The sequence below is a fragment of the Apium graveolens genome, chromosome 6 (assembly GCF_009905375.1).
Source record: "Apium graveolens cultivar Ventura chromosome 6, ASM990537v1, whole genome shotgun sequence".
Taxonomy (NCBI): Eukaryota; Viridiplantae; Streptophyta; class Magnoliopsida; order Apiales; family Apiaceae; genus Apium; species Apium graveolens.
In genome coordinates, this window is record NC_133652.1 from 66,509,447 (window position 1) to 66,581,535 (window position 72,089).

Consider the following 72,089-nt stretch of genomic DNA (forward strand, 5'->3'; position numbering starts at 1 on the left):
TACCAATTGTTCATGATCAAGAAGCCAACTCTAAATTTTCTTCATGTCTTTGGCTGCAAATGTTATATCTTGAGAAATCAAACTGATCAAAATGGAAAGTTTGATGCTAAAGCAGATGAAGGAATTTTTGTTGGATATGCTGTGGGAAAAGCATATAGAGTCTACAATCAAAGAACCAACATTGTTATGGAATCAATACATGTTGTGTTTGATGATAAAAAGATTGAAGGACTGCAAGATGAAGATTCTCATAAGAGCCTCAAATTTGATAATATGGAGATGATTAGTGATGAAAGTGATGATGAAAGTGATCAGAAAACAATGGCAAAGGATAATGCAGAAAAATCTACTACTAATGAAGCACAAAATTCAGCATCTGTCGAGTTGCAAAATGCTTCATCCGTCGGGAAAAAATCTGCTTTATCCGTCGGGAGACGATCAGCTTCATCCGTCAGAACTCAAAATGCACCATCCGTCGGGTCATCAAAAGAAGCTAAAAGTCTGAATAGATAACTTACAGAAAATTCGCCCTTCTCAAATCAAAGTTTCACAAACTCAGGGTGAGTTTCTTATAATTAAAACTCAGTTATACATCAAGACAACAATGAGGCCTCTTCATCTAGAGCTAATCTACCTCAACAAAGAAAATGGACAAAAGATCATCCCTTTGAGCTCATCATTGGTGATGTATCTTCTAGAGTTAAAACAAGGAGAGAAACTCAAGAAGAATGTCTATATAGCAGCTTCTTATCTAAGGAAGAACCAAAGAAGGTAGAATAAGCTTTGTTAGATCATGATTAGATTTTGGCTATACAGGAGGAGCTAAACCAATTTGAAAGGAATAAAGTATGGAAGCGGGTACCCAAGCCTAAAGGAAAGAATCCAATTGACACCAAATGGGTATTCAGAAACAAGATGGATGAAAATGGCATAGTGGTCAGGAACAAAGCTAGATTGGTTGCTAAGGGCTATTGTCAACAAGAAGGAATAGATTTTGATGAAACTTTTGCTCCTGTTGCAAGACTTGAAGCCATCAGAATTTTCTTAGCCTATGCAGCCCATGCCAATTTCAAGGTCTATCAAATAGATGTCAAGAGTGCTTTTCTAAATGGAGATTTGGAGGAGGAAGTCTATGTCAGTCAGCCTCCTGGTTTTGAAGATCCAAATTTCCCAAATCATGTCTACTATCTTTTGAAAGCACTTTATGGACTGAAGTAAGCACCTAGAGCCTGGTATGACACTTTATCAAAGTTCCTTTTGGAAAATCACTTCACAAGAGGTACTGTGGATAAAACTTTATTCTTTAGAAATGTTAATGGCTCTAGTATACTTGTTCAAATTTATGTAGATGATATTATATTTGGCTCTACAGACAAAAAACTTTGCAAAAAGTTTGCCAAATTGATGCAAAGTAAGTATGAAATGAGCATGATGGGAGAACTAACTTACTTTCTTGGTTTACAAGTTAAGCAAGTTAGTGATGGAATATTCATTAGTCAAACTAAATACATTCATGATCTTTTAAAGAAGTTTGAACTAATGGATTGCACATCTGCAAAAACTTCCATGGCCACTGCAACTAAGCTTGAATTAAACACTACTGAAAAGTTTGTGGATATTTCAAGTTTTAGGGGCATGGTTGGTTCACTTCTGTACTTAACAGCTAGTAGGCCAGATATAATGTTTGCTACTTATCTTTATGCTAGATTTCAGGGTGATCCTAGAGAATCTCACTTGGTAGCTATTAAGAGAATTTTCAGATATCTCAAGGGAACACCAAAACTTGGCATTTGGTACCCTAGAGATTCTGGTTTTGATCTAACTGGTTATTCAAATACAGACTATACAGGTTGTAAAATAGACAGAAAAAGTACAACAGGAACCTGTCAATTTCTAGGAAACAAGCTTGTGTCTTGGTTCAGTAAAAAGCAAAATTCAGTTTCTACTTCTACAGCTGAAGCTGAATATATTGCTGCTGGTAGTTGTTGTGCACATATTTTGTGGATGAAAAACCAATTGTTGGACTATGGTCTACAAGTGGATAGGATTCCTATTTTTTTGATAACACAAGTGCAATTGTCATCACTGAAAATCCAATACAGCATTCAAGAACAAAGCACATAGACATCAAGTACCACTTCATAAGGGAACATGTGATGAATGGTACTGTGGAACTGCATTTTGTTCCAAGTGAAAAATAGGTTGCAGATTTATTTACCAAGCCACTGGATGAATCCACCTTCTCAAGGTTGGTAAGTGAATTAGGTATGCTAAACTTTTCTTGAATCATTTCAGATATTTTGCAAGTTGTTAAATAGCCAGAAATTTAATTGATTTTTCTTTTTTGGATGAAATTTTGGCTAAGTCAAAATTTACATCCCGACGGATGATCATTATCCATCGAGTTTGATCATCCGTCAGAATATAATTTGTCAATAAAATTAATTATTTTTCTGGAATATTTTATAACTCGACGGATAACTGATTTATCAACATCCGTCGAATTATCTCAATCCTAGCCATTAATTCCCTGAACATTATCCATCGAGTATACTTACAGCTTGTAAGCATGACACGATGGATAAGTAACGGAATTTTTACAGTTTATTTATTTTTAAATGGCTATTTTGGGCAATTTTTATTGGTTACTTTATTTTACTTAATTATTTTTTACAGTTATTTTCTGAGATAGTATAAAAGTAAATTCACTTTTATTCATTTTTTTATCATTCTCAAGATTCAATTGCTCTAATTTCTTTATTCTCAAAAGCAAACTCTCTCTTTGCAAATTCCAAATCTCTAACAATGGCACCTGTAGTAAAAATCATGTCTCACACCGGATATCTATGAGAAAAATAACTTCTCAGCTTTGGTGAACAAGGAGATTCAACAGTCTGGTGACTATCATAAAATGATGGATTTTGTGAAGAACTGCAAACTCAACTATGCCATGCTGGAATCACCAACAATTTACTGTGAGGTTGTTGAAGAGATATGGACAACTGCAGTGTACAACTCGATAGAAAAGACCATCACATTCACTCTGAAAGGTAAGCAGTTTTGCATAAATAGTGATATTGTTAAAGCATGTTTCAAAATTCCTGATAATACTGTAAATGCTCCACACACAGACACTGACATTGTTTATATGCTTAATCCCATGGGTTGTGCACTCACTACTTCTAAATTAAGTGAAATTAGGAGGTTGGGTCTTAGGAAAGAATGGAGTTATCTGTGTGATGTAGTAACTAAGGTGTTTTTCTGGTAAAATTAGTAACTTTGACTCTATAAACATTTCTATACTTAACATGCTTTACATGCTAGTTCTTGATAAGTACTTTAATTTCAATGATTTAGTTTTGTTTGAGTTAGGCTTTAAGTTAGGAGAGATCAATAAGAGAGGCAAAAATGTCTATTATGCTAGATTCGTTATGATGCTTGCTAACCGTCTTATTGAAGATATTGTGATTGAGAACCCAACCAACAAGTTAAATTATTGGGTTCAAGAAAAAAGGATAATTGCAGATTTAAACAGAGCAAACCATCACAAGGAGGTTCCCTTATATTACTTTCCAGTAATGGAGGGACCTCAGGTAAGTGAGGTAATTTCTTCTGTATCCACTCTTCCAACCTCACAATTTTATTTGCTTTCTAGTGTAGCTATGGAAACTGTGTCAATGACCCAACAGTTGCCTACCCAAGCTACCAAACCAACCAAAGTTCCTAAATCTAAAGCTAAGAAAGCCCCCTCTAATTTCTTTCAAAAGAAATCAGTTGTAAAATCCACCAAACCTAAAGAGGGGTGTGTGAAGGTGGGCAAGAAAGGTGAGGGACAGGGTGAAAATCAAAGAATCCCTAAGGATAAGGTTGGAGAGGTGAGTGTTTCCCAGCCTAGCCACACTGCAGTTTCTTAACAAACTGCAATTTATGTTACCATTGAAATAAACTCCCAATCAGGAGCACATGCCAAGAGGGTAAGGGACACAAGCTCACCCCAAACTTATACCAGAAAGAGGAAACCAAAAACCCTTGGGGATGCACAGGGCTCACACAGTGTGCAAACTGGTGTAAAAGACCCAGTCACTGCACCTTCTCAAAGTCAGGTTGATGTGGCTCCAATAAATGATGGAGTCACAGCCAAAATGTCTAATAATTGAAGCACCTGATACACCAAAATCTCCCACACACTCATTGGATGTTGACATGATCAATACATCACTTTCAAATTCTCCATCTTTAACTCTCTCGGAGAAGCCAAAAATTGATGCAAGTGAGCATCATCTTCTAGATGATTTGTTGGCTCACTTGCCATTTCTTTCTGAGACTGTTGAGACATTTGTGCCAAAATTTTCATCAATCTGCACAGAGTCTACAATAGTCTCCACTCCAAACTCAATTATTTCTTCTATCCCGATGGATATTTATCATCCGTCGAGTAGTGATTGTATCCCGACGGATAAGCTTAACAGCAGTCATCCGTCGGATAGTCAAACTGCTAACTCGATGGATATTCCTCATCCGTCGGGTGTCTCTGCACAACTTTAAATTTTTTCAATTCTTACAAGTGCAGAAGACTTAGTAGTAGTGCAATCACTCTTAAAATTGAGGGAAGGGAGTGATTTGAGTGAGAGTCTGGGTTGCTCCCAGGAAAAAGGAGAGGAAAAGAGTGATCTAATGCAGTCCATTTCTTCAGGACTGACAAAAGTGAGTGAGAGGAGTTCCACCTTAGATGGTGAAGGTGAGGGTGTGAGGGTGGGAAGCCAAGGTGAGACCTTGATGCAAGAAAAGAGATATAATGAGAGAAATGCAGGTACAGGAGAAATAAGGGTGGATGTCTTTGCAAGTGAGTTAATGAATGTTCAGGATGCAAACATGGAGGGACTATCTCAGCAAAGTCAAGCTGTTATAGATTCACCCTCCTTGGATGCTGAGACATTTATTCACCTTGTTCCATCATATCAACTTCTAGCTGGACAGGGCAATGACAATGCAGAAAGAATGCTAAACTTGGTGCACACCACACAGTCTATGCAAAGAGCAAAGGATGCAATCACAGCTCTTCCCTCTACAACTGGTGACATTGACTATGAGACTGGTGGTTCAGAAGATTTCTTTGGTGAGGATAAAGAAAGTGAAGAAGAGCTATTGGACATAGGGGGAGAAGTAGGCCCTAGTTCCAGATCAGGCATGCCATCATGGGCCTTCTCCAAGAAATGTGATGAACATCATTTCAAGATCACACTCATTCAACTTATCAGTCAAACACAGTATGCCCTTCAATCATCCAAAAATGCTAGCACCAAGAAGCTTCTGCAAGCACATCTTGCTTCTCTCCAACTATAGCAAATCCAAGGCTTCCAACACAATCAGGATATCACTTTTATTCAAACAGAGATCACTCAAGTGAAGAAGGATATAGCTAATAGATTAGATGCAAAACTTCCAGAAGCTATAATGCTTGATATCAAAAGATAATTAAGGAAGAACACTGATCTTTCCACCAAGGTGGATTCCTTGGAGAAAAGAATGACAGCAATGGAAGCCTCTCTAACAGTTATACATCTACATCAGGCACAACAAATAGACTTGCTTCAAAGGCTAGTGGCAACATAAATCCCTTCTTCTACTCAACTTGCTGATAACAAAAAGGGGGAGGAAGAAACCTCTTCTAAGGGGGAGAAAGCAAGATCAATTATCTTATTCAGTCAAGGGGAATCAAGAAGTGAGGGGGAGCAAAAAGTGCTAAACATACAAGTCAGCAAAGTGATTGTGCCAACAGTTGCTTTCACAAAGCCACCAATGTTGGATAGCATTGATCTGATCCAAAGAGCAGCTGAAAAGCTTGAGTTGAAATCAAATCCCAAGATGCTAGATGTTACAGCTCTAGAGAAAGAAATAAAAGAAAAACGGAAAAAAATAGATGCAAATATTCAACAAAAGTTTGGGCCAATTCAGAAGCCAGACAAAGTCTTCAATCATCATTCTAAAGTCATAAAAATTTTCGTGAATGACATAAGTATGAACTATCTGGAAAGAGGTCAAACTTCCTGCATCAAATCTCCAAAGAAAGATCTCATCATGAAGGCCAAAAGGAACTACTCTAAGTTTTCGGACAAGAATCCTATGGATACAGTGTTTGAAACACCTAGGCCAGATGAAAAGAAGCTGCCGGCTAGGTCTATTGCATTCTACAAGGATCCAACTGATTCAACATTGAAAAGAAGAATTGCCAAAATTTACAGAAATGGTAAGGAGATTTGTGTGGTGGTTGGACACCCACTGTTTGTGGAAGCTAAGAAGGAAGAGAAAGAAAGAATCAGGCTAGAAAAGAAGCAAGCTGCTTTGGATGCTACTGCTATCTTGGCCAAGCTTCAAGCTGTAAAAACCATAACAGAACTTCCTGTACAACCAACTGTAATTACTGAACCTGAGGATCTGAAAATGCAAGAAGAATCACAGCAGAAAAGAAGATTTAGATACAAACTCCATTCTAAGAGGAAAGTGAACTTTTATGATGAGGAATTGGAAGACCAAATTCCCAAAAAGCCTACAACTACAACTCAGACATCAAAACCTTCAGTGGTATTTGAAGAATTCAAAGTGGTTGATCCAACAAGAAATATTCATGGAGAACCAATTATTCCTAAGGATGAGCGTGTAGACTGGGATAGTTTACCAATTCCTGAGCTAAATTTACCCATCTTCAAGACAAAGAAGACAAAGACTAGAGCTAACAAGAAAGTGAAGTCTGTATCTCTCAAATCCAAAGCTCTAACCAAATCCCAACCCATAGTCAACAAGAGAGTACTCATGTACATTTGTGATATCAAGGAATTTTCAAACTTGAATCTCTACTTGGATGAACTGGAAGAAGTAAGAGGAATTGATGCTTACAGACATCTTCCTGAAAGACTGGTATTTAGATAAAAGGGAGGGAAAGAGATGACATGGCCTCTTCACAGGATTCTCCAAGAAAGCCAATCTGTTCTGATTAAAGTCTACTCATCCTTCAAAAAGAACTTTGGATACAATGTGACTACAAGAAGAATAGTTCTAAAGAGGATTGAGGAACTAAGGAGTATTAGAGCCAAAAATGCACTTCCAAAGACTCTATCTATTCCTTTTATAGGAAAAAGAGTGCATCTAAGGCCCTATTAGCTGATGGAATTCATGGATGACAAAGGTGTTAGAAGATTCTTCAGATTGGAGGACCAATTGAGTATCTCTAGCAATGAGACTCTTTTGGAAATGCAGGAAATGCTAAATCTCTCAGAAGTTGATGAACTTGAATTCCACAGACAACTTCAGAATCAAATTGAAGAAAACAACAGAAGGCTTGGGAAGAAATCCAGACAATCAAGGAAATAGATCTATCTACTCAGACTAGAGGAGCATCTTGATAACAATTATGAGCAATTTCTTTGTGTACTTTGTATTGTTTAACTTTCAGCAATTTGTAGCACTTATCAGTTTTATCTACTATTTTTTTTAATCTGTATTTTTAGGATGTTTTGTTATCATCAAGTGTAATAACCCCAATTTTTGGAATTTTTGAAACTCTTATGAATAGTGATTTTGCTGATTATGCTGAATAAGAAAACTTTTCATGCCACACTTTGTAGGGGTTCTTTTATTGTTATTCTGAGATCTTATTAGTACTCTATATAGTATATAAGTGTATGTAAAGATTGTCAGAATCCAAATTCGAACACTTTGATTTTTCCCGAAAATCCACCAGATACCGAAAGAATTGAGTATAAGGTAAGAGGATAAAAAGGATTTAAATTCAAGGATTATAAGAGAGGATCATAAAAGGAATATAATGTATTGAGAAAGGTTAAGGGGACCCAAGTAATAAGATCCCGAGTATGATCCCTCAAATGATAAACGAAAACGAAAGTTAAGCGAACCGTATAACAGATCAGCGATCATTAGCCAAGTAATTAGGAGTTAATCAAAGAGATTAGTGGATGATGATGTCATCACACCAACAAGAGAAGGACAAGTGTAACAAGATGACATAGAAGGATGACATAAGCATGACCAAAAAGGGAAGGAATTGTTGGTTGATTTTAAGCCATTCATTTTTACCTTGGTTAAAAGGTAATTAATCAAAACAAAAGGAAACAACCAAGCAAAACAAATCAAAAACACAAAACACAAAGTTGACCTTCATTTCCAACAAGAAGCTCTCAGCCTTTGTCCATTTCAAAGGAAGAAAAAACTCAAATCCAAGTTCCAAGCTTTGTTAATTAGTGAGGTAATTATCTAAGGTTCCTTGTACATAGATATAGATATCCTATAAGTCTAAGCCTCAAATTCCTTCACAATCTCTTCCTAAAATTCATGGAAGAAGAGAGTGAATAGTGTTTTTCAAGAACTTGAACTTTTGATCTTGTGTTTTTGTTTAGATATAGCTTTGGTAAGGATTTTCAAGGGTTGTTCCAAGCTCCTTAGTTACTTCTACTCACCAAGGAAGGTATAATCTCATGCCCTAGACCTAATTTTGAATATTTAGAGTTTTTATGCTTGGTTTAGTTCTTGGGAAGTATGATTCATGTATATTTAGAGTCGGGTTGGATTTATAATGAGTTTGGAGTTGTAAATCTTGATTATTGGTTAATGAACTTAAGTATAGCTTTAGTTCATGTTTAGGGGTAGTATAAATTGGAAAATCTTGAGATGTTGGGACTGTTGTAATGAAGTATGGATGGAGTTTGGTTGTATTGGTGGTTATGGGTTGATTTGTGGTTTATTGTGGATTTATTTGGAGTTGTACAAATTTGGTAATCGCGTAAACATAGCCGTCGTAATGCCCAATTTACCTTAGACTGCTTTTGTTCTTAACATCAGGACCCGTGAACTCACTGTTAGGTTTTGACCATTGCCATGATTAGATAGTTCATGTTACGATCTTCGTTTTGATATGTGGTTCGCTTGAATCTGATGTACGGTTTAGGAGAAACGACCGTTTTAAGTAACGGCATTTCGCGACCGAACCATTACCCCTCGCCTTACTTTGAAACCTTGTTTAAAGCCCTTAAATGACTAATTGGAGTATAAAACAATTATGTAAATTGGATTAGGAAGTTGGTAGGGTACTCGCGAAAGAATCGCCTTAAAATTCTTACTGGTTAATTTATTAAAAATGGTGGAGCCGAGGGTACTCGAGCGACTTAAGTGAATCGTTAAGCGCAAAAGCGAACGTTAGGGTCTAATTGGTTAAAGTATAGATTCTTAAGCGACTTTGGTTTAATTCCAACTTATATGTTGTTTATAGGTTACTAGACTCGTCCCAAGCCTTTTATCACCCCCAGTCGCTCAGGCAAGTTTTCTACCCGTTATACTGTTGTTGTGATGTATATATGTATATGCATTATCTTATGATAAATGCATGATTGTTATTAGCAAATCTTGCGATATATTGGAGCATGTTGATATGGTATATATGCATGCTTGTTTCGTAATCTTGATATCTAATTTTTGATTCAAATGCTTATAAGTTGCATAATACCTATGCTAGAGATAAGCAGTAGTTGCGTATACCCTTAGTATAGGGGACCCAAAGGTGAACATTTTCTAAACCGGGAGTCGATGTTCCCGAGTATAATATATATATATATATATATATATATATATTAATATATATATATATATAAATATATATATATATATATATTAATATATATATATATATTGATATAGTTTTTCAAAACTATTAATCGAATAAGGTTTATTCGATAACTTTATTTTATTTAATGAATATTATTTTGAATATTAATTCGAGGACTTATGACTCCGCTTACTTTATTTAATGAATATTATTTTTGAATATTCATTCGAGGACTTATGACTCCGTTTATTTTATTTAATGAATATTATTTTGAATATTCATTTGAGGGCTTATGACTCTGCTTATTTTGTTAAATAATATTCTTTATTTTATTAAAGAATAATGTTTCGATAATCAAACTTATTTTCGATTATTCAAATAAAGATCGTACTTTCGTATAAGTATATCTTTGGTTATTTATTATTCATTTCAAGTATGAGTTTTAAAACTTCTACCTCAATTATTTTTATAAGGATTATCATTATGGGAATATTATTTAAATAATAATATTCAGATATTTTCTAACATATCGGTACTGATTTATTTTATTAAATCAGCATTACTCCAAACATTCTAAAAAATGTTTTCGAGTCTTCAAAATGATTTTAAAAGTTAGAGCGGATCCCAAAACTCATTTTTATATTTAAGATCTTCCTTTCAAAGGGGATTTAAATACTCGCTCAAAACCTGAGGGATCCGGCTCTGTGGTGTATTTTATATTCGCAACGAGGTTGTTGTTTTGATAAATGAATTGAATACTTACCCAACGTTCGGGAAGTAAGTCCATCTATTGAGTCGGCATAAGCAACATGGGCTCAGTGGCCGTCCATGAAAGTGTAAGTGGCTCAGTGGGAGTCCATCAAATGCGTAAGTGGCTGAGTGGCAGTCCAGCATAAGGTCCTATTGCGGCCAGGGTGATGACCAGTGGGGAATTCGTCCATCTACTAGTAGAAAAGGTTACTTATTGGTATCTTTGCCTGATCAACAAGATATCAAGTTTATGCCAAGATTTTCTCCTTTCCAAAATTCATTGGATATTGCAACTCTGTTTATAATTTTCATAACAGAGGTATTCAAGGAGTGTATGAAATGTATATATATATAGGTGTATATATATATATCGGGACTTAATGAAGTATCTCGTAACTTTATTATTTATAATGATATTTCAAGGATTGAATCTATTCAAATCTTATCTTGTAGTCTCATCTATGTGATGAACTTTTGGAAACGGATTATACCTTGAACGGTAGTAGTTCAAGTGGTATTCGGAAAAGATATAAGTATATTGGAGTATCTCGTAACTTCACCTTTTCAACTTATATCTTGTTAATGATTATCTTATACATGACAAAGATTTTCAGAAAAATGTTGAGACAAGGTTAGATATATGAGATCACCTTGCAACGATATTTTTATACAGTTATAAACTGGAGCTCTTTGTATATTATACATGTCAGAGGATTTCAAAGATTGTGAAAAGTATATATGTATGTATATACTGAATATTTTGCGACTTGGTCGCGTTAAGAGATCAAACTTGGTTCATTTCTTTTTGACCAAGACTTTCATGAGTACTATGAGAATGCTCATATATTGTTAATTATTATACATATTATTTCGGTGGGCTTGTTGCTCACCCTTGCTTTCTTCTCTCATCACACAATAACAGATAGACAAGATGAACATGATCAAGCTCCCAATTCGTGAGCGGTTAGGAAACATTCCGCAGTTTCCTGTAGGCGTTGATGCCGTTGTAGATGAGGTAGGAGCTACCAGTAGGCTTGGCTTTCAACTTTTGTTGTTCCAGACTTATGTATATTTATGAATTGTAATAATGGCAAAGAATATGTAAATTATACAGAAACCCTTTTTATGGTGAAATGGTTTATAATTGTGGAATAAAATGACTTGTGTTATTTTTGGTATTCATCTCTGAGACTATAACTTGTGGTGTGTGTGTGTGTATATTGTGGGGTCACAGTACACAGTAGTTGGTTGACTGTTAAGATTAAGTATTGATAAGGGAAATGGAACTCGTGACAACCCGAATCCCCGACCCCGGATTTGGGGGTGTTACATCAAGTTTCTCTTAATTTATGGCTACAATTCCAGTAGACATAAATTGGGGGAGATTGTTAGGAAAATGTTGTGTACTTGATGATAAGCTAAATAAAACACTTTAGTAGATTTAACTTAGTGAATTTTGTAGCACCCGACGGATAATCAATTATAGTCCCGACGGATGATTCAATATAGTCCTGACGGATGACTAATTGATATCAACCGGGTGAGTAGCTTATGTAACAATAAGTACTGTAGCACATTTCTGCAAACAACTTTATATAGATTCTGTAGTAGCTTATGAATCATGTAGACTTCTAGTAGATGTGCAGAATAGGTTGATTAAATATAAATATAAGATGTCTTGTAATTTTTCACTAATGAAATGGAGTCAAGTGATCAATGGCTACCCGACGGATGATCAACAAAGCTACCCGACGGATGATCAACAAGGCTACCCGACGGATAACAAGCATGTACCCGACGGATGATTAATTTAAATATCTGTTGACAGTGACAACACAGTCACATGCGTCGAGTGTTTGCAAAAGAAATGAGGCGGCCTGTTTAGCAGGAAAATGAGAACAAAGAAGCATTACCATTTCCATGCTATTATGAAGATATTCAAAGATGCTGGAATAGAATTGTGAAGCATCATGGGATTAGACTTGATAGGTTTTGTTTTATTATCTTGTCTTATTACCATGTAAACTTGGTAATATATAAACCAAGTGTATGTAACACCCCCAAATCCGGGGTCGGGGATCCGGGCTGTCACGAGTTCCATTTCCCTTAATAACACCCAATCTTATTAAACAATCAACTACTCTGTACTGTGACCCCACAATATACACACACACACCACAAGTTATAGTCTCAGAGATGAATTCCCAAAAATAATCACAAGTCACTTTATTCCACAATTATCTGTCAATACACCTTAAAAGGTTTTCTGAATAAATTTATATTTTCTTTGCCATTATTACAATTGATAAAGATACATAAGTCTGGTACATCAAAAGTTGAAAGCCTAGCCTATTGGTAGTTCCTACCTCAGCTACAGCGACATCAACGCCTATAGGAAACTGCGGAACGTTTCCTAATCGCTTGCGAATTGGAAGCTTTGTCCTGGTTATCTTGTCTATCTGATGTTGTGTGATGAAAGAAGAAAGCAAGGGTGAGCAGCAAGCCCACCAAAATAATATATATAATGATTAACAATATATGAGCCTTCTCATAGTACTCATGAAAGTCTTGGTCAAAAGAAATGAACCAAGTTGATATCTTAATGCGATGAAGTCGCAAAATATTCAGTATATATATACATATATACTTTTCAAAATATTGGAAGTCCTCTTCCATGCATAATACACACAGAGTTCCAGTGTATAACTGTATAAAAATACCGTTGCAAGGTGATCTCATATATCTAACCTTGTCTCAACGTTTTTCTGAAAATCTTTGTCATGCATAAGATAATCATTTACTAGATATAAGTTTAAAAGATGAAGTTACAAGATACTCCAATATACTTATATCTTTTCCAAATACTACTTGAACTACCACCGTTCAAGTTATAATTAGTTCAAAAGTTCATCACATAGATGAGACTACAAGATAATACTTGAATAGATTCAACCTTTAAAATATCATCAAAATAAAATGAAGTTATGAGATACTTCATTTGATGCAAACATCATTTTGAAAACTTGACCCTGCCAACACTCAACAATCGCCCAACCGTAGCCTTTCTATCGAAGTGCTCTGGGTAGTGTTGCAGAAATATCCAATTGGATGATGAACTCATTACGGGAGTTTGCCGCGCCAGGAAGACCACTTACGATGATCAGTCGTAGTAGTGCAACCCCACCATTTTCTACATGTAGAGGAGAACCTGTCGGATTTACTTGTCAACCGAACACTGAACTCCTAAGGAATGGACCGCCTTAGCGGAACTTCCAGGCCATTTGGGCCAATATAATAAGGCTGGGCCGGCGCCACTCGACCACTTACGCCACTCCTAGTTCAGATGAAATCCATGACTCTGAAACGTAAAGCTCGTTCCCCCTTTCCCCAAGTAGAAACTTGTTGATACGGCTCCACCAAGAAGTCGTATCTAGTTGGAAAGGAAAACTCACCGATATTGCCCAGGCGATGCCTGTTAATGGATTAACTTGTTCCAAGAATTTTACTTCCCGAGTGTTGGGTAAGTAATCAATTCATTTATCAAAACAGCAACCTTGTTGCGAATATAAAACACACCACAGAGCCGGATCCCTCAGGTTTTGAGCGAGTATTTAAATCCCCTTCGAAAGGAGGATCTTAAATATAAAATGAGTTTTGGGATCCGCTCTAACTTTTAAAAATCATTTTGAAGGCTCGCGAAACATTTTTAAGAATGTTCGGAGTGATGTTGATTTAGTAAAATAAATCAGTCCCAATATATTAGAAAATATCTGAATATTATTATTAAAATAATATTCCCATAAAGAATAATCTTTATAAAAATAATTGAAGTAGAAGTTTAAAACTCTTACTTGAATGAAAATTAAATAATCAAAGATATACTTATACAAAAGTACTATCTTTATTTGAATAATCGAAAATAAGTTTGATTATCGAAACATTATTCTTTAATAAAATAAAGAATATATCTCAGCAAATAATTGGAGTCATAGATCCTCAAATTAATATTCAAATAATATTCAATAAATAAATTAAGTTGAGTCATAAGCCCTCGAATGAATATTCGAAATAATATTCAATAATAAAATAAAGGAGTCATAAGTCCTCAGATGAATATTCGAAATAATATTCAATAATAAAATAAAGGAGTCATAAGTCCTCGGATGAATATTCGAAATAATATTCAATAATAAAATAAAGGAGTCATAAGTCCTCGGATGAATATTCGAAATAATATTCAATAATAAAATAAAGGAGTCATAAGTCCTCAGATGAATATTCGAAATAATATTCAATAATAAAATAAAGTTATCGAATAAACCTTATTCGATTAATAGTTTTGAAAACTATAACCATATATAAATATAAATATATATATATATATATAAAATCTACTCGGGATCATCGACTCCCGGTTTTAGAAAATGTTTTCACCTTTGGGTCCCTATACTAAGGGTATATGCAATTTACCGCTATTCTCTAGCATAGGTATTATCAACTGAACCAACAGATATAAATGGCAGGAATACGAAACAGGCATGCATATGTACCATATCATATGCTACAATATATCGCAAGAATTTGCTAATATAACCGTCATGCATCTATTACAAGATAATGCATATACAAGTGTATACATCACAACAACAGTATAACGGATAAAAAACTTGCCTGAGCGACTGGGGGTTACAAATGGCTCGGGACGAGTCTGGTAACCTATAAACAACAAGTAAGTTGGAATTAAACCAAAGTCACTTGTAAATCTATACTTTAACCAACTTAGACTCCAACGCTTGCTTTGCGCTTACTGATTCTCTTAAGTCACTCGAGTACCCTCGGCTCTACCATTTTTAATAATTTAACCATTACGAGTTTTAAGGTGATTCCTTCGCGAGTGTCTTACCAACTGCCTAATACACTTAACATAATTATTTCATACACTAATTAACCCTTTAAGGTCCTTAACCAAGGGTTCAAAGTAAGGCGAGGGGTAATGGTTCGGTCGCGAAACGCCGTTACTTTAAACGGTCGTTTCTCCTAAACCGTACATCGGAATCAAATGAACTACATATCAAAACGAAGCTCGTAACATGAGCTATCTAAACATGGCAATGGTCAACATCTAGCAGGGGGTTCTCAGGTCCTAATATTATGAACAAAAGCAGTGTAAAGTAAATCAGACATTACGACGGCTATGTTTACGCGATTTCCCAATTTTGTACCCTTCCAATTCACCCATAATCAAGCCACAATCACATCCCAATCCAAACTCCATCCATACCACATCCTAACAGCCCCAATCAATTCAATATTAACATTTATACTTATGCTTAAGCTTGAATTTAACTATACTTAAGTTCTTTTAACCAAAACAACAAGATTCACCATCCATTTCACTACCACTCCAACCCAAATTCTAAACCAACAAGCATTAAGCTACTATATCACCATAACAACTAGAATCATCCTATTTAACAAAGTAAAGCTAGGGTTTGGAGATGATATACCTTCCTTGAAGTGGTGGGAGTAGCTAGGAGGCCTTAGGAAGCCTTGAGAAGTCTTAGGGATGCTTGGATCTTAAAGGAAAAACAAGAAAATCAAGTTAAAATCTTTGAAATCACTATTCATTGTCTTCTTCATTGATTTATTGGAGAAGATAGAGAATGAATGGGATGCTTAAACTCATAATATAGCCATATCTATGCATAATGAACACTAGGGAATTATCTTACCAATTTAGGAAGCTTGGATCTTGGATTTTGAAAATTTTCCCTTTGAAATTGGCAAAAAGCCGAGAGCAAGCTCTTGTTGAATGAAAGAAATGATTTTGTGTTTTGCTTTGATTTGTTTTAGTTGGTTGTTTTTGTTTTGTTTTGGTTAATTACATTATTAACCTTGGACTTTGTGTGGTTCTACTTCAACCACATCTCCTTCCTTCCCATGTCATGCTTATGTCATGCTATGATGTCATCTTTCCCTCTTTGTCCTCTTCTCATTGGTTGGGTGACATCATCCTCTCTAATCCCTTTGATTAACTTCCTAATTGTTTGCCTAATGACCGCTGATCTGTTATACGGTTCGCTTAACTTTCGTTTTCGTTTATCATTTGAGGGATCATACCCGGGATCTTATTACTTAGGTTTCTTTAACCTTTCTCAATACATTATATTCCTTTCATGATCCTCTCTTATAATCCTTGAATTTAAATCCTTTTTATTCTGTTACCTTATACTCAATTCTTTATGTATCTGGTAGATTTTCGGGAAAAATCAAAGTGTTCGGAATTGGATTCTGACGATCTTTACATACACTTATATACCATATAGATTACTAATAAAATCTCAGAATATCCATAACAGAACCCCTACATAGTGTGGCATGAAAAGTTTTCTCATTCAGCAAAAACACTATTCATAAGGGTTTCAAAAATTTCCAAAAATTGGGGTTATTACAGTCTCCCCTCCTTAAAAGGATTCCGTCCCGGAATCAGATAGAAAATGAATAGGGATACTATCCTAGCATTGCACTTTCTAACTCTCGAGTAAATTTTCCCACATTGTGGTTCCACCATCAAACTCTGACTAGTTTGATAATTCTTTTCCTAAGCAATTGTTCCTTTTTTAATCTATAACCCTTCCTGGTTGCTCCATATAGGTTACGTCGGGTTGCATGTCTATGCGCTCATATGCCCTTATTTATCTGGCATCCGAATTACACTTTCTTAACATTGATACGTGGAACACGTTATGAACTTGCTACATGTTCGGGGGTAGGGCTAGCTCATATGCTAACTTCCCAAAATGTCTTAATATATCCAAGGGTCTAACAAATTGTAGACTTAGCTTTCCTTTCTTTCCGAACCTCATCAATCCTTTCCAAGGGATACCTATAACATTACTAGGTCCCCTATTTCATACTCTTTGTCCTTTTGAGTCAAATCAGCATACCTCTTATGTCCATCTTGGGTTACTACCAGCCGTCCTCTGATTAGATCTATTATATCCATGGTCCTTTGGACTACTGCGGGTCCGAGTATCTTGCGCTCTACAACTTCATCCTAACATAAGGGGGATCGACATTGTCTTCCCTCAAAAATCTCATAAGATGACATCTCGATACCTGACATGCGATCTATTGTCATAAGATAACTTAATCCGCGTTAAGTGATCATTCCAATTTCTTTCAAGTCTATTACACAGACTCTCATTATAGCTTCTAGCATTATAGCTTTTGCTTCTCACTACCCATCCTTTTCCAGTTCGTAGTCACTACTACCTTCCGTTCCTAATATTATACTGGTTATACTTTTGCTCGTTAGCACTCTATAACCTTTTAATAACCACGTCAACCTTAGTATCACGAATGTGTTTCCATTCCGAATACTACCACAACTTTATTACTCCTTTTTCAGCTGTTTCTATTTTCCAAAAATTGATCAATCATATAGAAGTAAAGGAATTTGTTGAGAGATCACTATGATCATGAACACTTGTTATATCGCATAGTTAGTACAGAAGGTGGCCAGCCTTTAGTACTTGACAAGCAATTAAACAACATGTGGTATCCTACTAGGCTTCTATCACAAAGATAGATAGTCATTCGGAAATACCTCCCCTTCTGGAAGGGTTGTTCTTCTCAGCTTACATGAAATGAAAAGAAGAGAAAAGAACGAACTGAAGAGAATTGTATATATGTAAAAAAATATTGCCATAAAATATCTGGCTTGGAATCTACCTCTGAACTATAGAGGTTTGTCATAGGAGAACAAAACATATATGTATTTATATCAACATCAAGTATTATAGCATTGTATTTCTCATGCCTAAATATTTTCGCTATTCCGTCCATCATTCTATGGACCCAGGCTCTTCCTCGAGCTTATACACAATCACCTTTGAAACTCCCTCGATATCGAAAATCGAATCTGGGATCTCATTCTAGATATCATCGTTACTAGAATTATATGCTTGCATCGCAACCTTCCTCGTATAATAATACGACTCTCTATTGATAAGAAAGAATAAATATTCAATAGGTAGATACTCTACTTAATTAGCCTATCAATGATAACTTACTCTACCACGACCCGATTAGTGGTACTCAATCTCAACATCCACTCCAATACAACTCTCACGGTTGTAATTAGCTCATTACTTGCAGAATCATTGCTGCATTACTATGGTCCACCACTGACCTACTGTCGTCATTCACTTTCCATGAAATCTTAATATCTAACCATACGGAGTCCATACATGTCGTATAGAATTCTTCTAAGGAGGTAACATAATCACCATTCCTGATTCATGAAGAATACTCCTGATCCTGACATACATACATGACATGAAGCAGATAAAATTGCAGAAGAGTTTCAATCAAAGCAACGATAGCAGGTTAATACCATTCTTAATCATATGCCTTAAATAGAAGACTTACTCAAAGGTTCGTCTAGTCCTTTTTGAAACATGGTCCTGGCTTATCTCAAGATAGGACCTTCTAAGATAGATAGCCCGTTCATGGCGATTACACGAATTAAACCTTTACCAACTACTATTACGGTTGGGTATTGCACAGTCATCAGAAGGAATGTCAATCTTCCAAACCATAATACAACCTTCACAGCTTTAACCATCATCACTGTATTCTTTTGGCACAAGCGCCTATAATTATCCTCTTACCTTTAAAGTGTCGGCCACCTCTTTGGCCTTTCCTGATAGTAAAATTTCCTTACAGTCAATGTCATTTTAACCACCTCCAAATAAATTTTCTACCTCATTTCAATCACAACTTATGTGAAGATGTTTTCCTTAAAATCAGATGAGTAAAAAAAATATATATACCATTTTTCCATAAGTTATTGCCTCAGTCTTTAGAGGTTAATCACTGTCACGACTGGCTCTCAATCATAATTAGAACATCTTTTTATCTTAAGTCCTTATTGCCCTGAACAACTTCGACCATTACTGGTTCGATCCATACCTTCTCGTGGTTTAACACGTGCCCTACTTGGCATTATTATACTTACGTCACATTTCCTTTATCAAAATTTCTATTCTGAGAACTTGGAATATTACCTTTCTTCTTGTAAAACCTCTAAGGTTATCCTTAAATCGTCCCTCCGGTATTCCCTAGATACAGGGCATATCAAAATACCATTTACTAATACTAGAACCATTGTCTATGCACTTCTGAAAAATTTCTTTACTGATCTTTAAAGGTTGTTGTTACCTTGATCCTTCCCAATTCATAGTGTCAAAACTCATGTTGTCCCTATTAAGGGTGAAATGCCAACCTTTATGCATTCCCCTAGGATTCATTTTAAGTTACCGATGTTCTATCCTTAATTCCTACCTTTAAAAAAAAGTACATGCATCCTTCCATGGATAGATCAAGTCATATATCCCTGATAAGGGTGTCTTATTCAATCATTTCCACCTCGATAGTATATGCCTAATTTCACAATAACATCTGTATTCAAAGTGAGGTCAATCAATATGGCCTCCAAAAGATAACAATGGTTATCCGCTTTTCTTTCCTGATTTGGTAATGATCACATGGATGTTCTGGAAGATATTGGTCGTGTTCAACGTGAACTTCTTCTTAATAAATCCTTATTTACTTTTGTTGTTTATCTCAACAGTCATCTCAATGTTGGGATATCTTTCATACCTGGCGTCTCCCTTTCTGGGTATCATGCCCCTGGTATTACACTTCACATTCTTGAAGGTCACTTCCTTCATCCAATTTTCCTAATTTCTTACTTCCTTGTCTCCTCAGTCTATCTGCGTCTCATTATTTATCCTTCGAACTATCTCACGGTTTCCTCGAATCCTCCCAACTTACAGGGGATAAAATATATGTATCTCTTATACCTTCAACCATCAATTTAACTCATGGTGAATCACCCTCATCCTGACGATTACATACTTTTCTATTTCTATTACTACGAGTCTTTAGGGTTTCCTCATACCCAACTCCCTTATCATTCCTCAAACTCTATTGCCTTTATATTCCTTTCCACTTCAGTTTCTTTTTATTTTCCTTTCTCTTATCATTATTTCATGAACCAACATAACATAAGCATTGATTTCATACATCCCGTCATTCTGGATTCGTGTCCTCAGAACGAATCTTGATAACTTTTACAACTTAGGTTCATAATTCATCATACTCGTCTGCCTTTGTTCTGTCTCTAAAGCTTTTACACTATCTCCATAACCTTGGGTAGTACTTTCCTAAAAACAATTGACTGAACTTAAATCAGTTTATTATAATCTCTTGCTCCGTGCCTTCCTTGGCCTTTCACCAGTGGGTGGTCTCTCTATTAGGAGGGTAAGTGACAAAAACAGTCTTTTGTGGTTCATCAATCATTTAAAATCTCCAATGATTCCTATATTTCCTTTAGCCAGGCTCTTGCCTCGACTGGGTCAGCTTGTTCCTTGGAACTCTGAGAGCTTAGCAACTTAAAGGTCTTGAAAGAATTTCTCACCGCATTGTTTCCTCAGGGTGGTGGTTGGGGATAATAGTCTAAGTTCTGTCTAGAAAGGTCCATAAATTATCATATAGGAGTACCGTCTCGGTTCTCCTTTCCTTACTCGACTTCTATTTCCTTAGTCTGAACGTTTCCTCCTCCTCCCCGTAATCGGGGTCATCCTTCATATTTTAAATCCTCATTTTCCACTTCATTATGTTATGGGTTCTTTCTATCTTGATGGCGACCTCCCTGACTATCACGTTCAGGGTTTGCTCTAAATCTTATTCCTCAAACTAGCTTTCATCTAAGATCTCATCTTTAAGCTCTTGAACATTTGGAACCCAAATTCTGTAGGAATACCTCATTATTCCCTTATCATCTTTCTCGATATTAATCTTTTATCTAATTGTTGGCTCTCTGCCTTCGTTCATCACTTTTTCTGGCACAATCTGTTCTTTTCCAATAATTTGAACTGTATTGCAATCTCAAACAGCTTTTCGGTACCGGCTCCGGTTACCTTCACTTCTATTTCCATTTTCTCAAAATCTCTTATAAACTCTCCAAAAGACATTATCATCTTGAGTCTCTCCTTTTTACTAAGGGCATCAGCCACCATATTGGCTTTCCCCGAATGATAAAGAATCTCCCAATCATAATTCTTGATTAGCTCTAACCGCCTCCTCTGGCGTATGTTGAGCTCTTTCTACGTAAAAATGTACTAGAGCTCCTATGGTTTGTGTAAATCCCGGACTTCTCTCCATACAAGTAGTGCCTCCAATCTTTAGGGTAAAACTATTGCCACGAGCCTAAGCTCATGGGCGGGGATATCGAATTTTATATTCCCTTAATTGTCTTGACAAAGACGCGATTATCTTGCTGTGCTGTATAAGAAGCACCCAAATTCCTTATGCGAAGCGTCACTACAAATCACAAAATCTCCTTTTTCCATCCGGCAACGCCAACATAGGGGCCATCACCAATCTTTGCTTCAGTTCTTGAAAGCTGTTCTCGCATTTCTCTATCCATTCAAACTTCTTAGTCTTACGAGTAAGCCGCATTAAAGGGGCTACTATCTTTACAAACTTGAACGAATCTCCGGTAGTGACCAGCCAATCCTACCTCTGGTAATTCCCCGAACCATGGTCATCAATTCCTCAGTGGTCCTTTATTCATTCTTGTCAGGACCCTCCACGGGATTCTTCTCAGCAACAATCCCTTCTAGGACAACATCCTCAACCGCTACATCCTCAATATAAACATCATCCGGTCCCTTATTAGGGTGTTCCATTGGATCCACAATCTGATCTCCAATAACTAATAAAACATCATTGCGTTGTTGCTCCTCAACCTCAGGGTTCGGAGTCCCGCTACCATATACGATAACGAACTACGCTTATATCACGATATTTATAAGGGTTCCCCTAAGGGTTTTAACTGTCAGTACTACATTAGGTAGTCCGACTATGAACTTGGAAAGAGTTCTTATTATCTTAGTGAACTTATTATCTTAACGTCACATCATCTCTGAGGTTTATAACGCTTAGCTCTGATACCATTTCTGTAACACCCCCAAATCCGGGGTCGGGGATCCGGGTTGTCACGAGTTCCATTTCCCTTAATAACACCCAATCTTACTAAACAATCAACTACTCTGTACTGTGACCCACAATATACACACACACACACCACAAGTTATAGTCTCAGAGATGAATTCCCAAAAATAATCACAAGTCACTTTATTCCACAATTATCTGTCAATACACCTTAAAAGGTTTTCTGAATAAATTTACATTTTATTTTCCATTATTATAATTGATAAAGATACATAAGTCTGGTACATTAAAAGTTGAAAGCCTAGCCTATTGGTAGTTCCTACCTCAGCTACAGCGACATCAACGCCTATAGGAAACTGCGGAACGTTTCCTAATCGCTTGCGAATTGGAAGCTTTGTCCTGGTTATCTTGTCTATCTGATGTTGTGTGATAAAAGAAGAAAGCAAGGGTGAGCAGCAAGCCCACCAAAATAATATGTATAATGATTAACAATATATGAGCCTTCTCATAGTACTCATGAAAGTCTTGGTCAAAAGAAATGAACCAAGTTGATATCTTAATGCGATGAAGTCGCAAAATATTCAGTATATATATATACATATATACTTTTCAAAATATTGGAAGTCCTCTTCCATGCATAATACACACAGAGTTCCAGTGTATAACTGTATAAAAATACCGTTGCAAGGTGATCTCATATATCTAACCTTGTCTCAACGTTTTTCTGAAAATCTTTGTCATGCATAAGATAATCATTTACTCGATATAAGTTTAAAAGATGAAGTTACAAGATACTCCAATATACTTATATCTTTTCCAAATACTACTTGAACTACCACCGTTCAAGTTATAATTAGTTCAAAAGTTCATCACATAGATGAGACTACAAGATAATACTTGAATAGATTCAACCTTTAAAATATCATCAAAATAAAATGAAGTTATGAGATACTTCATTTGATGCAAACATCATTTTGAAAACTTGACCCTGCCAACACTCAACAATCGCCCAACCGTAGCCTTTCTATCGAAGTGCTCTGGGTAGTGTTGCAGAAATATCCAATTGGATGATGAACTCATTACGGGAGTTTGCCGCGCCAGGAAGACCACTTACGATGATCAGTCATAGTAGTGCAACCCCACCATTTTCTACATGTAGAGGAGAACCTGTCGGATTTACTTGTCAACCGAACACTGAACTCCTAAGGAATGGACCGCCTTAGCGGAACTTCCAGGCCATTTGGGCCAATATAATAAGGCTGGGCCGGCGCCACTCGACCACTTACGCCACTCCTAGTTCAGATGAAATCCATGACTCTGAAACGTAAAGCTCGTTCCCCCTTTCCCCAAGTAGAAACTTGTTGATACGGCTCCACCAAGAAGTCGTATCTAGTTGGAAAGGAAAACTCACCGATATTTCCCAGGCGATGCCTATTAATGGATTAACTTGTTCCAAGAATTTTACTTCCCAAGTGTTGGGTAAGTAATCAATTCATTTATCAAAACAGCAACCTTGTTGCGAATATAAAACACACCACAGAGCCGGATCCCTCAGGTTTTGAGCGAGTATTTAAATCCCCTTCGAAAGGAGGATCTTAAATATAAAATGAGTTTTGGGATCTGCTCTAACTTTTAAAAATCATTTTGAAGGCTCGCGAAACATTTTTAAGAATGTTCGGAGTGATGTTGATTTAGTAAAATAAATCAGTCCCGATATATTAGAAAATATCTGAATATTATTATTTAAATAATATTCCCATAAAGAATAATCTTTATAAAAATAATTGAAGTAGAAGTTTAAAACTCTTACTTGAATGAAAATTAAATAATCAAAGATATACTTATACAAAAGTACTATCTTTATTTGAATAATCGAAAATAAGTTTGATTATCGAAACATTATTCTTTAATAAAATAAAGAATATATCTCAGCAAATAATCGGAGTCATAGATCCTCAAATGAATATTCAAATAATATTCAATAAATAAATTAAGGTGAGTCATAAGCCCTCGAATGAATATTCGAAATAATATTCAATAATAAAATAAAGGAGTCATAAGTCCTCAGATGAATATTCGAAATAATATTCAATAATAAAATAAAGGAGTCATAAGTCCTCGGATGAATATTCGAAATAATATTCAATAATAAAATAAAGGAGTCATAAGTCCTCGGATGAATATTCGAAATAATATTCAATAATAAAATAAAGGAGTCATAAGTCCTCAGATGAATATTCGAAATAATATTCAATGATATAATAAAATTATCGAATAAACCTTATTCGATTAATAGTTTTGAAAACTATAACCATATATATATATATAAATATATATATATATATAAAATCTACTCGGGATCCTCGACTCCCGGTTTTAGAAAATGTTTTCACCTTTGGGTCCCTATACTAAGGGTATATGCAATTTACCGCTATTCTCTAGCATAGGTATTATCAACTGAACCAACAGATATATATGGCAAGAATATGAAACAGGCATGCATATGTACCATATCACATGCTACAATATATCACAAGAATTTGCTAATATAACCGTCATGCATCTATTACAAGATAATGCATATACAAGTGTATATATCACAACAACAGTATAACGGATAGAAAACTTGCATGAGCGACTGGGGGTTACAAATGGCTCGGGACGAGTCTGGTAACCTATAAACAACAAGTAAGTTGGAATTAAACCAAAGTCACTTGTAAATCTATACTTTAACCAACTTAGACTCCAACGCTTGCTTTGCGCTTACTGATTCTCTTAAGTCACTCGAGTACCCTCGGCTCCACCATTTTTAATAATTTAACCATTACGAGTTTTAAGGCAATTCCTTCGCGAGTGTCTTACCAACTGCCTAACACACTTAAAATAATTGTTTCATACACTAATTAACCCTTTAAGGTCCTTAACCAAGGTTTCAAAGTAAGGCGAGGGGTAATGGTTCAGTCGCGAAATGCCGTTACTTAAAATGGTCGTTTCTCCTAAACCGTACATCGGAATCAAACGAACTACATATCAAAATGAAGCTCGTAACATGAGCTATCTAAACATGGAAATGGTCAACATCTAGCAGGGGGTTCTCGGGTCCTAATGTTATGAACAAAAGCAGTCTAAAGTAAATCGGACATTACGACGGCTATGTTTATGCGATTTCCCAATTTTGTACCCTTCCAATTCACCCATAATCAAGCCACAATCACATCCCAATCCAAACTCCATCCATACCACATCCTAACAGCCCCAATCAATTCAATATTAACATTTATACTTATGCTTAAGCTTGAATTTAACTATACTTAAGTTCTTTTAACCAAAACAACAAGATTCACCATCCATTTCACTACCACTCCAACCCAAATTCTAAACCAACAAGCATTAAGCTACTATATCACCATAACAACTAGAATCATCCTATTTAACAAAGTAAAGCTAGGGTTTGGAGATGATATACCTTCCTTGAAGTGGTGGGAGTAGCTAGGAGGCCTTAGGAAGCCTTGAGAAGTCTTAGGGATGCTTGGATCTTAAAGGAAAAACAAGAAAATCAAGTTAAAATCTTTGAAATCACTATTCATTGTCTTCTTCATTGATTTATTGGAGAAGATAGAGAATTAATGGGATGATTAAACTCATAATATAGCAATATCTATGCATAAGGAACACTAGGGAATTATCTTACCAATTTAGGAAGCTTGGATCTTGGATTTTGAAAATTTTCCCTTTGAAATTGGCAAAAAGCCGAGAGCAAGCTCTTGTTGAATGAAAGAAATGATTTTGTGTTTTGCTTTGATTTGTTTTGGTTGGTTGTTTTTGTTTTGTTTTGGTTAATTACATTATTAACCTTGGACTTTGTGTGGTTCTACTTCAACCACATCTCCTTCATTCCCATGTCATGCTTATGTCATGCTATGATGTCATCTTTCCCTCTTTGTCCTCTTCTCATTGGTTGGGTGACATCATCCTCTCTAATCCCTTTGATTAACTTCCTAATTGTTTGCCTAATGACCGCTGATCTGTTATACGGTTCGCTTAACTTTCGTTTTCGTTTATCGTTTGAGGGATCATACCCGGGATCTTATTACTTAGGTTTCTTTAACCTTTCTCAATACATTATATTCCTTTCATGATCCTCTCTTATAATCCTTGAATTTAAATCCTTTTTATTCTGTTACCTTATACTCAATTCTTTATGTATCTGGTAGATTTTCGGGAAAAATCAAAGTGTTCGGAATTGGATTCTGACGATCTTTACATACACTTATATACCATATAGAGTACTAATAAAATCTCAGAATATCCATAACAGAACCCCTATATAGTGTGGCATGAAAAGTTTTCTCATTTAGCAAAAACACTATTCATAAGGGTTTCAAAAATTTCCAAAAATTGGGGTTATTACAGTGTAGCTAGTAGAACAAATTAACTAAGCAAAACACATTTTAGCAGAGAAACATTTGTAAGTTGTATTCTGTAGAATTTCTCTGTAGTTTTGTTTATTCACTAGTAAAGCAGCTGTGAGCTATTCAAGCCTCACATGGTTCTCTTGATATATATATATATATATATATATATATATATTTCTAGTGGATACATTCAAATCCACCAGAAAGTTTTAAAGACCTGAGCTTTTATTACTTTATGTTTGATTTACTTAACTCCGTATTCCGCACTTTACAAATCAAACAATTAGATATAAATTGAGTTAGAACCATTTTTCATAAATCTCAAAAAGTAACCAGAATTACATTCAACCCCCCCTTCTGTAATTCTTGTTGTATTGTTAGGTAATAACAGTTGTTGAGGTTATGAGGTGGATGGTTCATCAGAAACACCTGTGACTGGGGTCACAGTTGGACTCACAGATTGCTATGTGGTTTTGACAATATGTTGTTCTTCACTTGTAGTGGGAACCTCCAATTGAATTGGAGGGGATTTAATTGGGTTACTGTCATGTACACTAGCATCAAACCCTTGTGTGTCTTGCTACACACTGGCACTTGAATGTACTATACTTGCCTCCCCTAAGACAGGATCATGGACAATTGTACTCCTAGCTTCAACTGCGAAGGAAATATCTGCTAGGGCTGTGAGGGGAGTTGTCCCTACATGAGGAACCTCCAATTGAATTGGAGAGGATTTAGATAGCTCCCCCTCAGGAGTACTACCTTCAAACCTTTCAGTCTGTGAAGACTGTTTTACACATGAAGGTGCATTAGAAGTATCCATGGGGTCTTCAGTAGAAACTGATGAACCCCCCATATTTGTGATGGTGTCATCAACGTCTACCCCAATATGTAGCCTCTTATCATCTAAATGGAGTATCTTGGTGGTGAGCAAAGCTTCTTGAGCTAATTCACTTGATTTTTGTTGCAATTGAGAAGTGGATTCTAGTGGAACTGGAATAGAAGAAATTTGAGTCATAAGAATTTGGTGCTCAGTTGTGAGTGTTGGCAGCTCCCCCTGAATGAATGAGAGGGCTTCAAGAGATGTGTCCTCACAGTGTGTGCCTTCCTTGTTTCTCCTACCATACACTTGAATTACTTCTCGTGCTGGCTGTGCATGCTCACTACTGGTTGTTTTTACAACTGCATCATGTTGGGAGGATACAAAGGTGGCTAGAGTGGTCAGCTCAGGTTGTTTACTTCTTTTGGATCTTTTGACCAGAGGTGATTCTTTTTCAGCTATCTCCTCACCACTCTCAGTTATTGCAGTTAGGTTTATCCCCTTTATCTTCTTTTACTCACCTCATCCTTTTGAGAAGATGAGGTGGTTGGTTGCCTAGCTTTCAAAGGTTTTGAAGAAATGATTATAGTTTGGGAAGATCCCCGTGGGTGTTCCTGTGTTTGTACTTCCAGAGGTTCAGGGATCATAGCTGAGCTAGATTGATTACCAATACTTCTCATGTCTGGCATATAATAAGGATAAGCCTTAATTTTTTCAATCATGAAAGGTGTTAACTTAAGACTTACTGGAATCTTATTCTTAGTAAGAAGTGATCCAAATAGAATTTTGGATACTTGCTTACAATTGTCAATTAGTGTTCTATTCATACCTTCTAGCATGTGTATGGCATTCACCTTATAATTTAATGCTGACATAATAAATCTAGGCAGAAAGATCTCCTTACCTCTTGATTCCAATGGCATAGTCAACCTGGTGCTCAGCTCCTCCAATATGTAGTCTCCTACATTTATCTGTTTGTTGTGTGCCATCGAGTAGACCAGTTTCTGGACAACACTGGATATGTTGTCAAATTCTGACTTTCTACAAGTAAATGCCCTTATCACAGAGTCAAATAGGAATGACCATTCCCTTCTCAGATACTTCCTATTCATGCTGGCCAATTTAATCCTCTCAGAATAGTTTATGAAGTCCATGAACTCATGCAACTCATCCTGAGTTGGAGCCTCCACCAGATTTTCAGTGGGAATGCCCAAAGCCTTGTTGACATCATCCTCAAGAATCTCCACTCATTGCCCTTTAATTGTGCAGTTTATCACTATAGCTGCAGCTTGATTCTCATGCGCAACTGTCATGGTTGTTGCTGTGTTCCAGAAATCAGCTAGCACATCTAAATACAGCACAGGATAAGCAATTAGAGAACCTACAAAGTAGGTCTTGGAAAGGAACTTAACAAAGCACTGAAAAACTTAAGGTGCTTGATTTGCATCTAAAAATGCAAGAAAGTTGGTTTCCTTGGGGAGAAAGGGTACAAGATTGTTCACTGCCATTGATATGAGTATGAAGTTTAGTGGGTCAAAGAGATTTGTGAGAAAGAAGGAAAAATGAGAGAGAAATCAATTTTGGATTGAAAGCTAGGTCATTTTAGATCTCGAAAGTTGTAAGTAAGTGTATGTATCGAGAAGTCTGGGTATTTATAGTAAAAGTAAATGACTTGTCGAGAACTCAAAAAATAGACGTTTGGAGTTTGTCTATCGAGAAGTCATTTTAAGAAATGAAGTACATATCGAGAAGCCATTATAAATTACTCTTTTAAAGAACTCAAAATTGACTTATCGAGATGTCAAATAAATACCCAGTTTGTCCAAAAAGTGGATTGAATTAATTTCAACTTTTATTTGAATAAATTCAAAATAAAATTAGAATAAATTTTCCAAGAGTATTTTATCAAAATAATTTATTAATTTAAATTATCTCAGTTCTGAGTTATTGATAAGTCAAGAATTGTACTTGTAGAGAACTCTGTGAATAAACACTACTAGAGAACTCTACAAGGACTTATCGATAAGTCATGTTTAAGCCTATCGAGAAGTCACTCGAGAAGTCAGTAAGTTGGCCTATCGAGGAGTCACTCGAGAAGTCCTAAAATGACTTGTCGAGAAGTCAATTTTGACTTATCGAGAACTCAGTTTTCTGTATACTTTTGGTTTTTGTAACTCTGCCTTGTGTTAATTTTACATATTAAGAATGTAAATTAACAACTGAGCAGTTTACTTAAAATTTGAAAAATTCCAAGTTGAATTTTGAATTTTTGAAAAACAATAAATATGCAGAGATTCCTGAAATATTTATAGTTCATATTTCAGTTAATTTCCAATTAAATTAAATTAATTATGATTTACTGGAAATTAATTTACTGCAAAACATTAGCTGAGTTTTTGCCTTAGGATGAAGAATTAAGCAATCCAATTTCACTTACAAGTCTAGTAAAAGTTGCTTCATCCAAAGGTTTAGTAAAAATGTCAGCTATTTGTTTTTCTGTTGGAACAGAAGTGAGCTCAGTGGTACCATTTGTAACATGTTCTCTAATAAAATGGTACTTTACATCAATGTACTTTGTTCTAGAATGATTAACTGGATTAGCCACTATAGATATAGCACTAGTATTGTTACACATAATAGGAATTTTGTGTAACACTAGGCTATAGTTCATTAGCTGATTTCTAATCCAAAGCACTTGAGCACAACAACTTCCTGCAGCTATGTATTCACCCTCAGATGTAGAAGTTGATATAGACTATTATTTCTTGCTATACCAGGATACAAGTCTTTGTCCAAGAAATTGACAACTTTCACTAGTACTCTTCCTGTAAACCCTGCATCCAGCAAAATCTGCATCTGTGTAACCAACAGCTTCAAAATCAGTTCCTTTGGGATACCATAATCCCAAGTTTGGAGTTCCCTTCAAATATCTGAAAACCCTCTTTACAACCATCAAAGGTGATTTTTTTGGATTGGATTAAAACTTCCCCATCAGAATCACTATCAATGTTGAGGTTTACAAAAAAGGCTTCAGCTTTATTATCATCAAGGCATTCCAAGCCTGGATACTTGTCATCATCGAAAGTCACATCTGTGCTCTCCATAATCTTCTTTTTGATTAATAACATAAACTTTGTAAACTGTTCTTTCTAGTGAATATCCCAGATAAATTGCTTCAAAAACCTTTGAGTCAAATTTTCCCACATATTCAGAGTTGTCTTTCAAACGGTAATACTTGCTTCCAAACACATAAAGATGCTTTTCAGTAGGCTTTCTTTTAGACATGATTGAGGTGTTCTAGCAGCTAAGAATTCTTGAACAATGCCTTTGCCTTTGCAGAATTCACTCAATGTTACATTTCTGAATTATGTTCCACTGTCACTTCTCAATCTTTTTACACAATTGTAATCTTTAGCCTGTTTTTTTATCTTCTTGATGTGCTCAATTATGATATGTGGAGTTTCATCTTCAGAGTACATAAACTCTACCCAAGTGTATCTTGAGAAATCATCCACCATCACAAGTGCATATTTGTTCCTTGAAATTGATAAGACATTTACTGGCCCAAACAAGTCCATATGAATTAGTTCCAAAGGGGTACTTATAGAGTTCACATTTTTTGACTTGTGACTTGATCTTTTCATTTTTCCTCTCTGACAAGCTTCATAAACTTCAACTTGAGCAAACTCCAGTTTAGGCATGTCTCTTACCAACTCCTTTTAGACCAAGGTGTTAATTGCCTTGATATTTAAGTGAGACAACTTTTTATGCCAGAGCATGCTTTGTTCTTCTGATGCCTTGGTGTAGAAGCAACACTCACCATCCTTATTTGTTGAATCAAAATCTGCAACAAACAAGCTTCATTTCCTTGCTCCTTTCAAAGCAACTTCACCAGTTTTCTTGCTGATAAAAGTGCATTCTTCTTTATTAAATAAAACTTCAAATCCTTTGTGTGCAAATTGGCTAACACTAAGAAGATTCACTTCAAGACCATCTACCAATGCTACATCATTAATGACAACATTTTCAGAAACAATCTTACCATATCACATTGTGAATCCTTTGCTGTTGTCTTCAAAGGTCACCAATGGGGCAGCTTTCTTCTCAAACTGTGATAGCAGGGCCTTATCACCTGTCATATATCTGGAACATCCACTGTCAATAATCCATATGACTTTCTTCACTTTGCCCCGCACACAATGAGTTCTAAGTGTGTTTAGCAACCCAAGCAGTGTTGGGTAAATTCTTTTTGTTAACTGATTTAGCAGAAGTAGAATGAGTAGTTTCAGATAAAATAGAGTTCACTGACTGTTAAGCTTTTTCCCATTCTGTTGTAGATCCAATTCTTGTTTTTTTAAGGTCTGCCCTTAGTTTGTAGCAGCTCTTCATCACTTTCAAATTGCAAGGGATGCAGTCAAACTTCTCTCAGAATGAGTAAATATCATTTGCATTTGCTTCATTGTATTTGCAAGCTCCTTCAGTTGGCTTGCTATCTACCTTTTTACAAAGGTGAGTTAGGTGATTCACAGAGCCACATTTTTCACATTTCTTTCTTGGAGTATCTGCAACATAAGCAAAATTGTTGCTTTTGTTTATCCCTATTTTTCTATTTCTATTTTTCTTTTTCTTTCTTGCATCTCCAGTTTTAGTTTCTTTAACAGGAGTTTTTCTTTTTCTTTCTTGCACCTCCAGTTTTAGTTTCTTTAACAGGAGTCTTGGGACTTTGTTTGTTCATAAGCTTCTTTTTAGTATTGGAAGACTAAACTGATTCTTCAGTTTTCTTCTCTTTATCCTCATCAACAATTCTTGCTTGATAATCAATTCTTTTTCACTGAAGTTGACTTCACATGCTTTGAATATAGGTGCATTAACCTCTTTCAAAAAGGTTGGAGCATTCTCAGTTTTCTTTGATTTCCCTTTGTCACCTACAATCTTCTTTTTGTCATTCATGGAATCATAGTCAAGGCCTATAGCAATGTTTGTACACGGCTTATTCTTCTCATGGTACTGTCCGACCAGTTCAGATGCATTTCTGAAAGATTTCATCTTCACTTCATTCTTTTCCAGCTTATCCCTTAGCACTGCTTCAATTTCATTTGCACACTTGAGCTTGTTCTTTAGATATGCATTTTCTTGTTTTAAAGCTTCAAGCTCCACCAACAACAATTCAGTTTCTTGCTTCTCACTTTCAAGCTTCTCATTTATCTTTGTTAATCTGCTAACTTCTTCATTAGCAGCAACCATGCTTGTGTAAATGTGAAACATTTCTGTGCTCATCTTTTCAACAGTTTCCTTATATTGATTCATATTTAAATCAATAGTGGTAAGAGTTGGTGTATGTGCTTTTGATGATGATGATTCACCTTGCTCCAAATCCATTAGAGCATAGTTTCCAACTTCCTCATCTTCAGCATTATCTGAATCATCCCAACTCTTTCCCTCTGCAATGTAAGCTTTGTTTTGCTGCTTTTTCAGAAGAGTTTCATACTTTGCTTCCAGTTCAAGATAAGCTTTGTCTTTCTTTTCCTTCTTGAGTTTCCTGTATTCTGTAGCAAAGTGGCCTAGTTCATCACAATTGAAGCACCTTATATTAGATATGTCAACATATCCAGTTTTGTAGCCATTCTTACTATCAGAATTGTACTTCCCTTTTTCTTTCCAGTTGTTGTCTTTATTGAAAGACTGTCCTTTACTCCTGAAGTATCTTGGCTTCTTTACTCTAATATTAGAGAATTTTCTAGCCAAATAGGCCATTGATTGATCTAGCTCATCCATCTTCAAGAGTGTAGAACTCATCTTTTTCCAATTCCAAAATGACTTGTTCCTGTGAATCATTTGTTCTTTGCTCACTTGTTGAGGCAACTGGAATTTGAGATCTTGACTCATCAGTCAATGTTTGGATTTCATTGACAATTAAAGCACTTGATCCATCTACAACATGTCCTTGGCCAGATCTCAATGATTTTCTCTGAATCATTTCAAGTTCATATATTTTGAGAATTCCATATAGAACTTCCAGTGTTATCCTACTTAAGTCTCTTCCTTCACTGATTGCTGAGATTTTATGTTCCAAATGATCAGGGAGAGTAAGAAAGAACTTCAGGTTCACTTCTTCAGCTTCATAATATTTGTCATGAAGCTGCAAATTATTTATTAGCTTGTTAAACCTTTCAAACACATCATTAATACTTTCCTTTGGCTTTGCCATAAAACCCTTATACTGTGAAATCAGTATCCTTCTTTGGTTTGACCTAACTTCTTCAGTTCCTTCACAGAGTATCTCAATCTTTTCCCATATTTTCTTGGCAGTGTCACAGTTGACAATGTTGTTGTACATCACATTGTCAAGTGACTCAATCAATATTAATTGCAAGCTACTATCCAGGGAAACTTTCTCCTTTTCAGGGTCAGTATACTCCAAAGGATCTTTTGGAGCAAAATGAGCTGGGATAACCATGTCTCCGTCTGTAGATTCCTCAACATTAACCATAGGAATGAAGGGCCCATTCTTGAGGATCTGAATGTATAGGGGATTGACCATCCTGATAAACAACATCAATTTCTTTTTCCAAAGAGTGTAGTTAGCTTTGTCAAAGGTAGGAATTTTGATGCTACTAATTTTCTGTGTATTCATTCTTCCAAGATCTTGAATCTATTTGTTTCAGATTTTGCTCTGATACCACTTGTTAGGAAATGAATAACACACACGGGGGGGGATGAATGTGTTTTACTGTTTTTGGGCTTTTCTTGAATTTTTGTGGTTGAACAAAGTAAATTAAATCTTGTAGTAAAATGTTTTCATGTAGGAATTAAGCTTGCAGAAAATAAAGAACACAAATCTTCAAAACTCACTTAATTTTATATTAAAAATTAAGACTGTTTTGCTACAAAATTTCTAGGCTCTTTGTTGATAAAGAGCTTAGCTTCTTCTTGAAAGCGTTACAAGAAATTTGACCTAAGTTGTTACCTTTGACTTAAGGAACAGTGTTAACTTTATAACTTAGTTAACTGATGGTTTATACAGTGTACAATAAGACATGCTATTAGCTTTTCTAAACTGTCACTTGTCATTTTTATTTATAGAAAAGTAGATCTTCCATTTCTGGCTTAGCATATCTTGGCACCCCGTGTTCGTTTTGATCTTCCTTTGTTAGTTAATCTTTACCATTGATCTTGCACATTCTTCAAGCTGCTTTTTGTAGACTTGTCAATCCAGCTGTTTGGATTGTTTGTTGATTGTTAATCTTGAATATTGAACTGGTTTGTGATTCTGTAATTTGAGAATTTTACTCGAGATCTCCAATTAGGCATATAGAGATCTTGACATCTCGATAAGTATAATGACTTATCGAGATCTCTAATGCTCTAGTTAATTTGACTTATAGAGTTCTCTGAGTTTTCAAATGAAACTTTAGCTTATCGAGATCTCTCAGCATCATGTCTTCACTTTGTATTGTCGACAACTTAGAGTTCTCTAGTGAATTTTAACTTATTGATATATCTGAGTTCTCTAGTGGACTTTGGCTTATTAATAACTCAGAGTTCTCTAATGAATATAGACTTGTTGATAACTCTGAGTTCTCTAGTGAAGAAATGACTTGTCGATATCTCCAGCCTTCATGTCTTCTTGACTTGTCGATATCTTCAGCCTTCATGTCTTCTTGACTTGTCGATATCTCACTGAGTTCTCTTGTAGCTTTCCTGACTTCTCGATAAGTCATTTGGAGTTCTCGAATGACTTCTCTATAACACTAAATCTGTGACTTGTAGAGATCCTGACTTAGAATATTTTTATCCAAACAGATTTATTTAACTCCAAGCTTATTCAAAATTCTTCTGAGGCATGATCTTCTTGATCTTCTTCCAGATAGAATCCTTAGGCGTGATACTGTTTTAGGAAAAAGACTCCAGTCTGCTCCTTTACATTTTTACAGACTTTAAATGTTACAAGTACAAAATATAAATTAAGATAACAATACAACTTACTTAAGGTTGACAAAATGTCTTGGTCTCGTTAAAGTACAGGCAGGTCTTTTACAACAATCCCACATATACATCATTCTACTCACAAATTAAAAAGAAAGATCAACACATAAAACCGATTATGATAAGATTAAAGCAATACCTGTCTGAGAATGGCGACTTGACAAACAAAATTAGCCCCTTGTATTTGTCTCCCTTCTCTTGTTTTCCCTAGTTCAAAGATGTCCAAGAATTAAATAGTAAGAGTGGAATAAGAAATAAAGGAGTAAATATTTAAAAATTTAGTAACTTCCCACGTTTTCCAAGGAAATGAACCGTCAAAACTTTAAAAACAAATGATTTATGGGGCCCACAAAGGTGAAAAAACGGGCGTGTGAAACCCATTTTCCCTCAAATCCCGTGATTTTTTACTGTCTACCTATGAGATACGTCACTGCCTCCTCACGCCCCTAAAAGCAGTTATACACCTGTTTTCGTGATCCCTTTCTTTCCTATTTTGAAAAAAGAAAATTCATTTAAACCATCATAATAATTCCTTTTCAAATTTGATCGCTTCCTAAAGAAAGCCACACTTGTGGGGGCAACTGATGCCATATTGCTACACGCCTACGGATCAGTATACCCCTACGACCTCTTTCATTTGCAATAGGGCTGCCTTTAAATGAATAAGAAGCCGAAGGGTTTACACCCCCGAGGGCACCATCATGCCCTCGAAAGCCTTAGGACCAGCCTCCGTAAGCATAGCCTACGGATACCGTTAGCTTCGTCGCGATCTTATCCTCTATCCCTTTCATTTACACGTGTCATTCACCCAGACCTCATGTCATTCTTCATCCTCCCCTTGCATTCCACATGTCCCGTTATCCCCCTTCCCTACCCTCCACATATCCCACTAGCCCAGAACAATCACCTAGCTACTAATATAGGGGACAACTGGCTAGTAGGGAGTAATAAAAGGAAAAAAGAAAGGAAAGAGTAAGGTAAACATAACAAGACAACTAAAATAGAAGAACACAATCCTACGAACCAAAATCAAAACCCACAATCATAGCCATCAGAGGATAACAAAAATTACTTGCTCAAAAATTAAATTTAGTTGTACATAACAGTTTCGGTCTATAACCAAGATGGGAAATATAGCATTTTTTTGGCTATATGATGGGAAACATATCAGTGTTCGATCTCATCTTGAGATAACTTAGTTTCTTAGAGCAACTCTGAGAGTTACTTGACAAATTTCTAAATAAATTATTATAATATAATTTTTTTAGTCATTTAACATGACTCAAGTCCAATAATCCTCCTCAACTTCTCTCTATTTAATTTTAAAATAGTTATGTACACTGTAGACAAGTCTGATACATCAAATGGGAGGAAATGATGGAAACATACTAGAGGGATATAATAATATATCCAAGTATCAATTTTTTTAGGAGGCCTTACATGTTCCTCAATAAAGAGAAAATTTTTGAAGATCTTAAATTTATATGGAGGGTTTAGAAGAGTGTTGGAGCTGTTTTTTGTGTTATTTTTATCAAAATATGACTTAAGAGGGGAGTAGAGAGGCCTTTGGAGTTGCTCTTATAATAGTTAGGAAAGTCATTAGTAAGAATGTGTTGGTTCAGATGAATATATATTTAGGCCCCATTTGTTAAATCTGAATCTTACTTTCTGATTCGGTAAAATTTCAGGACAATCTGAACGAACAATTATTTTGAATATCTGAATGATTTGTGTTGATTGTTAATTTTTTTAATAAATATCTGAATGGTAGTAATTTACTATTATACCCTGCTGAATGATTAATATTGTTTGATAAAAAAAATCTATTTATCTCCTGAATGATCCCAAATAATTCTTCTTTAAATACAGTTATGAAAATTTGTCGGTTTAGCGGGATTGGCCGAGTTATAGAAACTTTTGCAACCCAACTCAATTAAATTTGTTTGAAAATTTTTAACCCAACCCGTAAATATATATATATATTTCTAACTAAACCCTACCCATTATATGTCGGATTAGGTTGGGCTGAGTTGGTTTAAACGGGTTAAATATTTTAATAATAGGTGTTTAATATTATACAATATCGGGTACTTCAAAATATTAAGTAAAATTAAAATATGTATAACTTACGAATTAGTGCTAATATATGTTATTTTAACAAGTACTATAATTTTAGTAATATAAATTATAACGCAAGTCATATACATACACACAAAATGTAACCAAAATTTATAAAAAAACTATACTTCCTCTGTCACACCCAATCGTTAACGTTTGTGAGAAACTGTCTAATACACATTTAAAGATGAATATAAAGTACAATTTTATAATTTATTTTAAATTCTTTTCTGAAAAATTAATTAAATTTAATTTGTATTCAGAAAAAGATTTTGTTTAAAATGTATGAACTATACCCCACCCAATCGTTAACGACTGTGAGAGACTGTCCGATACACATTTAAAAATGAATATAAAGTATAATTTTATAATTTATTTTAATTTTTTTCTGAAAAAATAATTATATTTAATTTTTATTCAGAAAAATATTTTTTTTAAAATGTATGAACTATACTTTATATTCATCTTAAAATGCGTGTGAGACTCTCTCATAAACGGTAACAATTGGGTGGGACGAAGAGGGCAATATATTATATAATGCACAACCAGCAAACAAAAATACAAAGGAGGTCGATAGATGTAATAACCCGCACTTCCGGACCATTAACTCTAAATCAAAACTAATACAAAATACAATTTACTAATTCAGAATTCTATTACAGAGTTGATTACTACAAAAGCGCAGCTAAAAGCGCAAGTCCAAAAGTCAATCTACTCTAATCCTAAGGTCCTCGAATTCTAATGCTATCCAAGTCCAATTCTTAGACGAAACCTGAAATTGTAAGTAATGAGCTATATAGCCTAGTAAGAAAACAATCGATCCAACTAGTAGGCCAAGTAACACATATAACAAAATACGATACGATATACAATATACGAAACAAACACTTGTAATACACATTCTTATTCTTATTCTTATTCGATACATACGATACACATGTCACATAAACAACAATAATTCAAAATTCATAAGCCATGCCACGATCACTACAACCCGGGGATAACAGTCTCAAAATTTCATAAAAACTGTCACTACAATCCGGTGACTCTGACCCTTAGTTTTTATTCGATATTTTCACTAACCATGGCATAAATCAGAGATCTCAAATTATCGTTTAGACATCACATAATACATCAATACATATTCTATATCACATAATACTATCAACTATATCATCATTTAGACCAAGTTTTAATAATCAAATATAAACACATAATATACAATTTTTAAAACACTGGAAAGATTGATCAAAAACTTACCTCTAAACCTGATCAGATATGAAATTACCCTTTTTGACTCTCTAAACGATATTTTCTTGGAAAATACTAAACACAAAAGTTCTAGAGATCGAAAAAAACTTTCCGAGAAGTACAGAATCAACGAATTCTGACTTACGATGAATTTTCTACAAATTTTACAAGACTGCTAATTTTTATGAACAAAGGCCCTACGAATTTTATAAATAAAAACTAGGAATATAAATATGGTGTATTTATAACGATACAAAATCATATATCTTAATTTACAAGTTATCCATATTGAAATACGATCCAAATTTTAGGCTCATTAGTCTAATTCAATTTTAAATCCTAGTCATTTTCTAATTTTAATACTTTTTTTATATAATTATTAAGCTAATTCAAAAATTATAGGATATTACAATATATATATATATATATATGTATATATAAATACAGGTAGAATATAGTTGAGATAAAATAGTCAATTTTGAAAGATAACCAAAAAAATTGTGTGAACAACGGATGAATTTACAAGAATAGTCGATGGATATATGCGGAAGATAGATTACAAAATGATTCAGCAAAGAATTTTAGCAGGACTCGTCCAGCTGTTTTTTGGTGTCGTCCAGATAAATGTCACTCGTCCAACCCAATTTTCTTAACCCAAATGACCTGAACAAGTGATTGGTCCGGTGAAAACTCATTCAGTTTTCATTTCTTTATTAACAAATGAGGCGTTAGACAGAATATGATTTGTAGTTTAATGTAATGTTTTGACATAATTTAATTGTCCATTTAACTCGTATAACTTAAATATGTACACAATTTAATGTATTTATTTACCGTTATCACATTAAAAAAATAGTTATCAATTTGCAAAATAAAAAAATAATAATAAATACTAATAGCATCTTTCTACTTTCTCGTTCTCACATAAACTCAAGCGCACTTCAATTCAGCTGAGATCACCTCTGCTTCGAAGTCCCAACTTCTGCCTCAATTACAATTTAGTAAACTGAATTATCCGAAAATTCGATTGCAGTTGATTAAGAAATCCTCCTCCAGTTTTTAGAGAATTTAAAACTAATATAATAGTGTAAACTTTAAGATATACTATTAATTCTTATGCCCCTATTATTCTGAAACTCGTAGATGAATGATAATTTTAGTCTATTTTTATATAAAATTAACGAAAATGGCCAATTTCTGAAAAGTTCGCCAATTTTAACCGATAACATACCCAATTGTTGGTATGAGACTGTCAGTGGAGTATATTTTATATAAATTGGGATACTCAACTGAGAGTGGAGTATTCAATCGGTTAAAATTGATCATTTTTTCGGAATGGTTATTTTTGTTATTTTTTTTAAAATTGTTTTTCTTTTTTTCTACAATTAAATCATGATGTCTTTTGTAGATAAAATAAAATAAAACAGACCAAATAGGACTTCAATTATTTTTTTTAATATAATTTCTCTTGCAACATGAAGTAAACCAGAATCAGTTAGTGTTGAGAGACTTGAGAGCCATTCATGATTCCTGCGAGTGAATTGTTTTTTTTTTAAAATTACACAACGAGATTATACAGCTCAATTAATTTTAATTTATTTTTAAGCAAGATATCAATTACAATATCTTACAGATTGGCTTCACACATTTTTGCTAAGCAAGATATTAACTCTTTTTGATAAGCAAGAAATTGACTTGACAATTTTGAAACAGATGATATCTCCAGACAGTGAGAAACAAGACAAGCCTACAAGAGAAAATGAATGTACATAACACCAGATACTTTTTGCACTACTGTCTGTTACACTACTAGAAAATGATCAGGAACTTAACACAAATGTTTTAAGGATACAGCAGAACTGCAGAACTTTCACCTAAACCTGTTTTAATTTTAAAGGCTAGGGCACATCAAGAATCCGAGTTGATCAAATATACAGATAGTATTTTAAAGGCAAATAACATAATGTACCTTAAGAATATCTCGAAAGGTTTAAACTTTTCTTGTCTGTTTAATCAGCAAGAACGCTAATTATTCGATGAAATGAACTTAGCCAAGGATGACTTCCCTTTAGACCAGCAATCTTATGAATCACCAAATTCAAAACTACTGGTCATTGTATACCCTTAACGGAAGACAGTGAGAAAGTGGTGGTTTCCACCACAAAGATCCACCTCACCTCCTTTGTGAGACTTGTTGATATGAGAAGGGTAAGTAGAGAACCTTAGTTCTTGCTGCAGGAAATTGCTGCCATCGTCTGAAATGGTCAAGTTGTCAGCGCTCCAGTTTGCAGACAAAGGTTTTTTCCGGTAATTTTGAGTGGTAAGATGAAGCTCAGATTCCAATGTTGTTCTGCACATTTGGCGTTCAGTTGATTCTGAGAAATCTTCCTCAGTGTGAATGGTGCTGTGTTTGGAATCTTCGAGCTTCTTCTTGTTGAGGAAACGGCCCCCGGATCCTCTAGCCCTCTTCAGTGCATGAAGATGCCTGGATTCGTGGAGATATGGCTGGACAATTTAAGAACAAGGTTAGTAAAGGAAAAATTTATTGCTCGCAAAGCTTGACCTGATGCATTGAGACAAAAGCAAGGTCAGATGCACCTATAAACTCACCTTTCGGTTTTTTATGACTTTCTTTTGAGCCTCAAGCTTGGCACGGTACTCTCTCCGCCTTAGAATTGCACTGTACTGTTTTGCATTTACATATATAGGTTCATCTTGAGAAAAATCAAGAGGAAGTGGCACTCTAGTAGAAGCTACAGCCATCGCGTGGGGATGATATATCTGGGAAGATATTAATTCTTATTTCTTAGTACAGAAAAATATTTTTAGAATGCTGAAAATTTATATCTGAAATATTAGAAACTCGAATTGCTGAGATTAGTAGCTCAAGTCTCTTTTCTTTCCTTAACAGCTCAAGTCTATTTGACTAAGAAGGGATAACCAAGAACCTCTCAGAGGACAAAAACCTTGGGAAAGTGAAAGCAAGGACCTTTACCACATATAGGATTTTTATAAATGTATGCAAAAAATTAAACTACAACAGAATATAAATGAAATGTTGTAAATACCACATAAAATGCACCTATCAGTCAATCAGCTAATATGGTATAAGCACAGGAAATTGTAGGGGTGGAGCAAAAGTAGCATAAACAGCCACAAGTTAGGTAGGCAATAACAGTTTTTTTTTTTTGCAAAATCGGAAAACTCACCATTGATTGTGGGTCATTAGCAAGTAATCCAGGACAGTATGGATCAGGATAGGAAAGTGGAACACCAAACTGATATAAACGAGCAGTAAATAGCATCATCATTGTAAAATTAGCCCCATATAGACAACATATTATACAAGCTAAAATTTAGATGTTACACGAGGCTTACAAATTGCTGTTGGAAATCAACTAGATATGATGCCTCTTCAAGCTTTTTATGGGATTCCTTGGAACCTAAATACCAAGATAAATAAGATAAATAAAAATTACCTGATAGAACTAATTAGAAATTGTTACGATGTATCTTGTTAAGATAAATGATATCCATTATGCAGTTTTTTTCACACCTCTTGAATTATAACGAATCTGCTGCAAATGATCTACAATCATATCCTCATATCGCAAGGAAGCCTGCTTTAATGTATATTGTCCATATCTACAAGTTTTTAGATAATTTCCCTTCTAACTGCTTTTGCTCTCCACATTCTTTTCATTTTATATATCACATGAACAAGCCTATGTTGCTGATATGCTTAATAGTCACCCTAAACAAGCACTTAAGCTTCTAAACACAGCACTCAGTGTTGAAGTAAAAGAGATACTAGACATCCACAGCTGATTTCCAGCAGAACTGTATTAGACAGCTACTAGTAACAAGTTATAAAATGGATGATGGAGAACTAAGTTCTTAACTGAACTTTGTGGAGAGCATCTTCTGCACATTAGGGCTGCTTTTCCCAGCACTAACCACCTCAGGGTATGACTGACCAAACGACTGAGTTGGGGACATGTCCCTCTCTTGGAAATGGAAGCCCAGTTGCTTAGAACTCTGAGAGTATGGCGATGGAGTTGCCATCTTCAAACTTAAACTTTTCAATAGACATGATTGTTCAGCATATGAATGATGAACATGTGATTCAGTAAATGTCCATGGGCGTGAGGATCCAATTAAACACGGGGTCACTGAATGGGCAGTACTTAAAACAGACTCTTTATTCAGCAAATCATACATTTTTGTTAAATCGGTCTGATCCCACGAAGGTGCTAAATTCCAAAACTTTCTAGAACCCGAAATTATGTAGTAGTACACTCTAAAGTTCAACTTGAGCAAACACCTCAATGACACAGGGTTGCTGCACTAGTATGATAAACAAAAAAATCAAATTAAAGGATAATAGACAGTGTTTGCAGTGAGTTGTCTTCAAACTCCAAATTATATAATGTTCTCTTGTATTGTTTTTTCTTCTAAAATTACAGAAATAGAAAAGTATTTCAGAACAAGTTATCCATAATTATACCTATTAAACGAAATACCTAAAGATGGTGCAGTGAATGCAACACACTCTTCAGGCAGAAAATAATGAACATATGTTGTCCTCAGTAATCAGAATGTTCGATAGTTAATCCTATGTGAACTATCTAATATCAACCACAAGCAACACATTCAGGGACTTTGCATGTTCGTAAACTTCTAACTTATATAAATGCCATGTCCAAAACTCCATACCTGAGCCCGGGCGACATATTATCTAAGTAGAATATATATAATCAACTGTTACTTGAGTCAAAAAATACTTCACCCTTGGGCCTTGAGGAACAAACATACAACAAAAATATGGTCGACTATTTCAGCATGAAGATTATCATTCTCCTGTTGTAAGCTATAACAAAACCTATCTAATATTTGGCGATGAACTCAAACACAAGCTTTTTTGTTGCAAATTGTCATAAACTTTAAGTCCTTTCTCCGATTAGTGCCAACAAATACATAGTAAACTTTTGCAGAATCGACAGGAATTGAATCTCACAAGTCACAACATCACAGAAGATCAAACAATAATATCCTAATATTTACCAGATATATAAATGCAAAGTTTAAAAAAATGATGAAAAAAAGAAAAACATATAGGGGGTAGGAGAAGCATTTTGCCACACCTCCCAACTACTGTATAGAACTGAGAATAAAAACAAGTCTCTACAGTTACTCAAATCAAAATACTGTATAGAAGTACTCTGTTAGATCTCCTTTAACCAGAGCATCTGATTTGAAAAGGCCATACACAGCAAACCCCATAATCATAAATTTTAGTATATGTTAAGAGACCACAGAGATAACCTATACAAGAATCAAGAAGCATAAACACACATACATAGCAAAAACATACAATATAACACATCACACATATAAAGATCACGTACATGAGATGATACATATGCATGAGAAAAGCAGGGGAAGAAGGACCTTAACAGAGATATGCTGGGGTGGACTTGGGCATGTCTCCTTTCCTCAAACCTCTTAAAATCAACTCTGCTCTGTATATAATATATGCATACAATACAGGTACCAACATATAATTTGATTATTAGTACTAGTAAAATTTGAAAACCATCTTGGTTTTGCTGCTAAGTCCAACTCCTTAAACAACTGCAACTTGCCCTTCAACTCCTCCTATCTACTTCCTCCATTAATAACACTGCTGACTACCTACAATTATCTCATCACCACTACCACCTTCAATATTAAATTAATTAATTTGTCTTTGTGCTTTGTTGTCATAGTATTTTAAATATTTTAATAATGCTTTTGTCTTGTAGTGTATTTTCTTTTTCTAATTAAAGTTAGTAACCGTAAGTATCATTGGTTCCACTCCAAGTTAAGATATTTTATAAAATACCGAGTATCAATCAAGCTGTAACATCTTTTTGAAAGAATTATCAAGATTTGTATTCTAAAATCCCTCGGTTTTGGAATGGAAATAGTTTTAAAACTTGTGTAGAGAAAAGAGAGAGCTGAAATAGTTCCATACGTGGAAGTCATGATAATCATGATTTCACGAACCAAGAGCGAGATTTGTACCTGCTGCTGCTTTTAACATCATGCTGAATACTGAAAAATATATTATGAAACTAACATTTTTCCTTTGGAACAAAATTGCATTTTTAAAAAAAGGTAAAATTTGCCCAATAAATTGACATTATTAAGAAAAACAATGATTAATCAAAAAATGGATATAGCAGGTAATAAAGAAAAAAAGTCATAGCCCCCACGGGTTGTAGGAGCATATGCATAAAATAAAAGAAAAACCAAGTTTTGTTAGAAGCAACTTCGGTATTTGTCAACCAAGATTATTTTATTAATAATAATATAACACATGTTTAATATGTTTTGCATCTAGATGTTGTGTTCTCTTATCATCTCAAATTTTAAGGTTCTAAAACCTCGTAAACCTGAAGCCAATGTATACGAAAAGGAGACATGGGACCTTAAACAAAGCAGGCCTAAGTACACGAGCCAAGTATTCATTGTCCGAATGATACAAATCTGTTGCCTCCGCTTTTTTCACAATTATCTTTTGGTTTCACTACGAAGAATAGTTTAGGTGTTTTAAACAATTTTTGAATTTCACAACCCTAGTAATCCAACATGAAATCGATAAATATAAAATCCGCAGTAATTTCACATTACCGCTTATTTCTAATGGCCACCATATCTGTGTAAAATCGCAACTGACATGCCAAAAAGAAAAAGGAAAACTTATCTATGTAATCAGGATAAGGAAAACTTATCTATGTAATCAGGATCCAGAATACTTTATAACAACAGATACACAAGACAAGTCCCAAATAACAATTTTTACAACAATAGAATTCACTAAAAAGAAACACTTGCTCAGGTGATGCTTAGAGAAGCGCACCAGGACTGTCGATCAGCCTGCTGTCAACGGCAGGGCCTGTCATTACAAATTTGTTCATTTAACTACCACTTTCAAAAGCACCAAAACTCATCTTTCCAAGGGAAATGACTAAAACTCTCGTCCTCTGTACTGCATCTCCTATATGAAAGAAAGTAGGAACAATGAGTACTGCTTTTTATGAGTTTCAGTTGTAACATGGACATGACGCATTATTGTTATCTGTGCCGTGTCACAAGTCACAACTCATGATTAATTTATACATATATAATCTCCCAATCTGACAAAGAAGTAGAACCTAATATAGCAAGCACCAAAATTATCAGCCATTAAAACCTTGACAGAAGGTATTTATATTAACACATATATTCTCTGGCCAGATCAATAAACATTTAAATATTTTGTTCATTTGTCCGTACTAGGTGATATTATTATTATATAAAAAATTTATGATGACCGATCTGGAAGACAATGCAGAAGTGCATTGACCCGCATACATTTCCATCTACCCCTTTTGAAGTGTCAGTAGAACAAACTCGATATATGCATAAAACTCTCTGACATTTTTATGAAAACCTAGATTATTATGACAGTATACGCCTTTAGGCATATAGAAACTTTTTACCTGAGGATAGGTCGGCATGTACACGACCTGGCGAGGCTGACCAAGTATCATATGCTGCCCATACTGCAAAAAATGGTGAACAGTTGTTGCCCTTCCATTCAGATATGTTGACATTTATAAAAAAAAAGGACAAACTTTCAGATACCTGAGGTCCATTTGGATGAAAATATGACTGTGGTGCTTGCATTGATGGAGCCTGTGGATTAAACAAGACCTGCTGATGCCCACCAAATGATTGTCCAACCTAAAGCAAGCAAACAAGTATTATGTACAATGAGATTATAATCATAAAACAACATTCCAAGTTTCACAATATGATGCCTTAGTCCTCAATGAGTTGCATAAGACACTTGATAGAAAAGTAAAGACCGGGTATTGCACTGAAATCGCAGAAAGAATATAAAAAAATTGCGTTATTCCAAAGTCATGACCAAGAAATTTGAACAGAAAGAAATTAATACTGAAAAAGTTGTACCACAGATGCAAACTTTTAAAGATTACCACATTTTCAGCATACAAAAGGCAATTTTACAGATATATTAGCAAATTTAGGTGCCGAAAATGTCTAAGTTCTTATCTAAAAGATAAAAATATTAAGATGCACAAGAGTAATTAGGAAAAAAACTTATTACACAATTTAAATCCATTTCCGGAAAATTAGTAAGAGTGACCCTCGTATTTTCTCAACACAACATGTTCACCCACTGGTCAATCAGCAAAACCACTTCACAATTTATGAAAAAAATGTCTAACATCCAAAATCTCATTTAAATATTGGGTCATTGTTAGAAGGCTTAAAACAGTGAGCAAAGGTAATAGGAAGTGGAAGTACTACAAAGTATAAATCACTTGCCCCAATTGCTTGACGCGACATATTCACTCACTGTTCAATCAGTAAGGCCACTTCTCAATCTATATAGATCAGATATCTACTTTCCAAAATCTCATCAACATATTCGGTCATTGTTAGAATGCTTAAAACAGTGTGCAGGGTACTAGAAAGTTAAAGTACTACAGAGTATAAACCACTTACCCCAATTGCTACAGGTATGCCATGAATATTAGGAACAGCAGTGACATTAGCCTGATAGTAGTAGGAGCCATCAGATAATGGAGATGCAGGCCTCACTGTTGTCTGGTTTGGGGTGAAACTCTTAGCATTTGCATTTAATTTGAATTCCTGATAAAGAAACACCAAATAAAGCAAGAAATCTTGGTCTTAAATTAGTTGCTTAGATATCAGTCACTTGCTTCAAAACAAAAACATATAACAATTTTACCTTAGCATGGGGATTGAGCGTGGATACTGAACCTGATGATGAACTTGGTGATGCTGAAACAGCAACATTACGACTTAAAGTATTTGGGGCGTTCTTTTCCTGACCTTCAGATATAGGTGGAGCATATGAAGTAGCACTCTTAGAGGGAGTTCTTTCAGAATCTTTCTTTAGCCCACATGATGAGTGTGACTCTGCATACACAGGATTAGGCCGGTTACCTATGAAACTGGAAAAAAATAATTCAACCCACTGAGGACCTCCATACTTGCAACTTGCAAGGTGTTTCTACCATAGTTCATATCAATTTCTAGACAAGCTTGACTATATAAATGTACCAACCAGTCTATTGAACAGATCGCACGCATGCATGGTTGTTATAGTTTAAAAAAGACACGGAATTCCTGAGGAGCACCTGGATGCCATGGCCTTAGACCCACGACGCATCTGTATATATATGTCTATATATGTGTATGTGTGTGTATGTATTGTATGCACTATGATAACAGTTAGATCCTAACTGCTATAGAATATCAACTAAACAAAAAGAAGCTATATAATACCATGAGATATAATCTATTAGCATAATTATGATCAGTGTTGTTTAAGGCGCAAAATCCCACTAAGGCTGTTAATTATTTACCATTCAAGTGCAACTCAAGTGAGATAGATAGATGGTTATCAACATGATTTAACTAAGAATGTATAGCATAGAGTTATCTTTTAGTAAACATAATACTTCGTATGTTCCTTTTTATATGCCGCTTGACTTTTTCCACACACTTCAAAGCACTTCGACCGTGTAAAAAGTATTCAAGTTCCACTTTAAGCCGAGGCAAGTTCGAGTTCAATCTAAACGAGTTGAGCTCGAGTTAAGCTTAAGAAAAATCGGCACACCTCGAGTTAGATAGAAAGCCCAAAAACCTGTTAGAGCAGAATAACAACTCCAAGTTGAGTTCAAGCTCAATTATCGAGCCAGAGTCAGGTTCGAGTTTGAGCTGCTCGACTAGAACTATAGCTCAAATTAGGGTTATTTATAATATTTACAGTACATAACTAAATCACGTATTTTCTTATATGATTCAGAACTTTTTCATTAGGCCTCGGTGGGAAGAGGCATGGCTTGCCCTGAATAGAGTGAGGCATGTACTACTTTCAAAATCATTGCGCCTCCAGAATTTTTGGGAATTCAAAGACTTAATTGCATCACAAAAGAAGTTTATTTGATAAATAATATTCATTTAGAAATCAGAACAAAGGTGCAAGACAAAGTTGCTAAAGTTTCCAGAATACAATTAGCAAAACGAATTTGAGAAACAGGGTAAAAGGTGCAGGTGTCTAATTCGACAATGTTCCATTTGATACCTTAGCAAGGAATTTCTAGATCAGATTCAGATCTTAACATGGTAAGGGCCTCAAAATCGCTAATGAGGCCATCATAATCTTTAACGAGTTTCGATCTAGCACTAATTTATATTGACAAGCAGGATTGAATGATTACCAAATACAGTACAAGAAACACACACACACACACGTATATATATATAACATACACTAAGATTAGCTCATTTAAAGAAGATAATACGATTTTAATATTAAAATGTCATTAGAAAGTGACTTAGCAATGGCGATTTAAGAGAGATGGAACTAGATTGCAATATTACAAGTAACTATACTATTAGGGTTACGAAGCGTTTTAATTTATTCTGGGCCCGAGATGACCATTCAGACTCCAATATATTTCACGAACTAGCAACTCGAGCTGGCCCAATATGTTTAGCGAATGGGCCTTAACTACAGTTCCACAAAAAAAATGTGAAGGGGAAACGCTGGCAATAATCCACCAAATGAACCAATCACCCCACATACTCAACACTGCCATGGAATCAATTACCTAAGCATGTTGCTAGATTATTAGGCAATTTAGTTACTAAAATTATTGGGCTAGTCGGGGCAGCAAGTGAAATTTGTTGGTTTCTGAGTCATTATCCTTCCACAACTAATAAATTATAACCCTTTCTAACCCTATGGTTATAATTGTTTGCAAGGATTGTAATCTTGTACATACTAGAATTTGTACTCAATTGCCATTATTAATTCTGTTAAATAAATTCTAACATTTCTAATTCATGCAAGATTATTCAATCTCACCATATTTGTAAGTACTAATAACCGATAGGTAACCGATAGGAAACACCCAAGTGTTTGGAATTTAGTACATGAGATAGCTCAATGAAGAAATCAAGAGATTATTATTCAGTACATGGGATCACTTTAGGACCAAATGTAGTACAATTCTAGAGCAGATAGGCAACTTGTCCAGAGATCTCATGACAGGTAGCCTGTTAATATAATAACTTGTCACGTTCCTCCCCATCTTTCTCTAGTAATACTGCATCTATACCCATCTCTCTAAAGTCACCGTTTGACCATGAGTAATCTCCTTTATACTTCATACAATGTATAATTTTTTTAATCTTCTCTCTGTTCTCGTAATGTATTTTTTTTTAACTTCAATTTATAGCTTACTTACAAGTTTTGGAAGATTTCAGTCTCAGATACCACTATTTAACCTCAATAAGAGGATTGAAATACCAAGCCCATGGCCTTTGGTCAGATTATTAGGTCCTAACCTAACACAATACCTCAAAACATCCTTCCAGGTTTGAGGCTGCAATATTCTCGTCCATGACCAATTAATCATTAATAAAAAAGTCTAAGACACCCCCTTAATCCAATTCAGAGTCTCTAAAATATTTCAAGCAGCAAACATAAAACTTATGGTAATAACATTAATTTAACCAGCAAAATTTAAGCAGGATGAATCATACTCACCCCGAGATTTTGAAGGTTGAGTCTTCTCATGTAGCTGTTCAAATATATACGATGAGATAAATATAAGATCGTTATGAATAACCCCCTCGCTTAAAGTAAAAGCAACAAAAAAGATGCATCTATAAAATAGATGAAACATTTTACTTACGACTTTCTTTTCTAATTCTTTAAACCTACTTCCTCCTAGGTTTTCGTTAACCTCGCCTTCTTGAACCCTGAAATAAGTCATGGTCAATTAAGATGCAAAGTACATACACATCTTTATTTCTGTCAATTCTCAAGAGACCAAGACAACAATTTAAAACCAGCAAAAATAATATCCATCATATATCGGGACTCTTAAAAAACTACTAATAACGGAAGAATATGAACGATGAAAAGAACCTGCTTGCACCATCTAAAGCTAAAAGACTTGTATGATGAGGTTCAGAGGGAAATTGCATAATATGATCATGAGAAGCAGACCAGTGCTGCATTGATTGAGAAGATTGAAAATCATCCTGTATAACACGGCACAGGAAACAATAATCTATCTAGATAAACAAAGAGGACTTATTGCACGAGAATATAATACAGCAGATCAAAATAGTAATTGAGAAAAAAGTTCAGCCTTGGACATAAACTAAACATATATACACCAAAGCCCCCACAGATCTAACAAATGGGCAATGACTTTTTCCTATAATTTTGCAAGGAACAAGGAAAGGCGTTAAATGAAAATTACATTTTGGCTTTCGTCATTGCAATTCTAGAAGGCATGATATTTTTAGTACTTGCAGTAATGAATTTATTCTTATTAGTGAAATAAAGAAAAAAATTCAGAGACTTCAAAAGAGTAATATAACAATTTTAACAATTACCATGGATGAGGAGCTTGATGGCATTTCAGCTCCATCATTACTTTTCCCACTTTTAAATGCAGTAAATGACTTGCCAATGAAAGAATCAGATACACCTCCAAAAGTTTCAATATTTCGTGAATCTAAAATGTTCTCTTTTTCATCATAACCACTGTCATCAACCGCCCTAAAGACCGATGAGAATCTGGTTTCCTCGTCCAATTCAATATCATGAGGAAGTTGAATACCTCGTTCCTGTTGAACATAATATATACACATATATGTTAAGAATAACTATAACGGATAATATTTAAGTAAACTTATAATAATAAATATATAAACAATCGAAATTGAGCTAGAGGCTAACCTCTGCTAAATGAAGATCTTGCGTATCCTCAACCTCGATTTCTCTTGCTATTCTTAATGCCTCCTTTTCCAGCTCTCTTGTTTGAGGCCCTCTCTCAAGTTTAGTGGTGTAGAGATCCTCATTAAAGGTGCTCTTTACTCCAAACAACGTTTCATTTGCTTCAAATTGATCCCAGTCCCTACAAAACACAAAGTAGAAGGATGGTTGATAACTGAGAATAATTAAGAAACTGCATTCACAAAGATGTTCTCATAGAACTGGTATAACTCAAAGCATGGTCTACTATTTTAACTCAAAGATGCTCCTAGATAACAAGTTGTGCTTCAGTTTGCACCTAATGGACAATATTATGAGAGCATGCAGATATCAAAAGTTTGTTAAAAAAAATTCTCCATTATTACCTTGAAGAAATAATATACACAAAAAGATCTAAACCCACAGAAAATATAAGCTACATAAACACCACAAATACTGGGGTTAAATGCATCTTACCCTTTATCATTTTTATGTAATCAGGTAGCTTACATGTCTAGAGCTTGATAATGTTGTATGCAAAATGTACTTAGGAAATCCCTCTGTGACTCTAAAGCATTTTCATAACATAAAAAATAAAACAATAACCAGATATGTCGGACAGATTCTAAAATTCTTCTTTTATAAACAATTGTTGGGTTGTCCCATAGTGATTATGGAAGGGGCTGGGTGTTGGTTAATGAGTGTGACTGAATTATTGATTCACAAGATGGTTCAAGAGTTGAGAGGACCAAATACCAATAGCACCTAACTAATGACCCTATGGAGAAGATGGGAGCTTCATGTCACACAAGCGAAAATCAGTGCAGGTCACTGAAAATAGACCTTAGAAGAATAACACATTAAAACAGGAAAAACAGACCTAAATAAGGTGATTCAAGCGCAATGGAATTACTACCGTAGGTAGGATTTCTCAACCACAGACGAGAGAGGGTGTGTATTGACCACAAACATTACCAAGAAGAAAATCTCAAAGTAATATGTATGGTTTACATTTCCATGTAGGCCATTTAAAACCTACAGGATCAAGGCTGCAGACACTTTGGTTTATTATACATTTATATAAAATATAAAATTTAAATAAATATCTGAACAAAAAATAATATCCAAATATAAATAACTCTTGTCAAAACAACTAAACCAGTCATCCAGCAAATAAAATAAATATAGCAACTTTCTATATATCCCTGAAACAATAATATATTCAATAATAAACGTAAACTTCTTTCACCTCCATTCTGTGCCCCATCACTCATATTGGAGAAGACAATGAGTTTTGCAAAAAGCAACCACCGCTAATATATTATAAGGGACGCATGACGCACACAGGCACACATAATAGAGACAGTCAGAACACATACATATGCAAAAACTGTCTTTCTGATTTTTAATTGAAATCTCGAATCACAAAAATTTGGTTGGTACCTAAATTTACACATAAATAAAAAACAGAAATCATCTTATACACCAAAGATACACAATTAATAGTTGTTACAAATACGGAAGCACAAAAGACACAATGATGAAAAAAAGATATGAGACTGTGAGGGCAAATAATCGATGTGCAGTCGCCCTTAGAAGTCCTAGAGAAACCAGATGAGATCGAAATACAGCTAGATTTATTGATTGTTGGGATACAATTATGTGACTTGTAAATAAGTAACTCTGAGCTTGTTATTATGTATTGTATCAACTGTAAAAACCATGCAAAAACACCAGGAAGTATTATCTCTACCTGCGAAATTACAGTTTACATAGACACATATATAGAACAATAAACATTTCAAGGCATGCCTTAAAAAAATTGGTTTTGCAATGATAACACGGTCTCAACCAGCTACATATTTTACAAGAAACAGGCAAGTACAAACACGCCTTCAGGCAACGTAATGCACCCTAAAGAGAAAGTCATATTTCGATAACATAACTAGTTCTGCTTATTCACAAAGAACAGCTACAAGCAAAGTAAACATTAGCATAATTGAGGTATCAACACATGTGGCATTGCAGTCATTTATAAGGAAATACAGCATTGACACCTAATCATGTAAATATCATTAGAATAGAATTTCTTATAAATTAAAACGTGAAGAGGTAATTATTAACAACCTATTCCAAGGACCATTAAATATGTTGTCTAATTCAGGACATTCTGGAACATCTTTATCAGGCACCCAGCGACCCAATTCTCTCTCCACCTCAATATGGCGAGATTGTGATATGGTGGAGTCCGTCATTATTTCCTGCTGCTTTTCCTGCTGGAGCTCACTCGCTAATCCATCCCTGGTTAGAGGCACCCCCTGTCCAAGTGAATGACACATATGGATCATTAATGAAAAGGCAATTGGAACTGCTTCAGTTATATTATTACAAATTTATCTACTACAATCTACAATATATCTAGGTGTGTTAATAAGATAGAAGAGATATTAGGGAGATCAGAAGGCTTAGAGCCTGTTAGAGGAGTTAGGAAACCTAGGAAAGAGGTGAAAAGGATATAAATAGAGGATTTAGAGGAGGGATGGGAAACTCCTTAAAGAGAAAGTAAGAGGGGAATTGATCACCACGACGATCAGGTTAGTAAAAAACCTGGCTGTACCTAACTAGCTTCCATTACTAGTTGATACTTCTAAAGTTACTCACGGTAAATTGAATTTAAGAAGCTCGGTCTTCCCAGGTCAACTTTTTCATGCACCTACAACTAGTTGAGACATCGTCGGACCTCTATGATACTTTTGAACATATTACTCAGATTCAACTTCATGAGTGGTCCCATGATGAAAGTTAAAGATGCAATTATCTTACAACTACAGCAGTTAACTATAAACAGAAAATTGTGGAAGTTGCCTCTTAGCACTTATCTCAATTTTTCAAGCTGCTACAGATAAGACATACAGTAAACTAGAACATCTCCTTTCTAGCCTTAATTTTATCAGAAAAAGTCTTCATAGAGCCATCTGCATCCTCCATCGATGCCATAGAAAACTTTGATACCTTTTTTACCAAGGCTAATTCAATATGGCAAATGACTTCAGTTTTCTAGGCCATGGCCCATGATCAGAATTGGGCTTAGATAAACACTTAGCAACTCACAGATCACAAATACGGTGATCAAAGGCACGGTGGCATTAATAATTTCCAGGTGTGCTTAACTCTAATCCTTCCATGTTGTGTGACTATTTATGGCGCCTTTTGAAGTCAGTTAAACCAAACTAGACTGATGATGACTCCTATATCTAAGTAGGAATAGAAAGAAGAGATTAGGTCCAAGAGAGATAGAGATGAGATTGCAGGATTCCAAGAAGATGTTGGAGCAGCACTAGCAAAGTTTCAGAATGAACTTAAGGAAAGTCAGAGAGAAAAATATAAAGAGGGGGGTTGTTTCGCAATTTCCAAGTACAAAATTTTAGAAAATACGATGACTACTATCATTTACTTGTGATAATATATATATATAAATATATATATATATAATGGGTTAGTTTCTTCCTCCCTTACAGCCAGTTGATCAAAATGAGGTCCCTTATCCTATATATAAGTAGTTAGTTGACTAATTAGTATTTATATGACAGCGACTAGTGTTTATGCTCACACAATAGGCAAACGCATAAATGGGGGTGATGATCTCTCAAAATGTGGAGACCTTAAGTTTACTTTTACCTAAAACAGCAAAAATTACATAATTGAAATATTGTCAAACACAAGAGCAGAAACCTTCGCAATAATTTGTACAAGTTCCATAGCTGGTATTATCAGAGTCTTTGAAGGAGGCTTGTTGGCAAAATCAGAAATTGTCTTCTGGCCCTGGGAAGGGCCAGCCTTCGTTAGGCGAGCCATTTTTAGGATGATTCCTACAAGTAGCGATGTGAGTGTCAACTGAAACGTGCCAAGAACATACGATAATGTCCCTTAAAGAGATTAAAATATATAAAAAATGGTCAATCCATACCACATAGGTACTGGTTACTTATTTAATCTTACTAATCACACATACCAAAATCTTTATCAGCATTAGTAGCATGAAATATTCCAGAGAAGACAGATCCATCTATCACCTGGATTTCCACATGATGTCCGATAAGACATGTTGTCAAATAAACTAGTCTCTCGTGTGAGGGACTTTCAGTTCCTATCCGTTTGTCGCTACCCAGTACACCTGGTCTGACTAACAGTTAAAATGACTAAAATGATACAATAACCCAAAAAAAATTACAATACTGATCCATACCTGAATCTGTCAATCTACTGGAGTTGGTCTTTCCAGTAGACACCTTATTATCAAACCTAGTTCCAGGTTCTTTATCACCTCTTCTACGAGAAATACCATTACCAGACCTGGGTGGCACAGCTTGTTGCATATTCATTCTAAAATAAGCCTCTGCTCTGCTGACAAATAACATATAAAACATAAACTAAATAACTACCTAAAATTTCGGATTGAACAAACATGTTCTAGTTACATATTCAGGGAGTAATTAAGCTCATTCGTGTTGATGTAACTGGATTAATTATTGAAAAAAATAAAGGAAAAGGTAATGTATAGAAGTATTTTGATAAAAAGAAATACTTTTAAAATAAATACATAAAAAATACTAGGAATATGTATAAGACCCTTTTTTCATCGTAAACTATAATTAAGTTGAACAGTAAACGCTTTCACTCCAAGATCCTAATGTACATTATTTATTGTCTTTAATCATGAGTAGCTAAGGGTGTCAACTTCATAGCTCATATGGCAAAAACTTTTAGTCAAATTTCTTCTGGTTATTTTTTATTTGATAATTCATCAATATTTAGAAATAAATCCAATCAATGACAAGAAACTTTTTTTTGATAGGATGGAAATGAATGAAGAAATCCTAAACCCAATATCGACAAATCTGAAACTTCCGTTCTTCCACATTTCAATATAAAGCATATTCACAGAATATATAATGCACAACAGAAAATTAAAAATTACTCTCCATACTTACGTTTTTAAACACCCTCCCTCCAAGATTCCCGGTTTCCGGCTCACAAGGGGATAAGTTTTCTAATATAAGCTCATTGCATACAGGTTCTGAATTGGACATTTAATTAAATTCAATGATCATAACCTCATGGAAGAGTTAACTAACATACACAAGTAAATAAAGTAATTGCAATTTAGCGAAATAAATAAATAAAGTAATTGGAGTGACAATTGCATATAACATTATTGATTATGTATGAATAATGCATTTTATATTATCTAAGCAAAAATAAAATTAACAAACCCTATGATCATATAATAACAAACAGTGATACGTGCACAAATTGAAAGTAAAGTTGAATCACCTGAGCTGGAGCAAACTATGAGAGAGAGAGAGAGAGAGAGAGAGAGATCTGTGAGATGAAATAGGGGCGAGGAGAAAGGAACGCAAGTTGTGTAATCTCGGTTAGATCGGGCCCGAGAGAGACCGATATAATTTATTTTGCCGACCGGAGTTTTTGACAAACCCGACCCAGATATTACGGGTATGGTATGACAAAGCGCACTTTGTAATTCGAGTCAGAGTCCAGTCGACTCTGGGCTTATTCACTTCGAGTTAGAACTTTTTTTATCGAGTCGAGTTGACTTAAAAAAAATGAGTTTGAAAAATTGTGTTCGGAATCGACCTGTAAATTAAACTAGTCGAATTCGAGCTATTCACGAGTTTTGGTGCTGATCGATTTTTCTAGTTTTCGACCTTATCCCAATTTAACGAGTTCAGACTTATCGAGTTTTTTAACGAGTTGTCGAGGTTACTGAGTTTTCGAGTTGAACTTACCGAATTTTCAAGTTTTCAAGCTTATTAGGGTTATTTTGGAGCTTTCGAGTTTTGACTTCGATTTCACGAAAATATTTGATTCTGCTATATTAATTTCAAGTTCAACCTTAAAATATCTATTTTTATCTATTTAATATGAAACAATAAAATTTTAGAATAACATATTTAATATTTTCAGTACTCAACTTTTTTCGATCAACTAAACAATATTCTAATATTTATAAATATTTTATGGGTATATTTTATCTTCATTACGTACTATACATCTTAAATAATATACGATAATAGTAACAATGACAAAATGTGAATTTTTATCATGAACATATTTGATTTTTGTTTTTTCAAAACAGGCACCATAAATCAAGAATCATTAGTAGTTATATAAATTATGTTTATTAGTATGATTTGTCACGAAGTGCAAATAGGGCTACAACTTAGAAATTATGTTTATAATTTAAAAGTAATAATGCAATTTGTATATATTTGTATATGACAATGTTACCACTCATTATTGTAGTTTATAATTGTATAATCGTCGATCTATATGGATATAAAAATTAAAAACCGAATTTAACCAAGTGATTGTCTAATTGAAGGATTGACTGGTCGAAAAATTAACCAAAGTGATAATTGAGATATCACATATGTACATTTCACTAATGGTAATAACATTAATGTTAGTTGAATATTTGAACCTAAGTATGTAAAAGTGTCTCTTTCGTATTATTAATCACTATATATAAATATAATTACGTGAGTATTACATCCTACACAAAATTAGCCTAAAGAAGCCAATGCAATTTGATCGTCAAGGATAAAACAATCATTTGATAAGTTGTATTATAACGCAAAGAAACTAAAATTCAACTGCGGGAGTTAGTATGATTTATTTTGATAATAACAAAAAAGTTTTTATTTTCACAATTTATATTTAAATTTAGATGTCATATATTGTGTACTCCAGCTAATTAATATTGAATTTTTTCATAAAATATTTAACTACGGGAGTTAATTTGATTTATAATTCTAACATAATAATACTTGTAAATATACGAAAACCTAGCAAACTAGTTAATAAAATTAATTGTAATAGATAAATGGATGACAACTATATTACCAAACACATGAATATTTTTTAAAAAAGAAAAAATTAGTCGAGTTCGAGTTCGAGCCGAGTCGAGTTCGAGTTTTTCGAGTCGAGCTAAGAAACTCAACTCGACTTTTTTATCGAGTCCAAAAATGTGTCCGAGTTCGAACTCGTTCTCGAGCTCGAAAACGAGTTCGAGTCGAGTCGAATTCGAGTCGGCTCAGTTTGAATTACACCCCTACTTTTTACCAATAAAGAAATAAAGTTTAATGAGGTTGTAGTGAAGCCCTTCGAGTTTAAAGAATTGCAAATTCTGGCAAAATAAATGTTATGCTCGCTTCTTTTTTAATTTGTTTTAAATTAACTAGGAGTAATCCAATTTTAAATATTAAATAATTACTACCGTAATAATATAACACTGAAAATGATATCTGGTACTAAAATATAAAATGCACTTTAATATTAGTTATATTTTACAATCACATAATTTCATATTTAATTATATTTTCACCCAAATTTCATGTAAGATAGACTAATTTGAATTATATTAATAGTTAATTAATTATGTGATAAAATATGTACGGGGTGTTATATCAAAATAACCACTTTTCTCCCAACAAAACCAAAAATGCCCGGAAGATCTACAACGCATACAAAATATTCGCGAATACGCATTTTTGAGATGCGTATTTGAATACGTGTTCCAGAGATATGTATGTTTTGTTAGATATATTTGATAATGTCATGTGTAATATGATTTGTGTTTAGTTTTCAAATCTTACATAACAGGACAGATCAGTACTTAACTAGAAATCAGCACTTATACTGAAGACAGAACTTAAGATATCAGAACTTAAGTTATCAGAACTTAAGGTTCAAAAGATATTTATCAGGAGATAATATCAGGACTTAAGATGACTTTTAGATAAGGCAGACGGCTGATTAAAAGGAAAGAAGATCGAGACTAAGACAGAAAGAATTGTGCATGAAGAAGGAATTCTATGAATAATAGAAAATTTGGAAGAAAAGATAACTAGTTGATATATTTTAGGAAGCAGAATTATATTTCATATTAATTAGAAGATTATCTTGTAACTGTGTAGTATATAAACACAGGCATAGAGTTTACACTATAAGTGTTACGATTATCGAAGTTATTATTCTTTGTAACTCTAGCAGCTCTCGTGATAATTTGTTCATCACTGAGAAAGGACAGTTCCATATTGTAACAGAGTTTATTGTGTTGAATAAAATCTATTTTTTGTTACTTAAGTTCTTATATTCGATTTGATTGTGCTAAATACTGTATTCAACCCCCTTCTACAGTGTGTGTGACCTAACATGTTTGATCTTTTTTTTTCATTTCTGTTGAGTAATACGCATCCAAGAAATTAGAATACAAGGCCCAACACATATTACAATACATATTACAATAATGTGTATTCTGGTTTTGTTAATGTAAACCCCACGCTTGTCATTCATGCGCATACTTTGAAAATAAAATGAAAAATAGAATACGCATGGGTATAATGCGTAATCAATCGGTGTTTTAAGAGAAACTTATCGAGAAAATATATTTTGATCAGTTGAACTCAAAAAATTAGGTATTTTGAACATTTTTTGTATGCACATACATTCTTTATTGTGAATTAGATTTACAACGTAGCTAAATATATATATATATATATCCTTGATGTGAATTCGATGCCAAATATTTACATTTAAATATGTGATTCTCTTGCAATTTGAAATTCATTGTGTATAAGAATGACACTAAGATTGACATTATTTTGGAGCTGCTCTTTTAAGAGTTGAAAATTACAAATTATGTTCTAGTAAAATTGAATAGTTTTGTTTATTAACTTTGATATTGTACTTATATTAGATAAATTAAAGAAAACATGGATAAATATTTTCCTCTAGTGTAAAAACCTAAAGAAGAAAAAGATAAAATAATAAAAATTTGGGTTACTATTTTAATTTCAAAAATTTCTCCCAAAATTAAAAAATTGGAAGAAAAAATCAATTACATGTGTAGAATTAGTAGTTTTTTTACAGTCGGAACTTGCATTCATACATGTTTGTTTTGAAATTCATAAAAGTTGTTACTTTTGGGATATAATGTCTTCATTCTTAAATTTATATAGGTAATATTAAAGTTTGAATTGCATTATTTTTTTGTTAAAGTGGCGAGTTCATAAAATTTTGATAATGTTGATTGATGAATTTATTTCTGGAATAGATTTATGGTCTGAAGAATTTTGCCTTTTACACATTTAGAAAGTATAATTGTCCACGGGCTTTACATATTTAGAAAGTGTAATTATCTATGGGCTTTCTTTGATCTGTTCAGTTTAAAGATAATGAAGAGCTTATCATTTTATGAAACTTTATTTTGATTGGTTTTGTTTGAGACTTACAGAAGAGAAGATTGATCTTGTTGGATGGGCGAAGCATGTCATAACGTGATTAAGATTTTCGGAAAATCACTTATTTATAAGGTCGCTAGACTTTAAAGTAGATTGAATTAGTTCCAGAATTTTTGATTGAGAGTGGTGTTCTTTGCTTTTACACGTGTTTGAAAGATTTGTGCCTCCAATATTGTACCAAATTGGGGTTGATGGTGTATTTCATTGTCTTGTTCCTTTTAAGATGTAATGTCGTACCAAATTGGGTTTAATATTGTATATTATTGTCTTGTGCCTTTTAAGAGGGAATATTGTACCAAATTGGGTTTGATGGCGTATACCATGTCTTGTGCCTTTCGAGAGGTTATACTGTACCAAATTAGGTTTGATAGTGTTTACCATTGTCTTGGTCCTTTTGAAAGGTAATATTTTAGCAATTGGATTTAATGGTGTATACCATTGTATGTTATGGTGATTGGCATATCGAACATGTATTTTAAAAATATTTTACTATTAAAATAAGCATCATTGTAGGTTAAACATATGTACATGTTTTATAATATCCGGGCGACATGAAAAATAAAAATATATCAAAATTTGAAAGAAGAAAATTAAATGACATATCTGAAAAGCTAGTTCCATCACTAGGTTAGGGGTTTTTTTCAAAAAGGAGGTCTTTTTATAGAAGTAGTTTTATCTTTACATAATAAATAATGTATTCAGTGAAATATTGCTTATTGAGTTTAAATTAAAAGTCTTGCTTTGGAACATAACTTACTAAATTAAGGATGAGAGAATTAAATTAGAAAAATGTTTTATCTCTAGTTGATAAGAATACTCTTAAAATCTTGGAAATTTTTGACTTTTCTTAAGCAAATCACGAGCTTAAATATAACATATTAGTTTTGTGTTTGCTTAAATTATTAACATGATTTTAGGTGTATAGTAAATAGCTGTTTTACTTTATTTTTCATGAGCTACATAAGATGCTCATAATTTTATTAGCTAAAATTCAGCCAGGCATGCACTAGTTTGTTTTTATTTCAATGATAAAAATGTATGTTCTTTAATTTACTCCGAATTTTGAATTTTACAACTCCTTGTCAGACCATTTTTTTGTATTTTAAACAAAAACATTGGTCTTATTACTTTTAAATCAAAATAATTAAAGCTAAAATTTTGGTTAAAGCCTTTAAAAATTTATGTTTCCATCAATTTAAAATAATTCAATTATTTCGTGTATCTAACCAAAGGAGTTTCCTTTGGTTAGTTTTCTAGAAATTGTTAACAACTGTGTATCTTAAAATTATATTATTAAATTAGAAATTTAATTAGTTGGCTTTATGTTTTCTCAGTGATAACATTTAAGTGACTGAATTCTGTTGCTATTTTATTCAGGGGCAATCTTTGCACAAGATGGTAGCGGGAATAGGATCGAAAGTCAAAGATTTGGATCAATCAAGTAGTTAGCTCGATTATATATTTCTGGATAAGTCATGTTTCATTTATTTATTTGGGTGTTCTCTCTTCAGACCTTAAGGCGATATTGTCTAAACTTCCGGGTCATCATGAAAGACTTTCGGTTAGATGATAAACTTTATTGTATGAAGAAAACTCCTTTATTCTTACATTATATCTCGGTACAGAATGTACCCCCGACAAAAAAAAAGAACTTGCATTTATTGAAATGCCTCTGAAAAAATATTACACGCAATGATATCAAGTGCAGTATACCACCACTCCCGATTATCTAACATAGAACAAGCAGTCCTATATTATTCGCAGGTGCACAAAAACAGCTAATATTTCTTCACAGTATTTCAATAAGTCCTTACAATCACTATCATTAGTTTCAAAAAATGATTTCCCTCTCATCCCGTTTATTGCATCCACTAGAAGTTTCACATCCTTCAAAAAATACACTTATTTGTCCTCCATATCTTCGTCATGTCAATGCTTCTTTTAAACTCAATGTCTCAGCTTCCCTCGTTTGCCGATTTCAACTTAGTGTACTATATTTTGCTCGCAAAAATATGTTCAAACTTTATGACACATTCAACCCCTGTACTGACTTATGTATCCACATTCACTTTAATCCACCCCGCATGAAGCTTAGTCTAGATTCGCACACTACTTTGTTGCCCCCTTCTTTTCATCTCCACTTTGTTTGCTCGTCTTCTATCAGTAAACATGTTAATAGACGATTTACGAACCCAAACATAGATTTATTAACATGATTTCAAACTCATTTATCTTGTCTGTTCCACATGCTCCAACAGAATAAGGCCACTGACACACATTGTTCTATAGTCCCTCTAGTAAAAACTGGACAAAACATTTGAAACATTATTTTACCTAGAAGTCTTTCCAAAATTTTCACCAACCTAGTTAACTCCCAAACATCATGCACAAACCTGCACTCACAAGCACATCCATTGTGTCTTCTTCATGTTGGCGGCACCATAGGCAAACAACATTTACATCCACATTTTTTTGCCACCAAAACGATCTCTAAAGGTAGACAATTCTTAACGATGCGCCACAAAAAATTAATAACTTTTCCCGGAAGTTATAAATTCCAAACTCTCCTTCAAACCCGAGAATCTTAGTTCACCTCTTCAACCCGTAACTTTCTATATCCACTCCTGATTTTGAATGTAGTTTTTGTTGCACAAAAGATGAATTGTTACACTGTGTTACCGAATCTATGATAGAAAAAAAGAATAAAAATGGCTTATTTTTCTTTCTCTCCTATTTTTTTAAAAAAGTGGGAAAAAGATTTTGAAGATAAAAATAAAGAAAATTTCTTCCCAAATCTACAACTTTCTTTTCCTTTCTTTGATTAAAATTTTCGGAAATAAGCTGAACAAATCAATTCTTTATATTTCTTTTCATTTCTCTCCAAAAAAATTTATGGAACACAGTGTTAATGATTCTCTACATAGTATGAGTTAATGATTCTCTACATAATACGATCGTACAATCTTTTTAAGATGCGACCCAACTTACTAGTCAATAACTGAACTATAAAAAACCGAGCTTTCAAAATCATTTAAAATATTCTCAACTAGTTGAAGGTATCATGCATATCAATGTTCTCCCTAATCAAACTTAAGTGTTAGCAAAGAAGAGTGTCCGTGAAAGGAATATGTCCTAAGTCCAATCATGTATTAGGATTTAGGAATAACTTTTATGTAATCTGTTTTGATTTCATTGATATTAATAAAGACTTGTTTTGTTTTTATTACGGGCTTTATCTATTTAAGTGTTTAAATAAGATATACCATAGTTTAGAGTAAAGCTTTTTATGGATTATGATGAGATCATAATAGTGAGACCTAAAAAGATGATAACTCTAAACTTAAATAGTTCCTGGTCATAGGATTACTAACTGGTAATTAATAATCCGCAAAGATCGGTACATACTATGCTTGCTTCATTATGAAGAATGTCTGTTCTCATAGACATTTGTGTGGTGACACTATAGCTAGTATGTAGGTGCTTATTATAGAATAAGTTTACTGAACATGACTCGCACAGCTGAACAACTGATGGAGTTCACTCACGTGTCAGCAGTTGTTCACATAGTGATAGTTGTACAAGTATCCTTAGACTTGAGGTCATCATAGTCATCTTGTGTACACTGAACTATGCTTTGGTTTAGTTCTTAGTCTCCAGGGACAATTATTAGGGCTCTTCTGGGTATAGGAATTTGTACACGAAGATAGTGTATGATCAATAAAGGATCTACCCCTTCCAGTGAAGGAAGCGAATGTTCAAGGCTGATCCACTTATGCTAGTTCAGGAATCTCTGGCCAGAGTAAATGAAATTAGAAAGGAGTTTCTAATTTGCATAGAACTACGCATAGTAAATGGTAAGCAAAGTGATTGAATTAGATAGGCTTGACACGAGATCCATGTCTTGTATTTAATCGGGACATTGTAGGGTAGAAGGAGTTTATTGTACGGTAACTATTCACTGACAGATTCTTGGTATTCTAAGCAGTGAATTCATATTATCCGGATAGTCGCGATATGTTGAGAAACATCACTCACGATGTAGAATAAATGTGATTAATTAATTAATCATATTTAATAAATTATAGAATTTATATAAATAATGATAAAATAGTTTTATTATTATTTATTTCTACTACCGGCTTAATATTGAACCTACAGGGTCACACCATAAAAAGAGAATGATTTATTGGTGGAGGAATTAATTAATAATGGCTAATAATTATTTATTTGTGAAATAAATAATTAATTGGCAAATTTAATAATTGATTAAATGAGATTTAATTGATTATAAATTAATTAAGAAAAGTTCTTAATATTATTAATTAAAGGATTTAATTTTTGGAAATTAAATCAAGAGAGAGAATTATTTCTAAAGTGTTTAGAAAAAGGATTAATAATTAAAAGGTGTTTTAATTATTAATGAGAATAATAAATGGGAAAATAATAATAATATTTATGGGAAATTTTCAGCTGAAAATTTTGCCTATAAATACACTATTATAGACCCTATTTTATTCTAACACACATCGAACCCGAAAACCCAAAAAGTTTGGAAAACCCAATTCTCTCCACCTTCTTCCTCCTCCTTAGCATCGTTTTCTTGGTGGATACCGGTGGAGTGCTTCACACTTGAGGAGCAACTGCTAAGGATCTCTGATCGTTGTCTCCGAATTATTTTTAAAGGTTAGATTCGATCCCTCGAATTTTTATTCACGATTTATATGCTTTTATTTGGATTTTGTATGTGTAAAAGTGTTTTGCTATGACCCCGCTGTGTTAAAAATCCAACAATGGTATCAGAGCATAGGTTGTATGCATATAGATCTGTGGTAAAAATTTCAGAATTTTATGTGCTTGTATGAATTAATTATGATTTTTACAAGTTATATCATGGATTAATTTTTTCTGATGAGAAATCGTTTCTTAGAATAATTTTGAATGTTGATCTGGGTTCTACAAGTGTTGTAGATCGTCTGGGTATTTTTTTCATAATTTTAGGATGTATAGATTTTTTATTATGAATTTTTGAAGTTGTTGCAATTAAATTCGTAATTAAATAATCATATATATATAAATAAATTGTTAGTTTGTATATATATACATCTGCTTTGTTTCTGCTGAACTATTAATGCTGCTGCATGGAGATAAAAGACAGACAGGACAGAGTCTGACAAGCACGCTGATCGAGGAGGACAGGCGGCGGCTGTTGCAAAAATATTAAAAAATAAAATAAAATAAGGGGGTGTAACGCATTCCGGGAATGCGTTACACACCTGTGGCGCATTCACGCAATGCATTACACCCTTTAATGGCTTAAAAGGGGTGTAACACATCACCAGAATGCGTTACAAGGCTTGTAACGCGTTCCTGTAATGCGTTACAGCCCGTCTGTTGATTTTAAAATTGATTTTCTGCGAGTTTCGTAACTCCGTTTTGGGCGTGCAATATACCGTTGGATTTGTTTTTTCGAGACGGATCTAATGGAGTGATCAATTTTAGTTTATATAAAAGTTTTGAACTGTTTATATTCCATGAAGTGTTTTAAAGCTGTTTTTGATTATTTTAATTGATTTTAAATGCTTCATGTGATACATAGAGATGTATAATGCTTAGACTAATGTGCTAGATGATGTAACATGCCTACCTTGATGTTTATTCATGTTGATATATGTGATATATGCTTAGTTTATCATGCGATGATAGATTTAGGTGAACTTAAATAAACATAAGGCGTTTGTTAGACAACCTAGTATAGTGAAATTGTTTCATAACCTTAAGAATAATATTATGAATACAATCATGAGATTCTTGTGTTTGTGAAACACGTAATTGAATATGAATTTTCGATATGAGAGAAAGGATGATTCTGTCAACAACAGATTTCTATCTGTAAGAAAGGGTTATTAAGTGACGCCTCTTGACAATGCTCCACCCGATCTGGGAATCATCTGATTATTGATTATTGATTTGAAATATTTAATTTAAAAGGAAGAATTTCTTTATAATATGATTATGATTGTAACATAATATAATCCCTCTAAAATTAAATAATATCAAGTAGTAATTGGCCAATGATACAACGGGCTTGTGTCGGTCATAGCCTTCCAACATGATAGAAAAGTAGTTCTTATTTTTGAATCATTGTCGGTTCGTGCTACAGCCGAGGGCTTTGATTTCGAAATAAGAAATACTTGTCTATTACATAGAGATGTGTACATTGAATAAGAATCTAAAGGTCGGTACGTGCTACAGCCGTGGGCCTTTGGGGACTGATTCAACTGTATGGAATGTTGGGTTTGACTTGACTTAGAATATTGAGTTTGTCGTGCTACAGCCGAGACTTAATTATTTAAGAGGCTAAAGTTTGATTAGGGAATAACATGAGATGTAATTGACAAGAGTTGTCTGCCTATTGAACATTGCATGGCGGTTCGTGCTACAGCCGGGGTTGTGTAATGGAATGTAGGATCCCTATTCCCACTAGCATTATGAATGCTTAATTTTTCACGTAGGGGGTTGAATAAATTAGGAAAACTAGTGGGAGCCACTTATGAATAAAGACCCGATTCATATAGTGTTTTGAAATGAAATCGAATATTTGCTAAGTGTTGTTATGTGTTTATCATTTACAGATTTACTTTGTACGTTATGTCTTCTGCACTATCACTCAGGAGCATACTGGATGCTCACAAATTGACTGGTCCTAATTATGCTGACTGGCTTCGAAACTTGAGAATTGTTCTCAGGATTGAGAAGCTGGAATACGTGATTGACTCACCTAAGCCTACTGAACCTGCTAGTGATGCACATAATGATGAACATGTTGTGTATCGTAAGTGGATAGATGATGCAAATGTTGTTCAATGCATCATGCTAGCTTCCATGAACATTGAGCTACAGAAGCAACATGAGCATATGGATGCTCACACTATCCTCATACATCTACAAGAGTTGTATGATGTGGCAGGGAGGACAGCTCGATATGAGATATCGAAGGAGCTGTTCGGTTGTAGGATGTCTGAGGGATCATCTGTGAATGACCATGTGCTTAAGATGATCAATTTGATTTAACGTATTGGACAACTTGGTTTTGCCATGGATGGGGAGCTGAGCCAAGACTTGGTCTTGCAATCGCTTCCGAGTTCGTTCTCGCAGTTTGTTGTGAACTTTCACATGAATAAGTTGGATGTCAGCCTGCCTGAACTCCACAACATGTTGAAGACTGTGGAATCGAATTTTCCCCCTAAGAAGAGTTCTATTCTTCTAATTGGTGAAGGTTCCAATCCTAAGAAAAGGAAGAGGAACCCTTCCAAGAAGAAGAAAGTAGGTGAGAAAATGCCGATTCCACCAAAAGCTGAAGACCCCAAGAGCAAAGTTGTTTGCTTTCACTGTAATAAGGTGGGGCACTGGAAGAGGAACTGCAAGGTTTACCTTGCAGAATTGAAGAAGAAGGGTAGTGAGACTACCGCTTCTGATTCAGGTATGTTCATAATAGAAGTGAATATGTCATTTCTACTTGGGTATTAGATACCGCCTGTGGTTCTCATATCTGCAATTTATTGCAGGGACCAAGGAGAAGTAGGACTCTTGAGGAAAAGGAGGTGATTCTACTGATTGAAATGGAGCAAGAGTTGCTGCTGAAGATGTAGAATCATTTCATTTACATATGCCTACGGGCAAGACTATTGTTTGAAATAATTGTTATTTTGTTCCCTCGATTGTGAGGAATATTATTCCCATGTTAGACTTGGCTGGATTTTCATTTATTATTGAGAATAATGAATGTTCTATTCTTAGAGATAATATTCTTTATGGACGTGGTACTTTAAATAATGGTCTGTATATATGTGACATAATTTACTTCAGATTGGACAAACTAATAAAAGAAAAGGGATGATGAAAATCTCACTTTATAGTGGCACTGCAGTCTCCATTTAGTGGACATGGAGAGAGGGCTGCAGATTTGCTAGGAATGGTACACACAGATGTATGTGGACCAATGTCTAAGCAAGCCATGGGTGGATTTTCATACTTCATTACTTTCATAGATGATAGATCTAGATTCGGATATGTGTTTGATGAAACACAAATCTGAAGCCTTTGAAAAGTTCAAAGAGTATAAGTATGAAGTGGAGAAACAAACCAAACATAGTATTTTAATTCTTCGATTAGATCGAGGTGGTGAATACTTGAATGGAGAGTTTCTGGATTATCTCAAAGTAAATGGTATAGTCTCCCAGTGGACTCCTCCAGATTAGTATCTGAAAGGAGAAATCGAACTTTGTTAGACATAGTTCGGTCCATGATGAGCTATGCAAATCTTCCAGTATTCCTATGGGGTTATGCATTGGAAACCTCAGCATATTTACTGAATAAGGTGCCTTCCAAAATCTGTTCCTCAAACTTCGTATGAGATATGGAAAGAAAGGAAACTGAGTCTTAAACACGTTAAGATTTGGGGATGTCCAGCTTATGTCAAGTAAGTTGACCCAGATAAGCTGGAATATCAATCCGTAAAATGTAGTTTTGTGGGATATCCTAAAGAGACTTTAGGGTATTACTTTTACACCGATCATCGAGTGTTTGTCTCCAGACATGCTACCTTCTTGGAAAAGGAGTTTATCCTTGAAGGAAACAGTGGGAGCAAAATTGAACTTGATGAAGTTCAAGAAGCACAAACTACTACGAATCAAGTGGAAATACCTGTTCTGACTGAACAACCTTTTGTGGAACAGCCCATTCATAGGTCAGGGAGAGTGTCTCGCCAACCTGAGAGGTAATATGGCCTTATCATTGAGAATGACAATGAGTTGTCGATCATTGATGATGACGACCCTGTGACCTATAATGAGGCTAAGAGTAGTGTTGACTCAGAGAAATGGCATAGTGCCATGAAATCCAGAATGGAATCTATGTATACGGTATACAAAAGATAGATTATAGCAGATGGACAGGTGGAGACCTTTAAGGCCAGGCTTGTGGCAAAAGGATTCAAACAAAGGCAATGGATTGACTTTGATGAAACCTTTTACCTATAGCCCTGTTATAATCAGTTCGGATTTTGCTTGCGATTGCTGCTTACTACGACTATGAGATCTGGCAAATAGCCAGATGGTTTTATTTCCAAGAGAAATGAAAATGTAGTGTGTAAAATACTGCGAACCATATATGGTTTAAAGCAAGCTTCTCGAAAGATGGAACATTCGTTTTGATGAGACAATCAAAGAGTTTGATTTTATCAAAAACGAAGATGAACCATGTGTCTACAAAAGGGTTAGTGGGAGCGCGGTAACATTTCTTGTATTGTATTGAAATAGAGTTGACACACATAACAACATAGCAGACCCACTCACAAAGCTACTTTATGAAAGTCACTTTGATCGTCATAAAGACAAGATGGGTATTAGATACCAGAGTGATTGGCTTTAGTACAAGTGGGAGATTGAAAGGAATATGTCCTAAGTCCAATCATGTATTAGGATTTAGGAATAACTTTTATGTAATCTATTTTGATTTCATTGATATTAATAAAGACTTGTTTTGTTTTTATTACGGGCTTTATCTATTTAAGTGTTTAAATAAGATATACCATAGTTTAGAGTAAAGCTTTTTATGGATTATGATGAGATCATAATAGTGAGACCTAAAAAGATGATAACTCTAAACTTAAATAATTCCTGGTCATAGGATTACTAACTGGTAATTAATAATCCGCAAAGATCGGTATATACTATGCTTGCTTCATTATGAAGGATGTCTGTTCTCATAGACATTTGTGTGGTGACACTATAGCTAGTATGTAGGTGCTTATTATAGAATAAGTTCACTGAACATGACTCGCACAGCTGAACAACTGATGGAGTTCACTCACGTGTCAGCAGTTGTTCACATAGTGATAGTTGTACAAGTATCCTTAGACTTGAGGTCATCATAGTCATCTTGTGTACACTGAACTATGCTTTGGTTTAGTTCTTAGTCTCCAGGGACAATTATTAGGGCTCTTCTGGGTATAGGAATTTGTACACGAAGATAGTGTATGATCAATAAAGGATCTACCCCTTCCAGTGAAGGAAGCGAATGTTCAAGGCTGATCCACTTATGCTAGTTCAGGAATCTCTGGCCAGAGTAAATGAAATTAGAAAGGAGTTTCTAATTTGCATAGAACTACGCATAGTAAATGGTAAGCAAAGTGATTGAATTAGATAGGCTTGACACGAGATCCATGCCTTGTATTTAATCGGGACATTGTAGGGTAGAAGGAGTTTATTGTACGGTAACTATTTACTGACAGGTTCTTGGTATTCTAAGCAGTGAATTCATATTTTCCGGATAGTCGCGATATGTTGAGAAGCATCACTCACGATGTAGAATAAATGTGATTAATTAATTAATCATATTTAATAAATTAGAGAATTTATATAAATAATGATAAAATAGTTTTATTATTATTTATTTCTACTACCGGCTTAATATTGAACCTACAGGGTCACACTATAAAAAGAGAATGATTTATTGGTGGAGGAATTAATTAATAATGGCTAATAATTATTTATTTGTAAAATAAATAATTAATTGGCAAATTTAATAATTGATTAAATGAGATTTAATTGATTATAAATTAATTAAGAAAAGTTCTTAATATTATTAATTAAAGGATTTAATTTTTGGAAATTAAATCAAGAGAGAGAATTATTTCTAAAGTGTTTAGAAAAAGGATTAATAATTAAAAGGTGTTTTAATTATTAATGAGAATAATAAATGGAAAAATAATAATAATATTTATGGAAAATTTTCAGCTGAAAATTTTGCCTATAAATACACTATTATAGACCCTATTTTATTCTAACACACATCGAACCCGAAAACCCAAAAAGTTTGGAAAACCCAATTCTCTCCACCTTCTTCCTCCTCCTTAGCATCGTTTTATTGG

The 72,089-nt window shown here is 34.4% G+C and overlaps 2 protein-coding genes across 8 annotated transcripts; both read right to left on the reverse strand.

Annotated features, from left to right (window-relative positions):
- Window positions 1–40,707: 40,707 nt before the first annotated feature.
- Window positions 40,708–44,715, reverse strand: LOC141663711 (nuclear transcription factor Y subunit A-3-like). Of its 4 annotated transcripts, none has more exons than XM_074469507.1 (6): window positions 44,429–44,714; window positions 42,880–43,319; window positions 42,356–42,420; window positions 42,187–42,255; window positions 41,588–41,758; window positions 40,708–41,482 (listed from the first exon to the last, which is right to left on the reverse strand). In XM_074469507.1, the coding sequence occupies exons 2-6, from the start codon at window positions 43,196–43,198 to the stop codon at window positions 41,102–41,104; spliced, it is 1,005 nt and encodes a 334-aa protein (XP_074325608.1). In that variant the 5' UTR covers window positions 43,199–43,319; window positions 44,429–44,714; the 3' UTR covers window positions 40,708–41,101. The 4 variants fall into 4 exon arrangements, with proteins under 4 accessions (XP_074325608.1, XP_074325609.1, XP_074325610.1 ...); XM_074469508.1 differs by having other exon boundaries at window positions 42,880–43,324; XM_074469509.1 differs by lacking the exon at window positions 42,187–42,255 and having other exon boundaries at window positions 44,429–44,715.
- Window positions 44,716–45,708: 993 nt separating this feature from the next.
- On the reverse strand, window positions 45,709–57,349 carry LOC141666526 (polyadenylate-binding protein-interacting protein 4-like). 4 transcript variants are annotated; one of them, XM_074472580.1, is made up of 16 exons: window positions 57,171–57,349; window positions 56,828–56,913; window positions 56,083–56,237; window positions 55,849–56,010; window positions 55,569–55,705; window positions 53,964–54,154; window positions 51,822–51,999; window positions 51,476–51,709; window positions 51,000–51,115; window positions 50,764–50,830; window positions 50,616–50,649; window positions 47,784–47,974; window positions 47,537–47,683; window positions 46,649–46,747; window positions 46,504–46,566; window positions 45,709–46,019 (listed from the first exon to the last, which is right to left on the reverse strand). In XM_074472580.1, exons 3-16 carry the CDS (start codon window positions 56,216–56,218, stop codon window positions 45,990–45,992), a joined length of 1,785 nt encoding a protein of 594 aa, XP_074328681.1. In that variant the 5' UTR covers window positions 56,219–56,237; window positions 56,828–56,913; window positions 57,171–57,349; the 3' UTR covers window positions 45,709–45,989. The 4 variants fall into 4 exon arrangements, with proteins under 4 accessions (XP_074328681.1, XP_074328682.1, XP_074328680.1 ...); XM_074472581.1 differs by having other exon boundaries at window positions 56,083–56,240; XM_074472579.1 differs by lacking the exon at window positions 56,828–56,913.
- Between the last annotated feature and the right edge of the window lie 14,740 nt (window positions 57,350–72,089).

Excerpts from the sequence above, each read along its gene's own strand:
- LOC141666526 (XM_074472579.1), bottom strand. The coding sequence starts at position 56,218 with ATGAATATGCAACAAGCTGTGCCACCCAGGTCTGGTAATGGTATTTCT. Across the intron at positions 56,011-56,082 it reads CAGTAGATTGACAGATTCAG|GTGTACTGGGTAGCGACAAA; the intron begins GTATGGATCAGT and ends TAGTCAGACCAG. Across the intron at positions 51,116-51,475 it reads CATCAAGCTCCTCATCCATG|GATGATTTTCAATCTTCTCA; the intron begins GTAATTGTTAAA and ends CGTGTTATACAG.
- LOC141663711 (XM_074469507.1), bottom strand. The coding sequence starts at position 43,198 with ATGTATGATTTGCTGAATAAAGAGTCTGTTTTAAGTACTGCCCATTCA. Across the intron at positions 42,421-42,879 it reads GATGCTCTCCACAAAGTTCA|GTTCCAAGGAATCCCATAAA; the intron begins GTTAAGAACTTA and ends CTTGGTATTTAG. Across the intron at positions 41,483-41,587 it reads AAGTCATAAAAAACCGAAAG|CCATATCTCCACGAATCCAG; the intron begins GTGAGTTTATAG and ends TAAATTGTCCAG.